The 72,089-nt window shown below is 40.8% G+C and overlaps 1 protein-coding gene across 1 annotated transcript; it reads right to left on the bottom strand.

Annotated features, from left to right (window-relative positions):
- Positions 1-40,620: 40,620 nt before the first annotated feature.
- LOC124775968 (glutathione S-transferase-like) lies at positions 40,621-56,109 on the bottom strand. The gene is made up of 5 exons (XM_047250809.1): positions 56,017-56,109; positions 45,693-45,840; positions 41,911-42,078; positions 41,393-41,535; positions 40,621-40,931 (listed from the first exon to the last, which is right to left on the bottom strand). Exons 2-5 carry the CDS (start codon positions 45,826-45,828, stop codon positions 40,764-40,766), a joined length of 615 nt encoding a protein of 204 aa, XP_047106765.1. The 5' UTR covers positions 45,829-45,840; positions 56,017-56,109; the 3' UTR covers positions 40,621-40,763.
- Positions 56,110-72,089: the final 15,980 nt, after the last annotated feature.

The raw sequence follows: 72,089 nt of genomic DNA, 5'->3' as shown, positions 1-72,089 counted from the left end.
GTTTGCTCTTTGCACACATCAATGTTGTTGCATTATTTGCTCTGGATGTTCATACTATCGTTATACCTCAGCGTATCTATGCTGCGGTTACATCTACTGCCTCACTCCAACCCATGACATGCGTCAGAGGGCTAAGTACAGTCGTGTTTAGTTTGTCAAACCTCTCATGGTTGGTGGAGCATGATCTACCGTCACCTCCACTACTATTACAGCTGATTTTGCGGTGGCGGCGAGTTTTGATTTGCTGGTTGTGAGCAGTTCTGATTACTATTGGGATTAGGCCTCTGCCTATCCTCTATGTTTATGTTGTTTACATGGTGTGGTCCTATGCTGTTTGGCATGTAATGCCACCTTTACTGTATCTGTTTTACAAGTTGTGGTTACTGCTCCCCAGTTGGTGTTGTCATATTGTGGGTTCACCCAATGGCCGCTTCTCCACTTTCTGCTAAAATGTGAAGTACCGTTTTGGTGTTGTGGTCTGTTTACTGGCAGAGTTTCGGTATGTGGCTGCACGCCATTGCCACACTCTTGCTGTGATTGTTGTACCTGCCACTGGCCACTGCCTGCTGCCTAGCGCCATTGCCAAAGCTGCACTTTAATTCTTCACATATCATGTCCAGCGAATCAGGAACGAACATAAATTGCTCTAAACTCACCCCCTGCGCGTGGATTAGTTTTTCCTTTATGTGTGGCAGCAATTTAGATTTTAATAGTTTGATAACGTCATTGTAAGACATGGATTCGTCCCAGCATCTCGTTTTCATTAGACACCGTTCTAGGTAATTTCTTAATTTGCCCTTTAATATGTTATAGGGCTCAGGAATCTACATTTCTTTCCAAAGTCACGTGCGGTATGGATACTGACCAGAATTTATTTGAGAAAGCTCTTTGTAATTCTAAATTTGCCATTTTTCGGCGGTTTTCATAGCCCAAAGGGCAGCATCTCCTTGTATGTAAGCTGCAAGAAGCCGCTCTTCCAACAGTATAGCGAACGATGTCGGTCTTGCTCCTGCCTGACTGAATGAAGTCTCTGAATAGGGACTGACCGGTTCCGTCTCCTCTCTATACTATCGGCCATATAAATGTGCATTTCTGAATGTGTCATTCCCATGTGTGCTTACTGGTGACGTTGCGTGCATGGCACCTTTCACCACTGCTATCTCCTGCTGAATGTCGTTGACCTGAACATCCACTTGTTCATGCCACTGCGGTGTATCAAGCTATAACTCCATATTAATTTGTGTTACTCCGCATTTTACTAAATCACTAGAGGCGCTGCAGTTGTGCACCGCTTCCTGACTCACACTTTGTGCAGTAGGAGGTAATTCAGTGCTGAGTGATTAACTGACCTGCGTCTCTTGCGTCCTCAACGAGGACGGAAAGTCATTCGCAAATTCCTTGCGTTGTTCATCAAAACTCTCTCTCATCTTACCCTCTTGTTCCACAACTAAGATCTGAAATTAAGTTGTGAGCTGTTGTATCGATGTTTCCATTGGGGTTTGTGCCGTATTTTAGCGCGCCCACATCATTCAATAATTGTTATATCACGTCCGATACACCTATATGCATCTTTTAATGCTGTAGTTTCGGAACATATTCCTGCGAAATACCCGTTGATTTGACTGGATTGCTGTTTCACGACCTGGTCGAGAGTTGGTTTAATTTGTTCTGATTCTTCCTTTGCAAATTCGTTAAAGTTTTCTTTCCTCTGTACGTATAAGTTTCGCGTCAAATTTTCCTCACGAGCATTTAATTTTGTGTCAAGATCTTGCCCAATGCGATCAAAATTTTCCTTCGTAATATCTTCTAATTTCTGATATAACATTACAAACGCATCTGCTATTGCAGATGTTCGCTGAACTGTTTTGATTAGGAGCGGATGTACTTGCACTTCTGTTCCAGTGGCGGCTGAATCTATATTTTCGGTGTTCGGTTCCGCAATATTGCCGTCTTCAAGATTTCCCCGACCTTGTATTTTGTCTGTGTGATCCACATTCCCTACTTTGCCAATGTTCGTCATAAAACAGTTAATAATTTTCGAAAATTACGTTACTCACTTCAATTGGATTTGTATATATACAAACAATGCAGTTAGCAACACGGAAAATTCTTCCTGAACTTCTGAGAAGAGAAACGCGACGTTACAATACAAGACCATATCATGCGAACATTTTATCTAAGGGGAATGCTACAGCGGCCATCATATTACCACGATCCCTGAGGACACAACAGTCACTTTAACTGAAATTCGTGAAATTGTAAAGTGACAAATTTGTAATAGGATGTGATATGTCCACTGCGGAATGTCAAGATAAAAGTAGGACGTTCTTACCTCGTAATTTTATTGTGAATACCAGAGTACTTTTGCAAGATAATATTAGCCTCCTCCAAATAAATGCAAATGCTTATTCCTTATTTTATATCTGCTTTCTCTTTATGATTGTTTATATATTCTTTTCCTTACTAGACATCGTATTAGCGTACTACTTGCGACAAAGAGATTATTTGTATTGCGCATACGTACATGAGTTTTAATATTTCCACATGAATGTCCAGTTGTGTGTCATCAGTTGTAATGTATCTTTTCTTACTGGCAGATAAAAGTGAAAGAAATATTTAATTTAATAAAAACACACTGTGTGTAAATATGAGTTTTTCTCGAAAAAGACACATTAGAAACGCGATGGTACGATGTGGTTAGTAGCTCACCACACTCAAATATCAATTTGACCTTTTAGAAACACTGTTGTGAATGGGATTAGTAACTTAAAACCCAAAAACATCTATTTAAGTCTTTCAGACTGACTGTTGTTTTGGAGCTTTTTACCACCACATGTTTATTCTTTTGATGTTTTAAGCCCTGGTGATTAGTGAGCATCATTGCTGTTTAAAGCTCAATGTTCATAAAATATAATTGTGGCTTCAACGTAAAAAGTGGTAACAGATATTCGATTGGACTTTATAAGAACAGGTCTGTAGGTTTGATTATGAAGAATAAAACACTTAAACGACATGACACGATGAGCAATCGGTGACATTATTTTCAAATAGTGTGGGTGGAATTTCCCTTCACATCTCTCTGAAACAGATAAATTAATTAAATAAATTCAGTATGACGATGTCAAAAGGTTTGGCAAACACCAATATTTATGCATGAAAGCATTATTATTTCATAAAAATGTATAATACTGGATTTTGGCAATATTGTCTCTTAGTACATCGAAGGCTCAAACGGGGTAAGTTATTAGAGGTCGATACCTACACTTCCTTCAAAAGTCATTTTTTCCTTTTAGAAAAATGAATGTACTTTTCTTACAGAGGCCTCTCTTTAGATTCATATACTGAATGTTCACTAACATTTGTCAATTAGTCATTGACATTACTCATTTCTTGTAGTATAATAATCATTACTACATTGAAATTTCTTCGCACAGTAAAATTTTTTGTAAGTACATTTTATAGTACATCATTTTCTGTAGCACAGTCTATTACCCACACTACAGTCTTTCATAATACGATAATGTCACTTTTTTCTTTCCCTAAACTACTTTCTCTGTATTGCTTGACATTGGCACTCTACCCTTCCTCGATGTGTGCCAAGGTCCTTCATGACAATCCTTGGTGTAGTGCCCGCTTCGTTTACATTTGAAACGGGTCGTGCCTATTACTCTGGAACACAGTACACCACAGTTACCCAGTAGATTACGCTGTGGCTGTCTTTATTCATACAGTGAATGCGATCATTGACCTCTCTATAATTCCGTTTTTACGTGTTGGGATCTATTTTCGTCACTTTTGTCGCCCATGCCATACATTCTGCACCTGTACGACCTGGTTAGTCGCAGACATTGCAAAAATTTGTGAACCGTTTTGCCATCATAGCACATATACTTCCTACCACCCTGTTTCTCTACGTTTACTTGTTGTATGCTCTCACAAGCCAGAGGTCAAACACTTCAAGTCTTAACTTTTCTTAGATGATCTTATCGATTCATTTGCACGTTTTTCTGGAGCTGTTCCCCATTCTCTCATTGACGACAGTGTACATTCTTCATGCACTGCTAACGCCATCGCCCTGCTTCTAACACAGTTCCATCGCCATGACTTTTAACTATCATTTGAATTCTACTGTTATTTCATCCTTGCATAAAACACGCTCTTTCTAAAGAGTCTACCATCTCTATGGCACCTCTGCATTTTGTCTATCTTATCTGTTCATAATGAGACTGGTTCCTCATGGCCTTGTCTTAGCTGAAATATTCTGCAAGCATAATAGTCTACCGCCCTCTTGCCAAACACGCTTTACTTCTTTCCACATACCTGTTCCCTTCTATACTTGAGCCGGCCGAAGTGGCCGTGCGGTTAAAGGCACTGCAGTCTGGAACCGCAAGACCGCTACGGTCGCAGGTTCGAATCCTGCCTCGGGCATGGATGTTTGTGATGTCCTTAGGTTAGTTAGGTTTAACTAGTTCTAAGTTCTAGGGGACCACTGACCTCAGCAGTTGAGTCCCATAGTGCTCAGAGCCATTTGAACCAACCTTGTATACTTGCAGTTTCGATCTGGCTTCATCCATATCGTTTGCTTTAACAAATTTAAACAGGGTAACAAATTTAAACAGGTTACAGTAATTCAAACAGATAACCTATAGTTTTAGCAAATTCCCTTACGTCCCTCATGTTACCATCAGATGATTTCCCTCAATACACCATGCGTCCCTGGAACATACATTATAATTTATTGCTGAACTTACTTCGGTTGGAGAGCCATTTTAAATACGTTACAGTTAAAAACTTAGAATTACGGTTACAACTGTTTACAAGTTGTTTCAGGTACGTACTGCCTTATTGTGGTGCTTTGCACTGTGTCGACCTTGTCACTTGCTCTGTTCCCGCTGCTGCTGAGACCACGCCCCACAGTCTGGAAATCGTGGACCTCTGGCTGCCAGGAACGCCCTTGTGCCTGCAATCTGCGATGTGTCGGCCATTCCCTGCTTGGCTGTGTTGACTGCGTCACTCGCCCTTGATTCATCTTCAAGACCTTCTGATACTCAGGCTGTGATCTGCAATGCATCTCCCTTGACATTCCTTGGCTGCCCCGAACCCATCACTTGTCCTTGATACCACCTCTGCTACCACTGCCCACTACCAGATGCGACTCCATTTTCAATTCTGTTGTCCTTGCATTGAATTTCTACTAGGCTGAAAGTTATGGTTCACCAAAACTTCCTGCATTTTTCCACAGTCGCTGCAGCAATCTGAGTCAATAGGTTACCTTCCAAATGCATTTGTAAAAACCTTTTTATTACCCCACACCTGGCAGAAAAAATTATTTCCTTTTGTCACATCTCAAGCGTGAGATTGGACAACAAGGTTTATGAGAAGGCAATTAGCCAGCTGCCTTATTTGAGAGGAATCTTGACCTGACTATAATTTTAAATCCTTTATTACAAAAGGTAAGGATTGGAAAGTGACTAGAAAAGTTCTGCAACTTCTAAATTTGTTCAGAAAAGTTCAGCTCTTGCTGTACTTGCTTGAAGGAGTTGTAGGCATGAAGAGGCCAAGTCTTAGTACAGAAACAGTGACTGGCCAGCACCTTTCCATCTGTTTTGAAATGACACAGTCAGCATTACACTACTGGCCATTAAAACTGCTACACCAAGAAGAAATGCAGATGATCAACGGATATTCATTGAACAAATATATTATACTAGAGCTGACATGTGATTACATTTTCACGCAATTTAGGTGCATGGATCCTGAGAAATCAGTACCCAGAACAACCACCTCTGGCCGTAATAACGGCCTTGATACGCCTGGGCATTGAGTCAAACAGAGCTCGGATGGCGTGTACAGGTACAGCTGCCCACGCAGCTTCAACACGATACCACAGTTCATCACGAGTAGGGACTGGCGTATTGTGGTGAGCCAGTTACTCGACCACCATTGACCAGGCGTTTTCAATTGGTGAGAGATCTGGAGAATGTGCTGGCCAGGGCAGCAGTCGGACATTTGCGGTAACCAGAAAGGCCCGTAAAGGACCTGCAACATGAGGTCGTGCATTATCCTGCTGAAATGTAGGGTTTCGCAGGGATCGAATGAAGGGTAGAGCCACGGGTCGTAACATAACTGAAATGTAACGTCCACTGTTCAAAGAGCCGTTACTGCGAACAAGAAGTGACCGAGACGTGTGTAAGTAGGCTGTTTATGTTTTCTCAGGCTGTTTATGTTTTCTCTATGTAAGTAGGCTGTTTATGTTTTCTTATTGGCAACGTTACGTAGCGCTCAATATGAAAATCACTGGCTGTGCTGTGTGCAGTCTGTGGCTAGTTTGCATTGTTGTCTGCCATTGTAGTGTTGGGCAGCGGCAGCTGGATGTGAACAGCGCGTAGCGTTGCGCAGTTGGAGGTGAGCCGCCAGCAGTGGTGGATGTGGGGAGAGAGATGGCGGAGATTTGTAATTTGTCATGAACTGATATATATATTATGACTTGTGATGATATTAAGGTAAATACATTGTTTGTTCTCTGGTGTTGTTCCATTGTGTCTAACTTTTTAAGATTTTGTTCCACTGTGTCTAACTTTTTAAGATTTTGTCCCATTTGTTTCTGATTTTGTTCAAGTGTTGTGTCTAACTTTTGTAGCTTTTGTCCCATTTGTTGCATTAACTGTAATAACGATGCACTGGTGTCTGAAACATGTTCCTCAGTGCTTTTCGGCAGTGAATTTGCACCGGCAACATTGACATTTTGACATGCAGAAAATGTGTCTTGACTTATTTGAGAAAACGGCGAGAACCCAAAACCTGAGTCTACAGTATTCGCAAAATTGTGTCCTGACATTCCCGATTCCTGAGGCAAGCTGTTGCCGACCGATCGATCGATAATGCGTCCCTCTTCACTAATTGTTTCACTGTCCACGCCATTGTTTGCCGCCTGCTCCATTTCCCTATGAACAGTTACCAAATTACTACTTTGAACATCAGCTAATTCATTACTCGGTGGCGCTAACACACTGCTTTCATTTTCACTGTCATTTCTCAGTTTACTTTGGAGCCTAGTATTACGTTTTTCACACGCCATTATTGTCACAGTATTTCACACGACAACACAGAAAAACACAATTTGAAGATCAAAAATAAGAGAACACATTAACATAGCACTGAAAATAATATCTAGTTAATTGCAAGCGCAGCTGCGAAATACTTGGTGCAAATCTACATGCATGCCACAACTGTTTTACTGTACAACAATGAAAAACTACAACTACAAAGGAAATTCTCTCTATGATTACGCGCTACCAATAAACAATAGCTACACCAATTACACAAACTACAAGAAAAAATCAGAAGATTCCAGTGAGGTATCCTCGGCTAAGGGTCGACATATGAAACTTCCCCTTTGAACATTTCTGCAGGACTGTGCTTAACCTGACACACAATATTTTGTTAGCGCAACGCAATCTGACTTTCAATAATTCGTACAAAAGAATGGGCCCTGACTAACATTAACCTATACCTTTCACAAATCACTTACCTCACAAAAATCTTCGCTGCTCAAGCTACTGCAATACAGCGAGCGCCACTACTGCCAGCTAAATAAAAGATTCAAACTACTGAAGGCACTAACTACTGATAGGGATAGTTAGCAAATGAAAGATATTAATAGAGAACAAACAATGTATTTACCTTAATATCATCACAAGTCATAATATATATATCAGTTCATGACAAATTGCAAATCTCCGCCATCTCTCTCCCCACATCCACCACTGCTGGCGGCTCACCTCCAACTGCGCAACGCTACGCGCTGTTCACATCCAGCTGCCGCTGCCCAACACTACAATGGCAGACAACAATGCAAACTAGCCACAGACTGCACACAGCACAGCCAGTGATTTTCATATTGAGCGCTACGTAACGTTGCCAATAAGAAAACATAAACAGCCTACTTACACGTGTAACCAGTCGCACCCCATACCATCACGCCGGGTGATACGGCAGTATGGCGATGACGAATACACGCTTCCAATGTGCGTTCATCACGATGTCGCCCAACACGGATGCGACCATCATGATGCTGTAAACAGAATCTGGATTCATCCGAAAAAATGACGTTTGGCCATTCGTGCACCCAGGTTCGTCGTTGAGCACACCATCGCAGGCGCTGCTGTCTGTGATGCAGCGTCAAGGGTAACCGCAGCCAAGGTCTCCGAGTTGATAGTCCATACTGCTACAAACATCGTCGAACTGTTCGTGGAGATGGTGGTTGTCTTCCAAACGTCCTCATCTGTTGAGTCAGGGATCGAGACGTGGCTGCACGATCCGTTACAGCCATGCGGATAAGATGCCTGTCATCTCGACTGCTAGTGATACGAGGCCGTTGGGATCTAGCACGGCGTTCCGTATTACCCTCCTGAACCCACCGATTCCATATTCTGCTAACAGTCATTGGATCTCGACCAACCCGAGCAGCAATGTTGCGATACGGTAAACCGCAATCGCGATAGGCTACGATTCGATCTTTATCAAAGTCGGAAACGTGGTGGTACGCATTTCTCCTCCGTACACGAGCCATCACAACAACGTTTCACTAGGCAACGCCGGTCAACTGCTGTTTGTGTATGAGAAATCGGTTGAAAACTTTCCTCATGTCAGCACGTTGTAGGTGTCGCCACCGGCGCCAACCTTATGTGAATGCTCTGAAAAGCTAATCATTTGCATATCACAGCATCTTCTTCCTGTCGGTTAATTTCACGACTGTAGCACGTCATCTTCGTGGTGTAGCAATGTTAATGGCCAGTAGTGTAGATTAGCTGCGAAATACATTTGTAAAAACCTTTTTGTTACCCCAAACCTGGCAGCAAAAATTATTTCCTTCTGTCACATCTCATGCGTGAGATTGGGCACCAAGGTATATGAGAAGGCAATTAGCCAGCTGCCCTATTTGAGAGGAGTCTTGACCTGACTATAATTTGAAATCCTTTATTACAAACGGTAAGGATTAGAAAGTGACTAGAAAAGTTTTGCATCTTCTAAATTTATTCAGAAAAGTTCAGCTCTTGCTGTACTTGCTTGAAGGAGTTGTACGCACGAAGAGGCCAAGTCTTAGTGCAGAGACAGTGACTGGCCAGCACCGTTCGATCTGTTTTGAAATGAGACAGTCAGTATTAATTGAGCCCACTCACACTGTACGACGCACAGTGTTCCCCAGCTATATGCCTATTGTTTCATTAGATACTCTGATACTACTGCAGCTACATCTGCCTAGCCCTGCCTGGCTACTCTCCTGTTTCTCTCTGTCTCTCTGACACCCCTGATTTCACTGACTTCTCATACTGCCCTGACTTTCTTCCTCGTAGCGTCCCGCCTCCGAGTTCTGTTTAGCTTTCACTTTTACCGCACCTGTCCCTGATGTAACGTGACGCCGAAGGCCTCTCGGCACCCAGTGGCTCTAATTGTGCACTGCTCTTCAGTAGTTTTCCAGAGGCTGGGTCGAGTCAGAGAGGCGTCCTTTCCTCTACGGTCACACAATGCATACTGAGCCTGCCACTGGCATTTCATGACGTCCAGGTGTCCCTATGAAAGACCCCCCCTCTCTCTCTCTCTCTGTCCTTCTCCCACACTTTCTGTCAAGCCAGGAAATGGTGGCCTCAATGTTATCATCGGTATGCGTACTGAGTATACTTGGAGTTATACCTGTCAACGATACTCTGCAATGGCCTTTGGTCACTCTGTATTCATAGCTTATAGCGTTATCGCTTTACATGGTCACAAGACATGCTGGTATCTGGCTGACCCATTGGTTGCTCTGTGACTTTTCCTTGCTGCTCCCTAAGACTTCTAAGACTTGATGTTATTTTGCTTTTGTTACTATTTTTCTACAAGACTTGACTGTTTTCTGTGGGTACGACAGTCACCTTTACCTCTACCGCTACAGTTTATTATGCAACATAGCAGCTTTACCGTAATTATCTTAATGAGCATAATGTATGACCCAACCCCAACTCTAAAAAATAGTGGTTCCAGTTTCCGTGGCGTTGCAGTCGCCTGCCTTCACCACCCACCCAGGCTTGCTAACCATCAGATGGACCTGTCACTCATGTTCAGTATGCCTTAATGAAATTTCGATAATCATGAAGTATCAGTAGAGATTAGTCACATTCAGACATAATAAAAAAAAGACTCACCCTCTGTAATACAAGAATTATTAGCCCTTTCCTCTCTCTCTCTCATTGCTCATTATTATTATTATTATTATTATTATTATTATTATTATTACTATTATCCGATGTATGTATGTATTTTCATTTACTATTATTTTTCCGTCAGCACAACGACTCCCTGGGTTTAACAGAGGTGCGAAGGAAGCAAAGCAGCTCAGAAGACTTGTACTTTGTGTGGAGCGAGTGCTTTTGGGCAAAACACGTCAGCAAAGGATTTTACTGTTTCAAGAAACGTCGTTGTTTCTGTCATGACTCATTCCCTGCATTCGGGAAGTCTCTATAACTGACATATGCGATGACCCACAAACATTTAGCCACAGTGCACCATTTGCATTCAATGCACAACGTTCAGAAGTCGGGTGCAGGAGCACAATAGACTCTAACTGAAAGCGACAAAAATCAAAGGGATTAAATTACTGTATTTAACTTGAACGTCATCATTTCGCTCTTTGAGAATTCCCAAGCAGTATTGTTACTGGTGTCTAGTTATGACGCCTTTATGTTAACTTCGTAAGAGGAAATTAATGGCTGAGCGATAAGAAAAGACATATTCTCGAGCAAAGGGCATTGTTAATATAATATTTTGCAGCTGCTGACACAATAAGGATGTTGTGCACTACAAAACCCTCCCCAGGGCCGTATCTATCGCAGCTGGTATTTGTTCCCAACGCCTAAGAACTGTAATTTAACTTATTACCATAGTAACCTTACGAAGAAAGTCTGTTTTAATAAAACAGAAAGTACTGTAACATGAGCGTGGTTTGATGCGGCCCGCCAAGAATTCCTCTCCTGTGTTAACCTCTTCATCTCAGAGTAGCACTTGCAATCCACGTCCTCAATTATTTCCTGGATGTATTCCAATCTCCGTCTTCATCTACAGTTTTTGTCCTGCACAGCTCCATCTAGTACCATGGAAGTCATTCCCTCATGTCTCAACAGTAGTCCTACCACCCTGTCCCTTCTCCGTTTCAATGTTTTCCACACATTCCTTTCCTCTGCGGGTCTGCGCAGAACCTCCTCGTTCCTTACCTTATCAGTCCACCTAAATTTCAGCATTCATCTGCAGAACCACATCTCAAATGCTTTGATTCTCCTCTCTTCCGGTTCTCCCACATCCATGTTTCACTAACATAGAATGCTGTACTCTAGACGTACATTCTCAGAAATTTCTTCCTCAAATTAAGGTCGATGTTTGATACTAGATGTCTTCTTGCCATCGGTTTTTTGCCAGAGCTAGTCTGCTTTTGATGTCCTCCTTGCTCCGTGCGTCACTCGTTATATTTTACTGCCTAGGTAGGAAAATTCCTTAACTTCATCTAATTTGTGACCATCAATCCTGATGTCAAGTTTCTCGCTGTTCTCATTTCTACTACTATCTCATTACTTTCGTCTTTCTTCGATTTATTCTTAGTCCACACTCTTTATTCATTAGACTATTTATTCCGTTCTGCAGATCGTATAATTCTTCTTCACTTTCACTCATGATAGCAATGTCATCAGGAAATCGTATCATTGATATCCTTTCACCTTGAATTTTAATTCCACTCCTGAACCTTTCTTTTATTTCCATCACTGCTTCCTCGATGTACAGATTGAATAGTAGTGGTGAAAGACTGCATCCTTGTCCTACACCCTTTTTAATACGAGCACTTCGTTCCTGGTCGTCCACTCTTATTAGTCCCTCTTGGCTGTTGTACATATTGTATATGACCCGTCCCTCCCTATAGCTTACCCCTACTTTTCTCAGAATTTCGAACATCTTGCACAATTTTACGTTGTCGAACGGTTTTCCCAGGTCGACATATCCTATGGAAGTGTCTTGATTTTTCCTTAGCCTTGCTTCCGTTATTAAACACAACGTCAGAATTGCCTCTCTCCTGCCTTTACTTTTCCAAAGGCCAAACTGATCGTCATCTAGCGCATCCTCAATTTTTCTGTATATTATTCTTGTAAGCAACTTGGATGCATGAGCTGTTAAGCTGATTGTGCGGCAATTCTCGCATTTGTCAGCTCTTGCCGTCTTCAGAATTGTATGGATGATGCTTTTCCGTAAGTCAGATGGTATGTCACCTGACTCAAACATTCTACACACCAACGTGAATAGTCGTTTTGTTGCGACTTCCCCCAATGATTTTAGAAATTCTGTTGGAATTTTATCTATACCACCTGCCTTATTTGATCTTAAGTCCTCCAAAGCTCTTTTAAATTCTGATTTTAATACTGGATCTCCTATCTCTTCTAAATCGACTCCTGTTTCTACTTCTATCACATTAGACAAATCTTCCCCCTCATAGAGGCTTTCAATGTATTCTTTCCACCTATCCGCTCTCTCCTCTGCATTTAACAGCGGAATTACCGTTGCACTCTTAATGTTATCACCCTTGCTTTTAATGTCACCTAAGGTTCTTTTGACTTTCCTGAACGCCGAGTCTGTCCTCCCTACAAACATTTATGTTTCGATGTCTTCTCATTTTTCCTGCAGCCATTTCGTCTTAGCTTCCCTGCACTACTTATTTATTTCATTCCTCAGCGACTTATATTTCTCTATTCCTGAGTTTCCCGGAACATTTTTGTATTTCCTTCTTTCATCGATCAATTTCTTTCCCATGGTTTCTTCGCAGTTATCTTCTTTGTAGCTATGTTTTCCTTCCAAACTTCTATGATGGTCCTTCTCAGAGATGCCCATTTCTCTTCAACTGTACTGTCTACTGGGCTATTCCTTATTGCTGTATCTATAGACTTAGAGAACTTCAACCGTATCTCCTCATTCCTTAGTACTTCCGTATCCAACTTCTTTACGTGTTGATCCTGACTAATGTCGTAAGCTTCAGCCTACTCTTCATCGCTTCTATATTGTGATCTGAGTAAATGCCTGCTCCTGGGTACACCTTACAATCCAGTATCTGATTTCGGAATTTCTGTCTGACCATGATGTAATCTAACTGAAAACTTCCCGTATCACCCGGCCTTTTCCAGGTATACCCCCTCCTCTCGTGATTCTTGAACAGAGTATTCGCTATTACTTGCTGATACTTGCTACAGAACTGTCTTTCTCCTCTCTCATTCCCTGTCCCAAGCCCATATTCTCCTGTGACCTTTTCTTCTACTCCTTCCCCTACAATTGCATTCCAGTCTTCCATGAGTATTAGATTTTCATATGCCTTTACTTACTGTATTACCCTTTCAATATCCTCATGCTCTTTCTCTATCTCTTCATCTTCAGCTTGCGACGTCGTCATGTGTACCTGAACTATCGTTGTCGGTATTCGCTTGCTATCGATTCTGATAAGAATAACCCCATCACTGAACTGTTCACAGCAACATACTCTCTGCCCTACGTTCCTATTCATAACTAATCCTACTCCCGTTATACCATTTTCTGCTGCTGTTGAGATTACTCTGGGGTGACTCCTTATGCCGGTACTCTTCGGCTGCCAATGCTGATTGTTAATCAAAATTTAAGCAGCAGCGGGATTCCAACCCGGAACCGAAGATGCTTTGATTATGAATGAAAGACGCTACCCCTAGACCACAGGTGCCCATAACAACACGAATGAATAAGATATTACTCATTCTGAACTTCGAAACGGTCTGTGTTTACTTTCGAAGCAGTATGCAAATTTGGCATTTCGTATCTATAATTTACATACTGATTTTGGATCTGACTGCCTGTAGCTCTGTCACGAAACGGCTAAAAAACTGGTCCTCAGCGAGACTGTAACCGTTATCCAAAGTAGTCCTCATTTCAGCAGCAGTTTAATTTAACATTTTGCAACCGATTTCAATTATGTATCGCCCATGACCAAGCGGTTACGCATACTGAAGAGTGCTACTTAATGATAAATTATCTTAGCATAGAACTGTTTTGTTCACTGTTCGCCGCTGGAGTGGCTGTTGGGAGTATTCGTGGAGAAACAGTGCCAGTGAGTGGCCAGAAATCGACTGCCAGCGGGGCCTTCTGTTGGCGTGGAGCTGCGGCTCGTATCCGTCGCGATTGAAACCATGACGTGTGCGGATTGCGGATAATGTTTCTGCAGTTGTTGTGGTGCGACATCGTGTAAGACACTTTTTGTAAGTCAGTAGTTCACCTACATTTATGGCATCCCAAATTTCTTCTGCATCCATGACACACTGGATGAGTGGTTTATGACGTTACACTACTGCACAACTTAATCTGACACTGATTTGGACGTAATTATTCCACACAGTCGCAGTCCTTAAACTTAGCCAGCATGGCAACAATAAATGCAGAAAAAATGATGTTTTCCACTCAGTAAATTGCGAGAAACATTGTAATTTAGTCCTAAAATGACCACCTTATAAGCTAGGCGAAAACGTTAATTTTCCAATGCTCTATTGCTTATTATGCACGAATTATTCAGGCAGCAGAATTCCAAACGAACATGTAGTTCAAAAATGGCTCTGACCACTATGGGACATAACTTCTGAGGTCATCAGTCCCGTAGAACTTAGAACTACTTAAACTAAGGACATCACACACATCCATGCCCAAGGCAGGATTCGAATCTGCGACCGTAGCGGTCTCGCGGTTCCAGACTGTAGCGCCTAGCAGCCCTCGGCCACCCCGGCCGGCCGAACATGTAGTGAACGACGGTAATTCAGCTCCAGTCCTGTAAGTCCATCGTTTGTCACTGGGTTGCCAAACACTTTTCACGCAGCATTTTATACAGGACCGTTTCTGTAACGGAAGTTCAGTGGCATCCTTCCTTTAGCCATCGTCTTATGATGCGGCTAAAACGTCTGAAGTGTATGAGTTTCGAATTGAAACGTCTATTGATTCAAATAGCTAATGGGTAGTACTTTGATAACAGTGGAAGCAATGCTTCAACAAACTTATTACTTAAGCAACTGTAATTTATGGAACTTGTGTAATGACTGTAATTTCAGTTGCGTAGCAGACGGTAATTCGCATAAGCAGTTATCTGCAGAATTAATATATTTACCATAAGAATTAATTCCGTGTCTGCTTAGTACCAATCAGTCAGGTGCTTCGCGTATGGGACTGAGTAGATTGACGTGTTTCCCCGTCGAACGTTAAGCGTTTTTGGTTTCATTCCCTACTTGTTCCTGTTGGAAACGTGGGGTGGTGTAGCAGTGAAGGCGTTCGTAGTCACACTGCAGTGCATACATACCTTGTGGAGTAGGATTATGTGAGCAGAGCCTTATAAGAGCTGCTGGTCATAAGAAGGGAAGAGAACACCACAGTAAATACAGGGTGAGTCACCTAACATTACCGCTGGATATATTTCGTAAACCACATCAAATACTGACGAATCGATTCCACAGACCGAACGTGAGGAGAGGGGCTAGTGTAATTGGTTAATACAAACCATACAAAAAATGCACGGAAGTATGTTTTTAACATAAACCCACGTTTTTTTAAAAGGAACCCCGTTAGTTTTGTTAGCACATCTGAACATATAAACAAATACGTAATCAGTGCCGTTTGTTGCATTGTAAAATGTTAATTACATCCGGAGATATTGTAACCTAAAGTTGACGCTTGAGTACCACTCCTCCGCTGTTCCATCGTGTGTATTGGAGAGCACCGAATTACGTAGGGATCCAAAGGGAACGGTGATGGACCTTCGGTACAGAAGAGACTGGAACAGCACATTACGTCCACATGCTAACACCTTTTTATTGGTCTTTTTCACTGACGCACATGTACATTAGCATGAGGGGTTAGGTACACGTACACTCGTGGTTTCCGTTTTCAATTACGGAGTGGAATAGAGTGTGTCCCGACATGTCAGGCCAATAGATGTTCAATGTGGTGACCATCGTTTGATGCACACAATTGCAATCTCTGACGTAATGAATGTCGTACACGCCGCAGTACATCTGGTGTAATGTCGCCGCAGTCTGCCACAATACGTTGTTTTATATCCTCTGGGGTTGTAGGCACCATGCTGATACCACATACGTCGACGCGTTTCCAGTGGGACATTTTCGAGCAACGTTGGCAGATCATTCTGTAGAAACGCGATGTATGTTGCAGCTGTTTGGGCTCCTGCAATGAGGTGAGGACCAATGAGGTGGTCGCCAATGATTGCGCACCATACATTTACAGTCCACGGTCGCTGTCGCTCTACCTGTCTGGGCCAGCGAGGATTGTCCACGGACCAGTAATGCATGTCCGTAGATTCACTGCCCCGGCGTTTGTGAAACCCGCTTCATCGGTAAACAGGTAGAACTGCAACGCATTCTCTGTTAATGCCCATTGACAGAATTGCACTCGATGATTAAAGTCATCACCATGTAATTGCTGATGTAGCGACACATGAAACGGGTGAAAGCGGTGACGATACAGTATGCGCATGACACTGCTTTGACTCAATCCAGCGGCTCTCGCAATGTCCCGTGTACTCATGTGTGGGTTCATGGCAACAGCAGCTAACACACCGACTGCACCCGATTCTCCTGTGACGGGCCTGTTACGGACCCGTTTGCGTGCTACGACCATACCTGTTGTATACAGTTGGCGGTAGATGTTTTGCAATGTGCGGCACGTTGGATGCTCTCTGTCCGGGTACCGTTCTGCATACACCCTGCAGGCTTCAGCTGCATTTCGTCGACACTCGCCATAGATGAGTATCATCTCCGCCTTTTCAGAGTTCGAATACACCATGGTCACAGTTCCTACAACACTACACTATCACAGACGTCTGGTAACACGGTGTACTACAGTTGGTCTGCGTGCGGAGACGAATGCAGAATAACAATAGCAGCAAGCGCTACATGCGGACACTGCGACAGCTAGACCAAACCACAACAGTGCACTACAGCCACACTCGTAAACGCGGTTGTCATAGTAAACATGTCCGTGCAGATGCTGCTCGCCGACCGTGGCCCGTGTTTGTTACAACACGCAACTGAACGTCGGAGGTTTCAAGCGTCAACTTTAGGTTACAATATCTCCGGATGTAATTAACATTTTACAATGCAACAAACGGCACTGATTACGTATTTGTTCATATGTTCAGATGTACTAACAAAACTAACGTGGTTCCAATTAAAAAAACGTAGATTTGTGTTAAAAATCATACTTCCGTGCATTTTTGTATGGTGTGTATTAAACAATTACACCTGCCCCTCTCCTCGCGTTCGGTCTGTGGAATCGATTCGTCTTGAACTGTAAAAAATATCAGACATAAATGAGTCAATGGGAAACACAGTGCATATAGATACTTTTTTTATTAGTATTAGTATTAGTATTAATTTTAAAAATGTATATAGTTATCTTTAAACCAGAAAAAGTTTTTTAAAAAAAATTATTGTTGAAAAGATGACGTTATTTCACTCTTGTACAAATGTATATATGCCACCATTCAAAGTACAAAAAAACATTGTTTAATTAACTTTAGGGAACATGCTGTTTTACATAAAAAATTCCATTGATGTGAATTTGACTGACTTTTGCTGTGTTATCAACAGTCAGAGTGAGCTGTTGGTGTTTTTATCCACAAGAATGGTATAAATATGAAGCAATAAGAACAGTGAATAAATGCCTGTATTCATCCAGTGCCAAAGTGTAGAAGTGTAGACCCTATAAGTATCAAGTCTGTAGAAGCTGAATTCAGACGATATACCTACAAATATATGTGTTGTTCCACCTGTAGGTTTGAATACTATACACGCTAAATTTAAGACATGTAGAAAGCAATTATTTGCTAAATATTGCTGGACTGAATGATTGTTATGAAGAAAAATTTCCAAAAAGTTGTTCTTAATTTTGCACCATATCCCCATCCTCATTATTCAGATTTCAGTATAAAGTAAAGCAAAAGACATAGCCACCTTGACTTAGTGAGTAAGGTGCTTGATTCCTTAACAGCAAAACAACATAACATGCTTTGATGGTTGCACATATTATTATTATTTTTAGAAAGAAATAATAGTGCCTGAAAAAAATCAATTATTTAGCTATTCTTCCTTTTTACAACCATCACAGTGCAGTTCAATAGCGGGAGGACCGTCAATCTAACATCATGCATTCACATCATAATGCTTATTGCAGAGCTCATGCTTAGAAAGAAACCCATCATTCATAAACAGCCAGTTAGATCTGTGTAAAATATCAAATAACAGCTGTATATCAAGATATCCACGGGTATGCTGCCGGTCTATAGTGTCCAACGGGCACAATATTTCGGCGATCAAACATGTCGCCATCATCAGGTGAACTGACGGACTGAGCTCCTGTGAACGTGCCGGCACGGAGATCCGTACGCTATGGCTGCTCAGAGGGAACTGGGTTCGGTCGCGGCGGCGGCCAATTTAAATACCCTCCGCCCGCGGCGCACTCCCTCCGCCGTCCGCGCCCAGCGCCACGGTCGCGTGGTGGAACAGATTGCGACGGCGTCTGAGATGACGTCGGTGTGATGGCTCTGTCCGCCGTGGTCGTCACAACTATACGTCTGCTCGATTTACTCTTGATTAACCCGATCGCTGGTTCCCAAGCCTTGCTAAGATTATAGCCACAGTCACGGTTTATGAGGTCGTCATTGGTGCGAATTTCGATGGCCTCTCTAACAACGCTGTCCCAGTATCTCGACGTCTGTACCAGAATCCTCGTGCGGTCATACTCCATGGCGTGATTTTCCGACAAACAATGTTCAGCGACCGCCGACTTGCTCGGATACATCAGTCGAGTGTGCCTCTGGTGTTCACGGCATCGATCCTCGACGGTACGCATCGTCTGACCAATATACGACTTGCCACATTGACACGGAATCTGGTACACGCCGGCCTTCCTCAAACCGAGGTCATCTTTGGCGCTCCCCACCAGTGCACGAGTTTTATTTGGTGGACAAAACACAGTTCCGACCCGGTGTTTCTTCAGAATGCGGGCGATTTTCTCCGAGAGTGCGCCTGTGTATGGAATAAATGCAGTGCCTACCTCCTCCCTCGTGACTTCATCCATCTCAACAGATTGTGCTGCAGTGGTTGGGCGGAGAGCACGTTGAATCTTGATTATCAAATACGCCGGGAGAAACTCAAGAATCACAACAGCTGCATAAGTTGCGTAGGAAACAAACGCACTGATAAGCCAAAATATTATGACCTTTGCCCACTGCGACGTTGGCTGCCGCCTGGTGGCGTTGCGGGCACATGACATGGTAACAAAAGTAAGTAAGCGGAGCAGACACGGAGGGAGAGCCACCCTAGTAAAGAAATGGGCTGCAAATGGGGAAATCCACTGAGAAAAGCAACTTTGACAACAAGCAAATTATTATTACGTAGAGCCTGTAAACGAGTAAATCGAAAACGACGAAGCTGGTCGATTGCTCACATGCTACTGTCATGTGCATCTATGGAAAGAGGTAGACGGTGAAACTACCGCTAGGTGCTAATGGTTGGACGTCTACGACTCTTCACAGAACATGGTGTTCAGAGGTTTGTCTGCTCTGTAAAGTAGGATAGATGGTGATCTGTGGCATCTCTGCCGAAAGAGCTCAATACTAATGCATTTTGGAGCATATCGTTATGATACATTGTTAAACAAGGAGCTCCGCAGCAGACCACCCCTACATGTTCACATTTTGACCCAACGACATTATCAAGTACGATTTCAGTGGGCACAAGACCATTGGCATTCAACTGTTGATCAACAGAATCGTGTCGGCTCTACAGGTGAATGACTTTATTACTACACTAGATCGTTGGTCGTCTCCACAAACGGCGTCATCAAGGTGAATTGCGACTCGAAATGTTCTGCGCGCCGAGGACACAGGCTGGTGCGAGCAGTATTATACGATGGGCGACATTGACCTGCGCATGCATAAGACCTGTGGTAATAATCAAAGACACACTGACAGCTGCGAACCATCTGCATCCTGTCATGCTTTATGTCTTCCCCGATGGCGATGTCAACTTTGAGCAGTAAAATTGTCTATGTCTCGGAGCTTGAACCGTGCTACAGTAGTTTGAGGAGCATTATAGTGAATTCACACTGATGTGTTTGCGACAAAATTCGCCTAATGTAACTACTATGGAACCCATCCGGGTTACTATCGGGCGTCATCACCGCGTAAGCAAATCAACGGCCCGCTATTTACGAGAATTACATGTTACGTGACATAGGCGTAGACATCTAATGCCACATACCTCCATAAACCTAGCAACAAACTGTCAGATCCCTGACACGCAGAATCAGTGCTGTATTTCGTTGCAAAGACGGTCAAACAAACTATTAACCAGGTGGTCATAATGTTTTGGCTCACCAGTGTAATAGTCAACAGCATAAAACTGTGCCATCTTTCCTACACATGTATAACAGCACTTCATGCTTTTTTTTTATTTCAGCCACTCGTATATGTAATAAGAAATAACGGGTTGCTTTTCATTGAAACCGTAGTCCTCTACGCGAAGTACTGTATAATATTCGGTTTCGATTATTTCCAGAATATCGACGACATCTGTAATAAACAGGCTTCCTGAATACACCACAGTTGTGCAGTCACTAAACTTCCATAAGAGAGAGTTGATGACAGTATTCGATGTACGAACACATGCATCAGTAGTCATAACGTGCAATATACATACACTTTCCATTACACAAGGCCGGCTGGAGTGGCCGAGCGGTTCTAGGCGCCAGAGTTTGGAACCGCACGACCGCTACGGTCGAAGGTTCGAATCCTGCCTCGGGCATGGATCTTTGTGATATCCTTAGGTTAGTTAGGTTTAAGTAGTTCTAAGTTCTAGGGGACTGATGACCTCAGAATTTAAGTCCCATAGTGGTCAGAGCCATTTTTTGAACCTCACACAAGTTTACAAAGAGAGCGGTCGCTCTGCATTTACAGAATATAGCGTAAGGGATTACACATCTTGCTGGTTTTTGCATGAGTTAGCTCAGGGTTCGTATTTATTCTCTTATACTGAATACCAAATATGCAATATGCAAAACTTGCATCTACTCACTGCTGCTGCAAAACATTATATACACGCATTAAAAAACGTTTTGCGTCACCCTGGTTCCCAGAACTCCTGAAGACTGACACGTTGACTTTGGATACTGTACCACAGTCACAGTCCCTTTGACTGTTCAGGAATGTCATTAATTCCCGGGTTCGATTCCCGGCGGGGTCAGGGATTTTCTCTGCCTCGTGATGGCTGGGTGTTGTGTGCTGTCCTTAGGTTAGTTAGGTTTAAGTAGTTCTAAGTTCTAGGGGACTTAAGACCACAGCAGTTGAGTCCCATAGTGCTCAGAGCCATTTGAACCATTTTTGAATGTCATTAAACCCGTAAAAAGATGTAAACAACCATGCATGAGCAACGCCTATTAGACAGAGGGGGTCCGACAGCCGAAAAGTTCCAGTCATTCCACCAGGAAGGAGATACACGGCTCGCGTTGTCTGTAGCTCATCCATGCCAAGACGGTCAATACCGTGGTTCGATCGCGTCAGCATTATTAGTTTGTGCCAGGAAGGGCTCTCAACAAGGGAAGTATCCAGGCGTCTCGGAGTGAACCAAAGCGATTTTGTTCTGACATGGAGGAGATACAGAGAGACAGGAACTGTCTATGACATGCCTCGCTCAGGCCGCGCAAGGGCTACTACTGCAGTGGATGACCACCACTTACGGATTTTGGCTCGGAGGAACACTGAGAGCAACACCACCATGTTGAATAATGCTTTTCGTGCAGCCACAGGACGTCGTGTTAAGGCTCAAACTGTGCGCAATAGGTTGCATGAAGCGCAACTTGACTCCCGACGTCCATGGCGAGGTCTATCTTTGCAACCACGACACCATGCAGCACGGTACAGATGGGCCCAACAACATGCCGAATGGACCGCTAAGGATTGGCATCACGTTCATTTCATCGATGAGTGTCGCAAATGCCTTCAACCACACAATCGTCAGAGACGTGTTTGGAGGCAAACCAGTGAGGCAGAACGCCTTAGACACACTGTCTAGCGAGTGCAGCAAGGTGGAGGTTCCTTGCTGTTTTGGGGTGGCATTATGTGGGGCCGACGTACAGCGCTGGTGGTCATGGAGGGCGCCGTAACGGCTGTACGATACGTGAATGCCTTCCTCCGACCGATAGTGCAACCATATCGGCAAAATATTGGCAAGGCATTCGTCTTTATGGACAACAATTTGCGCCCCCATCGTGCACATCTTGTGAATGACTTCCTTCATGATAACGACATCGTTCGACTATAGTGGCCAGCATGTTCTCCAGACATGAACCCTGTCAAACATGCCTGGGATAGATGGAAAAAGGCTGTTTAAGGAATACGTGACCCACCACCCACTCTGAAGGATCTACGCCGAATCGCCGTTGAGGAATGGGACAATGTGGACTAACAGTGCCTTGCTGAACTTACGGATAGTATACCACGTTGAATACAGGCATGCATCAATGCAAGAGGACGTCGTACTAGGTATTGGAGGTACCGGTGTGTACAGAAATTTGGACCACCACCTCTGAAGGTCTCGCTGTATGGTGGTACAACATGCAATGTGTGGCTTTCATGAGCAATAAAAAGGCAGGAACTGGTGTTTACGTTGATCTCTATTCCAACGTTCTGTACAGGTTAATTTTTTTGATGTATGTATATGAGCAGCTATCAATAAATTATTCACTTAGTCATGTGAGAGCTCTCAAAGAGTAATCACGTCGAGACATATAGCAACATTTCCTGCTGCAAGACACTTGCAACGTAAGTATTAACACTCATTATAATGAATAATAATTAGTCGCAAAAATATAAGTTTAAGTAATTTTCTTCTTTTTTCTTACAGTAGCCGCCTGATATACAAATGATGCTGTTTAATGTCAGCTTCAGTTTAAATAAGAGCAACTGTAAACTTTTCAGCTTGGAAATGATGTCACATCATGTGCTCCATCCGGTGGTAGTATTCGAAAATCCTGGATGTAGTGACATCGATGAAAAATTACCCCTGGATTAGTGGGTTCGTCGATGTAGTGCTTCAGCGGAGATTTCCCCTTTATTTCATAGAAACGCTCACTCTCTCTATGATAGTGGGTTATCATATGGTCACAGAAGGGGACCTCCCGTGAACAGTTCAACTGTTTAACAAGAGAGTGCACCCAAATATAGCAGAACACTTTTAAAAATGTTATGTATGCCAGTTATGCAATCCAGCACGCTCTAGACAGTCGAGAAAGCTGGTGGCCACGTATCTATCGGCGCTACGAGATGATGTGGAGGAGTCTGCTGGAGACGGCGCGTGAAACTCTTCTCCCATCAGAAGAAACCCTCGCTCATGGTTCGTGTCGCACATTGATGTCAGTAGTAGTGTATGAACCAACTGTGCCAAGTGTAGGCACAGAACCACGATCTTACTAAAGTGTATTCATATACCCTGCTATATGTAAGAGTTTATAAATATACGAAACAAAAAAGGGTTGTGCGTAATTTTCATTTGTTGCTATATGGTTCCCTGTGTGCTACTGTAAATGCACAGTCATCACCAAAGCTGAGTGTACGAAACACCCTCGTCACCAGGACCTCGTAGTATCTGACATGTATTGCAATGATACTGGAAACCAGGACAAGGAGAAGAAGAAGAATAGTTTGTTATTTCCTGCTAAGTGGTGGTGGTGGTGAAATATTATATAGTTTTCTATAAACACATATGTGCTCGTGTTGTCATCGTTATTCTAACAACACGTTGGGGTAGGCATCGGCATAATATTGTTTGCTTATTACATATTCATCCCTGAGCTGACTTCCGATCACAAGGGTATGCACAAGCTGGCAGTTGCCTAACCAGCATTAACCTCCCAACATGTTGGACCAGGAGTGCTAACACTCCCTATAATTAACCCATACAGAACAGCTCCTGTCTACTTCAGTTCGATCTTCATTGATGGCTACTACTGCATCAGTATGAAGCATTAGTCTGAGTGTGCTAATGCTAATGGTGAAGGAATGAGTAAGCATTCTCATTTGCCAGGCAATGACAATAAGGTCACAAGCATATCATCACCACTCTTTGAAGATTAAAAACTATGGCTTCATGATGAATGATTTGCAGGAAGATGGGTGGAAGTGTATGGTGACTTTTTTTCCACAGTATCAAAACTCTAGGGATTGATCAGTGAGAGGATATGGAACAAAAAAGGTCTAATGAAGTTATGTCTGGAAATGTATGGTTTTCATGCTAGATACCATTTATTCAATCATTGTTACAGAGACTGCGGACTAATACACACTGTACCATGCAGTCACAATTACAGTATGCAGTATGTTTCCTCCTAGAGGGTGGTACTGTTCCTCATATGTCATGCCCTAGAACCCTCTTCTGCCATAGTAATTGATAATGTTGTGTCCAGTCCACTTCTGTTACTGATTCAACTCGTAACGGATGTGATACAGCGTTTTACACAATGGTTCCAAATTAGGATCGAAAGCTTTCCTACATGGTGTTTACTGACAGAAGCTTGCCGACATGGTGTTTACTTACAGAAAGGCAAATGGAATATGTGGTGGGCAGCAAGATTATATCAGGAGGCCTATCCCCACCGACAACAACTAGAGCTTTCAATGTTTGCAACAGTGTTTCGCCGTTTGCCTGAGACAGGGTCGTTTCAGGAAGCAGGAAATCATGAAGAACGTACCTGAAATGTTAAGACACCAGACTTGGGGGAAAATGTGATTACAGTGTGGAAGGTGTCCACTGTGTCAGTATCAGGTAGTTGGCCCTCCAGTACAGGGCAAACCGGACGTCCATGGGGAACACTCTCCATTACTGTTGTTACTACCTTTATCACCTACAGCGTGTGCAGGGCTCACTAGAGACAAACTTTTCACATCGGGAGCAGTTTTGTCACTGGTTTCTTCACCAGGCGACAACGACTACGGGATTTGTGCCTCCGTCCTATTCATAGATGAGGCCGTCTTTACACAGTGTGACATCTTCAGCTTTCATAAGAGTCATCTGAGGGATAGTATGCAGAACCCCCATGCTATAGCGATAGCGAATCTTCAGCATCAGTGCAGCCGGAATGTGTGGGCGGCGATAATTTGTGACTGTATTTTGGGACCAGTCTTCCTTCAACGTCGCCAAATAGGCCGGAACTGTCGGCTTTTCTTGTGGGTGACTTTGCCTCCCCCTGCTGGAAGGAGTGCCATTGATGATTTGAGGGATTATGTGGCGTTTCTTGTGGGTGGCTTTGCCTCCCCCTGCTGGAAGGAGTGCCATTGATGATTCGAGGGATTATGTGGCTGCTACATGATGCTGCTCCAGACCACTTCGCCGTTAACGTTCGGACGCATCTTGATCGTGTCTTTCCTTGTTGGTGGATCGGACGAGTGGTCCAGTTGCATGGTCTGCTCGTTCACTGGATCTCAACCTGTGCGATTCCTGTTTATGGGGCCATCTCAAAACCATCGTGTATGCAGAACCCATCCAGATGTGGAGACATTGGAGCAACGTATTCATGCTGCCTTTGACACTGTTCAGATGCAGCCTGCCGATGTGAACGTATGAGACGAAACATGCTATGGCATGTACACACATGCAATGAGGCACATTTAAACCATTGTCAACACATACTGTAACTGTAGCTGTATGGTACAGCGCATATTAGGCCGCAGTGTCTGTAACAATGTATGATTGAATAAATGTTCGCTAGAATGGACGTAAGTTCATTAGACATTTTTGTTTCATATCCTCTCATCGATCAGTCCCTAGAGTTTGTACATGGAGGAAAAAATAACGCTGTGTATACATATAATACCTGAGTGCGTGTTTAAAAGTTATTTATGTTCGCAGACAATGCTCTAAGATGCTCTCTTTGAAACGTCCCCTTAGAACAATTATACAAGTCTGTGCTTAAACTGCCACACAATATTTTTTAGCGCAACGCAATCTGACTTTCAAAAATCCCTACAAAAAGAATGGCCCTGACTAACATTAACCTATGCGTTTCACAAATTGCTTACCTCACAAAAATCTTGGTTACTCGAACTACTGCAATACAGCGAGCGCCACTACTGCCAGCTAAATAAAAGATTCAAACTGCGGAAGGCACTAACTACTGATAGGCATAGTTAGCAAATGAAAAATTTTGATAGAGAACAAATGATGTATTTACCTTAATAGTCATAATATATATAGCAGTTCATGACATCCAGTCTTACAAATTTCAAAACTCCGTCATCTCTCTCCCCACATCCACCACTGCTGGCGGCTCACCTCCAACTGCGCAACGCTACGCACTGTTCACATCCAGCTGCCCAACACTACAATGGCAGACAACAATGCAAACTAGCCACAGACTGCACACAGCACAGCCAGTGATTTTCATACAGAGCGCTACGTAACGTTGCCAATAAGAAAACATAAACAGCCTACTTACATAGCCCCCATGCACCCCACAAAAAAATTTACAAATTGTTTTGGGCAATGGCCAATAATGATTTGATAAAATTTTTCATAATTACAATAACAAAGATATCAAATGCACCCACTTATTGATCCAATGTTGGTCAAAAGCTAAAATTTTCTCACAGTCCATAAAGACAGTCCTGATCATTCATCACAGTAACATTGCAGTGTTTTTCTCAAAGTCTGAGCAGCAAAAGACAATGCACATAGAAGTAGTGGATTTCCATACAATCTTGAAGAAGTAGTGTTGTCCTTCCAACGGAAAGACAGTGCTGACTCTTGACATGCAGACAGGTATTGGTCCACAACAGAACAAACCCACAGCAGAGTAAGTCGAAATTTTGAAGAGTATTGGTAGGCAGGTCATCACAGAGCAGACCCACTGTAGTCCTGGTAGAGATTACGGTATTGGTGGGCCACCAGAGTTGCAGACCCACTGCAGTCCTTGTAGAAATAATGGAACTGGTGAGTCAGGAAAGGTGTAGACCCACTGTAGTCCTTGTAGAAATGGCCAGCAGCCATCTGTTGTGACTGTGCAGGTGCACAATCACCATTGAAGAGTCTTGCGGATAATATAGCAAGTCCATAACCACCACTTGTGCACTCACAAAGTTTTTGGAATTGTCCTTAGAACCAGCAATGCTTTCATCCAGTCCCTTGCTGAATTATTAACACACATGCAAACACTAACAGTCCCTACTTCTCACATATTGTCCATATACTATGACCAACAGAAACGTGTGCAGTGAAATGTAACTTACAAGTTAATAATATGATGAACTGGTATCAATTACAATTTTATAACATAAGAATCCAATAACAACGGTACAAAATACATCATTGAAAACATAATAATACAGATAACATTTGTAGTAATAGGGGTTTTACAAAAGAATGGAAATAAACATATACATCAGTGTTACAGCAATTATGACATAAGTAAATATATAAAATAATGAGAATAGTTTTCGAAACATTAATTTCACACTTGAGCATTGAAACAGAACAGAATTCATAATGTCTAAACATCTCTACAAAGTAAATAACGTATTATTAGAAAAATTCTACAACATAACTCTTATTAGCTAAACACATAAAGACAGGAAAAACACAAATTCACATAGCATAATAACACAGAAGTACAGGACAGGGTTTGTTTTCAGTGTGACATTTGGTACTGCATTCCAACCCAAAACTTCATTCTGTAGAGCTTTCCTCTTATTTCAACATTTGTTTCCACCAAAAAAATCCTATCCAAGCATGCTTTCTGTATTCTGTTCACATCCTCTTTCAAAAATAGTTTTTCTCCACTGTACACTACTTTTTTGGCCAAACCATTTTCTTATAGCTTCTCAATGCATTTCTTCCAATTCATCATAGTTTCTTATATAGTCTACCCCCTCTTACGCTAACTGAAATCTACTGAGCTCAGATATATATACCAATGGACGAGGCAATGCAGCAGCACATAACAAATTAACACAAACCACAAGGACAAAAAAGATGCAAATTGGCAAAGCAAGCAGCAATATTACAACTAATATAAGGCAATGTGCAGCAACAAGAAAAATAAATCAGTAGTAAAACTGGGTTAACAGGGTAATACAAAGGGAAATTCAGTAGCACTATGCCTGGCAAACAGCAGCAGCAGATGCAATAACTTATATCTAAACATGACAAAGCTCAAGCAGAAAAAATTATTACACTAAAAATGGCCATTTTTAATATCTATGTCACATCTTAACACTAGAGTGATGCATCACAAAAACTTACTCTGCAAGAAAGTTACCAAGTCATTAAAAAATTATTTATCCAATTCCTCTGAAGGGAAATGTCTATTTGTGCTCTCTTTTCTAAGAAAGCACATCCTAAACGTATTCTTTACTGGGTCTGTAGACAGAAAATAGTGATATTAGTACATTTATTAAATGTTATAGTAACCAATGCTGCAGTGCAGCTAGAAACTAGATATTAAAGAAAATGAGCAAATATGTACAAAGGAAGGCATGAAACATCATTCATTAGCCATATGGCATTTCATAAGGTAGTAAAAAAATCTCTCATCTGGAAAGACAGTAGTCATAATCAGGTGTATAGACATAAAAATATTTCTCGTCATTTCATTAGGCATTTCAGTAAATATCATAAATTAAGAGCTCCACAGTGTTATCATATGTTTTCAAGTTTGAGCGTGTCGTATTTGCGATGCTTTCTACAAAGGAATGTCAATAGCGAGGATGATGGCCCTTTTTTCTTTTTCCACCTGTGTCTCTGAAAGGCACACACTAATGCCTATTTTCCAGGCGACTGTCACGCAGCAAGGTGCCCACGACTCATTACCTGAAGGTGGTCACTTAACTTTCTTACTGAAATATTTACGACACCAGTTTGCATTACAGTGACAGTCTCATATAAAAAATTTCACCGGTCGAGAATTTGCGTTGCAAATGGGTAGAAACAAAATCCTATGAATATAACAGTGTTCAAAAAGTTTTCGTCGGCATTGTGATACATTTGCGCATTTACACACATTTCATAACTCTTAAAGTACAATTCTTGGTTTCCACAAATCAGGGTCCCTAACCACTACTCATTATTCATACACGTATGACACTTCTTCAATATTTCATCAAAATAAATACGTAGCATTATCAAATTCCTCATTTACGGTAGCATCATCTTATTGATCATAAGCATACCTCAACAGCATAATACACATTGTCATCATAATAATGACATCATAAAAACTCAGCGAAATCTCAAAAACGTCGTAGCTTTCAGCTATAATGTCAAAACCTAAAAAAATTCTCTGCTCATTTCAGTAGTGTCATCTACCTCAATCATACTTTAAAAATCGTGATCCCTTACCAAATACATCATTTAAAGCTCTCATAGTATCACAATGGTTCCGAAAAAATATGAACAGTTCACAAAGTACAGACAAAATACAATTTCATAAGTGTGAAATTATCCAACTGTGTAATTGTGTAAACATGTGTCACTGATGTAATAAAAAAGTTTATCTCACAGTTAAATGATCATATAGCTGTGTAATTTATGTGTTAGAGGAATATGGTACCGATGTGTAAAGTTGTATAAGCAAATACCATATTAGCTAGGGCTCCTTGTGCTTGCCTAACACATGGTACACAAAGTAGGCATGTACCCACCTGACGATTAATGTAATTATACCCTCAGCTGTTACAGATTACAGCAATGGAATGAAATGTATCATGGAAAACTTTCTTTGTAATTCAAAAATCTTGAAAAATAAATGGTTTAAGTACAAAATTAATCACTCAAATGCGTGTCCTGTAGCGCTAAATTTGCGTCTTGCTGTAAGATAATTCTGTGGAAGTGTCGTAGTTATCGTCTTCTGTAAGTAAACTTCTGCTGAAGTCAATGTACTTACCTCATCATAAACGAAAGTGAAATGCTTTGCGTATAGATATCGTAGTTATTACGTACCTTACCATGATCAAGAAAGTACTATAATGTAACGTATTGTTGTGCTACGAAAAAGGCTGTCTCATTGTAGCTATACCACAAATGTTACTACTAAAACATGTTTAACTTTCCAGAAGAATTCAGAAAAACTGTGCAGATATAAAACAGATACACCGCAAAAGCAACAATGTAAACTGTGTCACATATTAGTAGCGTCGTGATATAATCGTGTAGCTATCAAAGAAACCAAATGCTAAGTCATCTTTAATCCCACAGAAAGTACTTCAAATAAAGAATGTCCTTTCAAGTAAACCAAAATGTTGCATGAAAATCTCATTAGTAGTATATGTACTAAGTATGTAAGCCTTAGAGTCGTTACGTAATCATGCAACTAACAAGCAAGAATGAACACACACAGTAACACTGTGTCCTCTGTTCACTATAACAATGCATTTGTAATTACTTCTCTAAATAATTTCCCTAGGTTCTTGACTGGATAGTTAACTTTAGAACATAGTTGCATGTTAACAGTTTCTAAGTGTGACAAAGAGTACTAGTAATGTGAAGTGAAAAATTTTATAGTAAAGACTAAATTAAAAAACAGATTATCTCTCAATAAACGGTTTTACATATGAAATGTGATACAAACCTTTACTCTGTCTGGTGCGCAGAGTGTCAACTTCAAAGCAATTTTCATGCGGTATACGTCGGTAAGGAATACTAAAATTTTTCTCAAGGTTAGCGTCTATGTTATTTTTCACTGAGCCAGCCGGCGCACATGGCTGCTTGCGGTGCGGGTCATTGTCTGTCTCTTTGTTGGCGCGCATCGTTAGGATTAGGAGACCTAACTTCTACAAATTCACCTTGTCGAGAGTGCCCTGCTCTGTCTGAATCCCGCCAGTTCTGATGCAATTCAGGTCTGTCGTTACGATTATATCGTCTGTCGGCATGTCGGTAGATTCCATAGTTTCTTTCTTGCCGGTCACGTGGTGGAGAATTTCTCACTGAATCGTAACTGCGCGCTGAACTGTTGCGTCTGAAATTATTCTGTCTCCCTTGATAATAATTGTTTTTCTTCCCATATTGTCTGTTTCTATGGTAATCTCTGTCATATTCATTACTACGGAAATGCAATCTTTCTCTGTAACTATTACTACTCTGCCAGTGGTTGTCATATGGGTGGTGTCTGTTTTGGTCACGATTTGCATTGTAAGAATAGACTTGTCGTGTCCAGTTATTGTTTCTGTCATCACGGAATTGTGACGGATGTGACCTGCAGTGATCGTTTTCCTGTTTTCGCATCCCGCGACTGTCTGTGTCAATTTCTAATTCTTGTAAGAGTCCCTGAAAAGCTTCAATGTCGTCTTTGCAACGCCCTGCCAAAATAATATTTCTTAAATGTTCAGGCAATTTCATTAAGCAAATGCGGATGAGTTCTGAATGGCTGTATGGGTTTGAAAGATATTGATTCTTATGCAACATGTCTTCAAAATATTTGACAAGACTGTAAAATTCATATTGTTCAAAGTGTTTCATCATCTTGATGCTATGTTTTACTCGGTCTTGTGTAGCTTGAGACCAATATGCTGAGAGGAAGGCATGATAAAATTCTCCTTCACTGTGACAATCGTGAATGACCGATCACATTCTTACAGCTGGTTCATTCTCTAAATAGCCACACATAAATTCTAATCTGTGCTCTAATGACCAGTTGGGAGGAAAACAATGAGAGAATTGATGGAGCCATGCTTGTGGATGAATGTCGTTGCCAGAATTCTTAAATGTTTTGAATTTACGTGTAGTAATGAACAGCTTATAGTCAAAATCATCATGTCGGCGAGTCACATGTCGGTCATTGTTACGTCTTTCGGAGGTTCCATCTCAAAATTCGGTGTGCCTTGCCAATTTCTTTCATAATTTCCGAAGTGTCCTGTGTTATTATTTTGTGGTTGTTCCGTATTTCTAAGTCTCTCTTCCCGTGTTGGAGCGCGAGTGCCCTCTGAAATATGTAATTTTTTTATTACTTGTGTCAGGTGATCTTGTACTTCCCGGATTTCTATTTGGTGTTGCGTATTAATTTGATTCTGATTTTGTTTGAATTTCCTAATTTGTTCGCACTCTTCTGTGTCATTAAAGACTACCGGTTTTGTGTCATTCAGATTATCATCTACCTTCGTAGATAAATTATTTATCTGATCCGAAAGTTCAACTACTTTCTCTGATAATGAACTAATTTCCTCCATGTGTCTTTCTACTGTGTCCTTTAAGTTTTCCTGAGTTTTTGCAAGTTGCGTAACCGAATCGGTAGATGCAACTGAGTCAATTTTAGCTTGCAAGGTCTCATGATTTTCATGAACAATAATTTGCAGTTCTTTTATGGCTGCTTTGTGATTCTGTAATGCATTTTCATGCCGCGAAAAAATAGGTTCACAAATTTGTGTTTTTACGTCGTCACAGACTTTTTGACATTTCGATTCCATTTTATGTAACTCATAAGTTAAATCTTCAAGTGTTTGTTCAAGCGTGGTGTGAAGATTTTGTTCCATTGCGTGTAACTGTTGCTGTGTTTGTCTCTGGTGTTGTTCCATTGTGTCTAACTTTTGAAGATTTTGTTCCATTGTGTCTAACTTTTGAAGCTTTTGCTGTGTTTGTCACTGATTTTGTTCTATTTGTTGCATTAGCTGTAATAACAATGCATTAGTGTCTGGAATCTGTTCCTCTACGCTTTTCGGGAGTGTATTTGCACTGGCAACATTCACATTTTGACAAGCAGAAAATGTGTCTTGACTTATTTGAGAAAACGGTGAGGACGCAAAACTTGAATCTATAGTATTTGCAAAATTGTGCCCTGTCATTTCGGATTCCTGAGGCGAGCTATTGCCGACTGATCGATCGATAATGCTTCCCTGTTCACTAATTGTTTCACTGCCTACGCCATTGTTTGCCGCCCGCTCCATTTCCCTATGCACAGTTACCAAATTACTACTTCGAATGTCTGTTAATTCACTACACAGTGGTGCTGATAAGCTACGCTCGTCGTCACTATTATTTCTCAGTTTACTTTGGATCCTAGTGTTACGTTTTTCACACGCCATTATTGTCACACGACAACACAGAAAAGCACAATTTGAAGAGCAAAAGCAGTCTGGAACCGCAAGACCGCTACGGTCGCAGGTTCGAATCCTGCCTCGGGCATGGATGTTTGTGATGTCCTTAGGTTAGTTAGGTTTAACCAGTTCTAAGTTCTAGGGGACTAATGACCACAGCAGTTGAGTCACATAGTGCTCAGAGCCATTTGAACCATTTTTTTGAAGAGCAAAATAAGTAAACACATCAACATAGCACTGAAAATGATGTCTAGTTAATTGCAAGCGCAGCTGCGAAATTCTTGGTGCAAATCTACATGCATGCCACAACTGTGTACAACAATGAAAAACTACAACTACAAAGGAAATTCTCTTTATAATTACGCGCTAGTAATAAACAAAAGCTACAATAATTACACAAACTACAAGAAAAATCAGAAGATTCCAGTGAGGTATCCTTGGCTAAGGGTCGACATATGAAACGTCCCTTTAGAACAATTATACAAGACTGTGCTTAAACTGCCACACAATATTTTTTAGCGCAACGCAATCTGACTTTCAAAAATCCCTACAAAAAGAATGGCCCTGACTAACATTAACCTATGCGTTTCACAAATCGCTTACCTCACAAAAATCTTGGTTACTCGAACTACTGCAATACAGCGAGCGCCACTACTGCCAGCTAAATAAAAGATTCAAACTACGGAAGGCACTAACTACAGATAGGCATAGTTAGCAAATGAAAGATTTTGATAGACAACAAATGATGTATTTACCTTAATAGTCATAATATATATAGCAGTTCATGACATCCAGTCTTACAAATTTCAAAACTCCGCCATCTCTCTCCCCACATCCACCACTGCTGGCGGCTCACCTCCAACTGCGCAACGCTACGCGCTGTTCACATCCAGCTGCCCAACACTACAATGGCAGACAACAATGCTAACTAGCCACAGACTGCACACAGCACAGCCAGTGATTTTCATACAGAGCGCTACGTAACGTTGCCAATAAGAAAACATAAACAGCCTACTTACATCTTGTCCGAAACTAACTTTAGTTAAGAGTTCCCTCGTTCACGTGGGTACGTGATCAGTATCTATCTTCTGTCTTGTAGCCCATGTTGGTCCTCAGAACCATTTTATCTCTCATATCATTTCGAAAACGATCATCATTACGTTCGTACGAGACGTATTGTGGCGTGCTCGGATTCACCCTGTTTTGCTTCATTATCTGTCTCTTCTAAATGACCAGCAACTCGTAACAGCTCGTCAAATCATTAAATGACTGCGAAGTTTACTATTTTCTTCCTTTTCACAGACAGTGCTTTATCTAAATTCCACTCTGATCCTCATCGCTAATGAAGGGTGTCTAAATAACTATTCTGTCCTCAGTGCTTATGAAGAACCTTAACGCATTGACCCTTTGTGATGATACTAATTGTGAGTTGTGTACTGAAAATGATTTTTCTTTGCTACTTCATTGATTCTTTCACGACCAATAATTGTACAGAAACACACTTTCGAAATCTGCAAATGTAGTGTACTGATCGGACACACTGTTTCCCCATGTCCCTGCCCCTGCACTTAAGTGTTCTACACAAATATTTCTCTTTTCAGACTCATGAAATCAACTGGATGTAATTGTCTGCTTGGCTCAGACTCCTTAAACTGTCCTTGCCTGAGCATGTTATAGACTACAATGTTTGTACAACAACTTGCACTACGATTTTCATGTTTTAGAGTGTCTATTTCTTATTTGATTGCATTCTTATCATGCAGCATGTAGTAAATTTTCACAGTCTTCGTAGCTTCTTCCAGTTCCCATACTTTTTATTCTAAATCAGAACATTGTTGTTGCAGACCCAATACTACTTTAACAACGTATTTTTTTCGTTTGTATGCATCTTCAACATGAACTACCTTATTATTCAATATTGCACTGTCCAGTAGAGCTACTTTACAATTTCCTACTGTGAATATACTAGGATCTGTATTTTTAACTACATCTGCTTCTATCTGCTGACAATGTGTATTGGCCTCGCGTATGAATTCAGATTGTTGCACATTGCGCTTTTCAGCAAATGCCTCATAAATTTATTGAACTGGCTCTGCATCTCGTTACAAATATGTATCACCTTTTGATCCAACGTATTATTCAACTTTTGACTATGTTCATCAAGTTTTTTGTTCAAATTTTTCTTATGATCATCAAGGGTTTTGTCAATTTTATTAAGCTTTTTGTTCAAATTTGCGACCAATTTTCCATTATTTGCAATTATTTTTTGATGATTGGCTTTCAGTGCTTACAATAATTGCAATATGTTATGACCCCTGCCTACATTTGCAACATGATTATTGTCTTTTCCTGTCTCATACAGTTCAGTCCTTATACCCAAACATAATTTTTCATTTTATGCTGCAACTACAATCTGAATTCTGTTAATTAATCTTGATTAACACTCCCCTGTTCGTGTATTACACTATGACCCTCAGTTTGACTTGTCGTTTTATTCTATTAAGTACACTGTACATGTGATTTGTAATCAAACTAACAGTTCCTTTTCCCTGTGCAATGTTGATTGAATAATGGAGGCACTGCTGAAAATTCAAATCACTCACCATACCTTGACAGTGGCAGTTAGGCTCTGTATCTGAAGATTGTTCCACAAAACTATATTAAAAAATGTGTGTGAAATCTTATGGGACTTAACTGCTAAGGTCATCAGTCCCTAAGCTTACACACTACTTAACCTAAATTATCCTAAGGACAAACACACACACCCATGCACAAGGGAAGACTCGAACAAAACTATGTCCCGGCATGGTCACCACATATAACATGATCCCTCCAAGAAGTTAATGACGCATTTTTTTGTTTACTGATCATCTGAAGAATCAGGTTATGGTGAATTTGCTTAAGAACAGCCACACTGAAACCTTAAAAGCAATCAGAATATGGCACAAATAATTTCAACCAAAAGCAAACTAGCAAGCACATTAGAGCAGTAGCAGCATGCACATCATGTGAACTCAACTGCCCACCTCACACTGAATCAACTGCCATGGTCAGTGCCCATGCCAAGCAACAACAGTCACTACTACTCAAAACACTGTCAATGGCCAACAATTATTCTGTATTGCTGGACTCAGCTAAACCAGCGGTAGCTGTAGAAACAGAATATACAATCTGCAATAAAGTAGATTGTTACGTTTATGACCAAATGTTACAAAGAATGACGAATATATTGACGAGAGAAGATATAGGGTTCTCACAAACGTCTTGTCTCCTAGATGTTTTCCCTATAGGTACCCATCGTACCAAGGAAGACTGCTAAGTACATTGATTCATTATATTTTTTAAGCTTGAAATTACAATTTTCTGTTGTTTATATAAAGTTTACTGTTAAATAATCATAACAGTATTTTTTTTAAGATTCGTATAGTTCACAATTCTTCGATTATCTCTAGTTGTTGGATCAACTCTCATCTGATGCTTAGTACTGCTATCTACTAGCAGATGTCCGAAGATCTGCTGCATATGGCAGGTCTTCTGGAATATGGTCCTCTCAGCCTCATGAGGCCTTTTGAATAAGTAAGCAGAAGAATAGATTTTTAACCTGCCAAGGTGGTATCCAATTTGAAGGACTGCACCTAGAATCCATGCCACATGACTGTTTACAAGTAAAGCATTTCATTGGCTTTATCACATATCTATTACTAGTATTTTTCAAAACCATTTAAATGTTTTGAATTAAATCACAGAAGAAATGTAATCCAGCTTGAATAGCTCTTTATGTATGGCTATTAAACTATTTGTTGTGTTATATGACAATTTGTATATTTCAAATCTATACAGGGTGGAGAAAAATTGTGTCACGAAATTTTAACCCTGGATAGCTGATGCCAGCAGGAACCAAAATTACTAATGTTGTGTAGGTCGCCAATGCACCATTTTTAAACTATGGAAACCTGGCGCCACGCACTCCGATTGGGCGTGGATTGCCCTGTTGCCGTTCATTGGTTGACCTGCAGAGCTATTGTTGTCGGTTCACACATACAAATGTCCCTCACTCCATCACTGCCCAAATGTGATGTCTGATAGGTCTTGCTGTTTGTCTCCACCTCACATCAGAGGCCATCGCAGTGCGTGGTGCCAAGTTTCCATAGTTTAAAAATGGTGCGTTGTCGACCTACACAACATTAGTAATTTTGGTTCCTACTGGCATCAGCTATCCAGGGTTAAAATTTCGTGACAATTTTTCCCCACCCTATGTATACTAATAATAAAACTGTAAACAGTCTTGTTCGTCTGGTTGAATTCACTAAAATCCAAAACTACTAGACGAGATTTTCATGAAGGTTTCACAGGTAACATGAGCATAACTAGGGGCAAAATACAAACTTTATGCCAGTAAAACTGGATCATGGAGAAAAAAGATATCGTAATTTAAAATTTTATCTAAAATTATCTGCTTATTTCGAGTATACTTCGCCACCATGTTATAGTTCTGGGTGGAGATTTTAATTTGCCGGATATAGATTGGGAGACTCAAACGTTCATAACGGGTGGCAGGGACAAAGAATCCAGTGAAATTTTTTTAAGTGCTTTATCTGAAAACTACCTTGAGCAGTTAAACAGAGAACCGACTCGTGGCGATAACATATTAGACCTTCTGGTGACAAACAGACTCGAACTATTTGAAACAGTTAATGCAGAACAGGGAATCAGTGATCATAAAGCGGATACGGCATCGATGATTTCAGCCGTAAATAGAAATACTAAAAAAGGTAGGAAGATTTTTCTATTTAGCAAAAGTGACAAAAAGCAGATTACAGAGTACCTGACAGCTCAACACAAAAGTTTTGTCTCAAGTACAGGTAGTGTTGAGGATCAGTGGACAAAGTTCAAAACCATCGTACAATATGCGTTAGATGAGTATGTGCCAAGCAAGATCGTAAGAGATGCAAAAGAGCCAACCGTGGTACAACAACCGAGTTAGAAAACGACTGCGGAAGCAAAGGGAACTTCACAGCAAACATAAACATAGCCAAAGCCTTGCAGACAAACAAAAATTGCGCGAAGCGAAATGTAATGTGAGGAGGGCTATGCGAGAGGCGTTCAATGAATTCGAAAGTAAAGTTCTATGTACTGACTTGGCAGAGAATCCTAAGAAATTTTGGTCTTATGTCAAAGCGGTAGGTGGATCAAAACAAAATGTCCAGACACTCTGTGACCAAAATGGTATTGAAACAGAGGATGACAGACTAAAGGCCGAAATACTAAATGTCTTTTTCCAAAGCTGTTTCACAGAGGAAGACTGCACTGTAGTTCCTTGCTATTCACAATATACATAAATGACCTGGTGGATGACATCAGAAGTTCACTGAGGCTTTTTGCAGATGATGCTGTGGTGTATCGAGAGGTTGTAACAATGGAAAATTGTACTGAAATGCAGGAGGATCTGCAGCGAATAGACGCATGGAGCAGAGAATGGCAATTGAATCTCAACGTAGACAAGTGTAATGTGCTGCGAATACATAGAAAGATAGATCTCTTATCATCTAGCTACAAAATAGCAGGTCAGCAACTGGAAGCAGTTAATTCCATAAATTATCTGGGAGTACGCATTAGGAGTGATTTAAAATGGACTGATCATATAAAGTTGATCGGCGGTAAAGCAGATGCCAGACTGAGATTCATTGGAAGAATCCTAAGGAAATGCAATCCGAAATCAAAGGAAGTAGGTTACAGTACGCTTGTTCGCCCACTGCATGAATACTGCTCAGCAGTGTGGGATCTGTACCAGAAAGGGTTGATAGAAGAGATAGAGAAGATCCAACGGAGAGCAGCGCGCTTCGTTACAGGATCATTTAGTAATCGCGAAAGCGTTACGGAGATGATAGATAAACTCCAGTGGAAGACTCTGCGGGAGAGACGCTCAGTATCTCAGTACGGGCTTTTGTTAAAGTTTCGAGAACATACCTTCACCGAAGAGTCAAGCAGTATATTGCTCCCTCCTACGTATATCTCGCGAAGAGACCATGAGGATAAAATCAGAGAGATTAGAGCCCACACAGAAGCATACCGACAATCCTTCTTTCCACGAACAATACGAGACTGGAATACAAGAGAGAACCGATAGAGGTACTCAGGGTACCCTCCGCCACACACCGTCAGGTGGCTTGCGGAGTATGGATGTAGATGTAGATGTAGATTTAGAATAGGCTTCAACTTGCTCTTTGGAAACTCCTTCCAAAAGCTAGATGTAACGTAACTCTGATCGAGAGTTTCATGCATTAGAACTCTTTCCTCATGGAGAATTAAAGTTACATCTTTCCAATGTACCACCATACAAGGGGAAATTTTTCAGGAAAGTAGCGCAGGCGAGCTAGTTTTTATTCCATGAATATGACTTATTCATGGTAATTTACCATTTTATTTTAAATATGCACATTTCCTGGTGAGCTTATGTTATGCTCAGACCACAAACTAAGCACAATGCCAGATAGTATGTGTTGCGGGCATGGATCTTAGAGTCAGCTTTTTGCATGGTCAACTCTTTGTGGCTTTTTGTTCATGTCCCCAGTCATACTACTTCAGAAACTGTGTACAATGAAGCTTTATAAGTCAAAAATAAATTCCACTCATACCCAAGTCTTGGGCACAGCTATATGTAGATACTCCAGTAACAACAGCTATTTCAGGTAGTGTTATATGACACTGAATGAATCTTGAAGACTTGAACTCCCCAACGAAAGGCTTTTTCTGTTTGAAAGCAAAAGCATCTGTATTTCGCCAGCTACACAAACTTTGTAGAATGACTAACGTAAAAAATCAAAGTTATATCATGTTTCAAAATTCTTGTTACCTAGGACTGAATGAGTACATTTTAATACAATATCACTTTGAAAGAGTTATTACAGATTTCTTTCTATTGAAATATCCGTTACACTACAAAATTATGATTCATAAGTTCCATACCCTAGAGAATATTTGTTTACAGTACTTTAGTTCTAAATATGAAAATTAGAATTTCACTAACCTTCTAATGAGATGGACTATACAAGTTCACATTTCATAGAAGGAATTTTTGACCTACATCCACTCGCACATACATTTCAGACTAATACACATTTACTGGATTCCATACATCCACCACTATCTCTCCATGATATGAGCAAGTTGGTAGACCTCCCACGACAGAATTTCCATAAAACTCTGACTTGTAGACTGTGTCATGTTCTAAAATGAACCAACATAATGAAGTCTACAACCCGAAAGATTTGTGGAGAAATAGATACTAGTATAAATGAAGTGTAACTACAGAACTTCAGGGTTTTGTGTGTCGAACAAGAATGTAGTTTGTGGGTGAACCAGAAACAGTCCACACATTTCCAAAACTTCACCCATACGTTTGAAAACTCTCCAGTGCTATGTTTTCGACTGAGTCTCATAAATAAAAAGGTATTGACATATCGTTTTTAGAAGAAAATTTATTATATCTTCTGGCACTTACAATGGGGTATCAGAGTTTTACAATACATAATGAATGCTTCAGTGCAGAACAATTCAAATTTGTAAGCAAACATATATTTAACATAAAACTGAGACACTGCATTCATCTCTCAGTTTTCGGTCTCTTGGTAATCCACTCTTTAATAGCTGGTATTTCAAGTACGGTATTTTTAAGTGCAGAAAGGTTTGAATAATCTTTTGTTATGTCAAACCCAATCATGAACTTGAGGAAGTCGAGCAGAGCTACAAAATAGAGGTCTGCCCACGAGAGCTGAAACCAAGTCCTTCACATTAGCATACAAACAGAAAATTCCTCAGTTCTTAATAATGTGAATAAAATTGATGTGTACTAAGTCAGTCTACAACATCTATAATCACTCTTTCAAAATAAATTTCCGACAATTCTGAAAACATATAATAAGCACTATAGAATTTTAGGTCCCTAGCGTGATGCGTTTATGAACAATCACATACATTGTCAACATAGTGTCAGTACTGCTATCTACCTTACAAAGTATAAGTATTAAAATAAGTTAAAACATGCTACAAAAATGTTGCCATTTCTTTTGCAAATAATCGAGTCCACTGTGTGTGGATAAACTACCAAATACAATAATTTTCATCATCACATATTTTAGCAGTGCCAATTACGAGGCAACTGCATTATTTAAAAGGATATCTCAACTTATTTCAGTATCCATAGCTTATAAATTTCAATTTGTTTCAGCTTACCTTGCCATTTGCTAGAAAACCTCCATTTTCCTTCACCAACTTGTCAAGTCTTGGCAACAAAAACGGTAAGCTTTCATTTATGACTGCTGCTTTCTTCTTTTCCTTTAAGGCTTCATCTGTCTCATATGCAGGACTTACTATTTCTACAAGCAGAAGTAAATATTAAAATAATATGTGCACAGATACTTTGCAATTATTAACTTAAAAATTATTAAACTAGTTTAAAAAATAATATCTCAGTACAAACGAGGATATTTTAGATGTACATCATCCCATTTATTACTCAAACACTTCTTTAAAATTAGAGCTTAGCTGTGACGTATACTTTATATTTGACAAATGTATGTCTTCAGACAATTTCAAATAAGGTACTCCAAAAACAGAACTATGATGTTACATTTTTTATTTATGTTTACCTGTGCTTAATATCGGTTGAAAGTGGCGATTTTCCATATCATGTAGTGAAATGTAAATAAAGAAACGCAAAACCTTTCAGTGAATGTAAACATTAAACTTACTCATTCGTATGTCTGATACTGTATCAACAGCCATATCAATCTGGAGATTTTCCCAGTCGTTAGCCCCAGACAGGCCCACTTGCTTGCCTAAGTAACGGCAAATAGCAATAGACTGGCATATCTTCTTCCCATCAATTTCAAGAACTGGAACTTGCCCGAAAGGCATTGCTTGACAAAGAAAAAAAAATATTAGCAACATTTCTAGTAGAAGTATGGCGCAGCTTTCTTTTGTAATCGTGACACATCCAGGAGTTAATCCTTCTTTTTGTATAACAAGGTAATTTCTGAATATGGTGCGAGTATCAACTAAAGGTAATGTGCTAAAGTTTTACTTTAGTATTCTTACTGGAGAAAATCGCCTAACTTAAGTGTGAGCAGTGGAACTCTAACCTGACATTGTTCATATGAGAGACACCACAACAGCAGTAGTCAAAATCATTGTGCTTCAGAAAAATACTGTCTGGTCAAGTGAATTATTTGTTGCAGCATCTAAAATTTGGCATGACGAGCTAAAACATTATGACCCATACCCATCGCGAAATTGAATGTCGCCTTGTGACGTTACGAACTCCTGACGCAGTACAGTAAATATATACGCAGGAGAGACGAATGAGGAATTATTGTAGTGACAATGGGGAAATCCACAGGCATAGGTGACTTTGACAAAGGGCAGATCGCTATGGACTTGCGCCTCTAAACGTCTTCTCAGAAATGGTGAAATGGTTGGCTGTTCAGGTGCTACTGTGTAGATCATCTATGGAAACTAATTGAATGATGGTGAGTCCACGAGTAAGCGACTTGGTGTTGGACAAAGTGGCCTCGCTACAGAGTATGGAGACGGAGGCTTGCCCATTGTGTAAACCAGGAGCCGCGGCGATTTGTGGCGGATTTGAAGACTGAGGACAATGCTGAAACAGGTACAAGTGTTTTGGAGGACACCCTTTAGTGCCTGTTGTTGAACATGGTGCTCCAAAACGGGCGACTCCTATGCATTACTACACTGACATTATGACACTGTCAGTTACCACTGCAGTGGGAATAGAATAATTGAGATTGGACAATGGATCAATGGAAAAGTTCGTCTGTAGGGATGAATCATATTACTTCTTAGATCAGGTAGATGACTGTGTCCAGATACGGCGTCAACCAGGAGAACGGCTGCTCGAAACAGGCACCCTACCACAGACGCAGGCCTGTGGGGCCAGTGTTATGCTTTGGTGGGCATTCACTTTGGATTCCAAGGGAACTGTGGTAGTATCGGAAGGTACCATGAGAGCTGTCGACTAAGTGAACGGTATTGTGAACCACAAGCATCTCTTCACGCTTGATCTCTCCTGATGGCATCTTCCAGCAATGTCACTGGGCCAGAATTATTGCTACACTGGTTTGACGAGCATTTACGTCTTGACCAACAGATTTGCCTGACCTGTACCCAATGGAACACATCTGGGACATTATAGAGCATCAGCTCCGCTACCATTAACCACTAGCCCTTAATTTATGATAATTGCGTGACCTGTGCGTAGACATCTGCTACAACATTCCTCCAGAAACGTACCATGGACTGGTCGAATCCATATCACGCAGAACCGCTACAGTGTTGCGTTTCAGAGTTAGACAAACACGCTATTAAGTACGTGGTCATAAAGTTAAGGCTCGCTGGTTTATGTGCTCATGTCAATAAAATAAAAAATGTCAAGGTCTCTGGCAAGAAGAAAACCTTGCAAATTTTGCATTGTATAGCTTCGTTGTAATAAGGTAATCTGTTGTGTCTTACAAAAGAAAACGTGCAGACAATAAATGTAACTATATTATTCCAGAGTCCTTCTTCAAACTCCTATGATGTATACAGGCAGACTGAAGCTACGAATGAAAATTTGTTCTAAGGTCGGGATCCGAACCCGGGTCTCCCGCTCACTACGCTGGTACGCTAACCACTATGCTGCCCTGGCACAATGGCTTTGCACAACTGCACGGACTACTTCAGCGCATCTCCCTCCTCAAACTAAGTTCGCATTCACACCTCAGCCCACCTAGTATAACCCCCAAACTCGAGCAGAACTGCAGAGTTTAAGTGTAATACCAAGAGGGCTAATCTGTGACTGTAAAGTTTGGTTGAGGAGGGAGCCGTATTAGAGGAATCCATGCAGTTGTGCAAAACCAATGTGCCGGCCAGTGTGGCCGAGCGGTTCTAGGCGCTTCAGTCTGGAACTGCGCGACCACAACGGTCGCAGGTTAGAATCCTGAATCGGGCATGGATGTGTGTGATGTCCTTAGGTTAGTTAAGTAGTTCTGAGTTCTAGGGGACTGATGACCTCAGATGTTAAGTCCCATAGTGTTCAGAGCCATTTTGCAAAACCATTGTGCCAGGATGATGTAGTGTTTAGCACATCTGCTTAGTGAGAAGGAGACCTGGGTTCGAACCCAACTTTTGTACAAATTTTCATTCATCACTTCAAGGTAGATAACCGTATCAAAATAGCACAGTTCGTTGTTATAATCTCACTGTCATGTCATGTCATCTCATTTGAAGTGAAAATTCTCTGAATAAGAACTTACAAGCTATGTACAGGGTAGTTTTCCTAAAAGGGGGCAAACTGCATGATACTATTCCTGATATCATAAGGAGCAAAACTGTGCTCCAACAGAGGTACACTAATTTGAAGGTGAAGATGAAAAGTCTTTGACAGAGTAGGTTTCAATGATTGAAAGCACACTTAAGAACACACGAGGGAAGCGGGAAGGTACTGTGTGTACTAGTGTATTACACTACACCCAAGAGGTCAGTGAGTTGGAACACCATCATTTAGTAGCCACATTTCTCTTCGTATCAGCAAAGAATGACTTTCAGCTGGGGACGTAAGATGTGCAGATGTGCCTCGACTGTGAGGCGTTGTGGGCGTCAGTAATCCCCGCCCACACACCGAAGCTGAACCGCTGCTGGCGATTCGCTACTACCATACCATGGGAATTCTCCTCAGCTCACAGGTAAATGTAAACGTTAACGATACCGCCTCTCGTAAAGGTAGCCTCATCGTCGACTAGGGTGTATGACAGAAATCGCACCACCGTGGTGACTGGTGTAACGAACCAGCGAGAAAACCATCCTTAGGTAATAAGGCCTGCACTCGTTTGAGAAGACTCAGATAGCGGCAAATATCGTGGAGGATGTTCCACGCGATCTCGTGGCTTAGCCCCTTCCCTGATGGTAGGCTGCCTGTTTGGTGCTGATAATGGGGCACTGGCGAAAATCTTTTAACTCCACCAGCAAGTGGGTGTACCTCCTTGAAATGCACTTCCAGCCATACGTACATTTGACCTTTTTTACTCCTTATCCTCTTACGTGCCGTTTCCTGTAGTTTGCCCAAATTTAGCAGAGTCGTCCAGCATGCAACACACTCGTTTCTTTTTTTTTCAGTATCACTTTTGTGTAATATTTCGACTTATTTCTATTTTCACTGACTGCAATCAAAACGATAAGGAAATTAATTTATGTAGTAAATTATTTAAGCATCATTTTGTGCGCTACTATTATTACTATTGCTACTACTACTACTACTACTACTACTACCACCACCACCACCACCACTTCTATTACACAGAGTTTGTAATTACTGAATTTAGCAAAATACTCTCTTAGGTATGCAGTACTATCTTGCTCCTCTGTTTGCAGTGAACTCAATTTCAGCATTTTTAAAGACCAATTAGTTTCCTCATTCTGCACCAGATAAGAGAAGAATAGACTCAAGCCAAGACGTTGAAAGATAAAAGTTTTTACTTACATTCTTTCAAAGATTGCCATTTGTCTTTATCACATCGTTCATCTTCGAATTCAATCTTTCCGTATGAGAGCAGGAAACGTATTGGCTCAGCCAGACCCATTATAGGGAAGTAAGTTAACTTGTATTTCGGTGCCATCTCCAGTTCAAGCTGAAAATCACAGGTTTATGTAAGAAACAATTGTGACTGAAGAATTGGGTATTAGCTCGTAGTGATATTTATCTATTATTGCACACCTCTGCTAGTTAAGACAAGCTCAGATGTGCAACACGCGGATATTAAGTAAGTCTTGCTTGAATAGGAAATTATGGGGTATTGAGGGAGGGTCTGTCTCTTTGTGGACGTCACAGTTTATGAGCTATTATACTGCATGAAAGGAAAGATGCACATGTACAGACAATATCAGTACGAGATAAAATTGACAACTAAGATGCAAGTGTAGCGTAGGCTGTGAGCTAGAAATGTGAAATTATTTAAATGAATTGTTACTGCTGTTTAATAGCGATCCAAATCTCCAATGGCTTAGATTTCAGGCAATCGTATAAAGTCAGTGTCGTTCAAGGATGCTTCTCGTACTGGTCATCATCAGTATTAACAAAGAACAGTAAGCTATTATACTGGAGAGGACTCATCTATTTCAGTTGTAATTAACATTATAAATCGTGTATCACAGTGTGTATATATACGAAAAAAATTAAGGACTTTTATTCCGTGCGTTGTATTGTCAGTATGCGACGAATTAGCTTACTTCATGCTAAGAAATGTTCAGTTGTACGACGAAAGCTGTCATAAGTGTTGTTATTTCTCCACGAGAGCAACAAATTCACTTTAAAGTTGTAATTAAGCTAAGCATTACAAAGACAAATATCTGCCACACACATTCTTGCAGTGTTTACTTATTCAAACTGAATGGAAGGAAGGAAGGAAGACTGGGTTTAACGTCCCGAGGTCATTACAGACAGAGCGCAAGGTTAAGGAACCATCCCGACATTTGCCTGGAGCGATTTAGGGAAATCACCGAAAAGTGTAAATCTGGATGGCCGGACGCAGGTTTGAACTGCCGTCCTCCCGAATGCGAGTTCAGTGTGCTAACCACTGTGCCCCCTCGGTTTCAGACTAAATGCCACGAGGAAATACTAATTAACTATTATTGCAAACAAATGAAATTATGTCCTAAATAAAGTTGTTGTTTGAAATTGTTGGCTGGGAGGTCACGTGGTCTAAGTTAATCTGCCTAATTAGGAAGGTTTTCTTCCTTCGTATAAGGCGGCATCTCTCATTGACATAATGGGGGAGTCGTGTCAAATACCTGATGAGAGCAGTTTGCTGTTGAGTGAATTTTGAAGTGATGACCAAACTAGGAAGGGAGAGGTTGGATCCAGGTGGTGGGACATAGCCTACTCCTGTCGAATAAAGCTGTGGGCGAGGCGAGATCTGACCAATTGATCACCAACTTGCCGTCGCTCCAGCAACGGAGGATAGATTTACGATTTAATCCCCGAATATTGGTGTGTGCGATGTCTAGTCTGTTAGAGACCTCTTTGCTTTCTATTTTATCATACTTCAGAATGAAATTTTTAAATGTAATAGAACTGAATTACATCCCTTTAAAGAAATAATGGAGTACGCATTAATTAAATAATAATGAACAGATAAAATTTATACTGATCGTCCCCTCTTCGTTGTGTTCATGAGACTAGTAACTACATCTGTAAACCGTCGCACTTACTTGTTACTTCATATATGTGAATAGTTCTAAAAGATTTACTGACATTTGTGCTGGAAACGATTCATCATCTAACTGTGTTATATTGAGAGGTGTATAACAAAATCCTAGATGTCTTGGCCGGTAATGGTGCGCAAGAAACATACACAGTTTCAAGAGTTATACCTGTCGTTCGGGAAATGTCACTAAGACGACTTCAAAAAGTGTGTTACAATCGTATGTGGTGCTGCACGATTCTTGCATGCGTTTCTTTACTGTCCAGTTCCACGGCTAATTGCCGTTTGTGCAAAAGTCTATTTTCTAGTGTCTGAATTTTGCTGGCAGGGGTCGCGTAATTGCTTCTACATCTACATCTACATTTATACTCAGCAAGCCACCCAACGGTGTGTGGCAGAGGGCACTTTACGTGCCACTGTCGTTACCTCCCTTTCCTGTTCCAGTCGCGTATGATTCGCGGGAAGAACGACTGTCTGAAAGCCTCCGTGCGCGCTCTAATCTCTCTAATTTTAGATTCGTGATCTCCTCGGGAGGTATAAGTAGGGGGAAGCAATATATTTTCGATACCTCATCCAGAAACGCACCCTCTCGAAACCTGGCGAGCAAGCTACACCGCGATGCAGAGCGCCTCTCTTGCAGAGTCTGCCACTTGAGTTTGTTAAACATCTCCGTAACGCTATCACGGTTACCAAATAACCCTGTGACGAAACGCGCCGCTCTTCTTTGGATCTTCTCTATCTCCTCCGTCAAACCGATCTGGTACGGATCCCACACTGATGAGCAATACTCAAGTATAGGTCGAACGAGTGTTTTGTAAGCCACCTCCTTTGTGTATGGACTACATTTTCTAAGGACTCTCCCAATGAATCTCAACCTGGTACCCGCCTTACCAACAATTTTATATGATCATTCCACTTCAAATCGTTCCGCACGCATACTCCCAGATATTTTACGGAAGTAACTGCTGCCAGTGTTTGTTCCGCTATCATATAATCATACAATAAAGGATCCTTCTTTCTATGTATTCGCAATACATTACATTTGTCTATGTTAAGGGTCAGTTGCCACTCCCTGCACCAAGTGCCTATCCGCTGCAGATCTTCCTGCATTTCGCTACAATTTTCTAATGCTGCAACTTCCCTGTATACTACAGCATCATCCGCGAAAAGCTGCATGGAACTTCCGACACTATCTACTAGGTCATTTATATATATTGTGAAAAGCAATGGTCCCATAACACTCCCCTGTAGCACGCCAGAGGTTACTTTAACGTCTGTAGACGTCTCTCCATTGATAACAACATGCTGTGTTCTGTTTGCTAAAAACTCTTCAATCCAGCCACACAGCTGGTCTGGTATTCCGTAGGCTCTTACTTTGTTTATCAGACGACAGTGCGGAACTGTATCGAACGCCCTCTGGAAGTCAAGAAAAATAGCATCTACCTGGGAGCCTGTATCTAGTATTTTCTGGGTCTCATGAACAAATAAAGCGAGTTGGGTCTCACACGATCGCTGTTTCCGGAATCCATGTTGATTCCTACACAGTAGATTCTGGGTTTCCAAAAACGACATGATACTCGAGCAAAAAACATGTTCTAAAATTCTACAACAGATCGACGTCAGAGATATAGGTCTATAGTTTTGCGCATCTGCTCGACGACCCTTCTTGAAGACTGGGACTACCTGTGCTGTTTTCCAATCATTTGGAACCTTTCGTTCCTCTAGAGACTTGCGGTACACGGCTGTTAGAAGGGGGGCAAGTTCTTTCGCGTACTCTGTGTAGAATCGAATTGGTATCCCGTCAGGTCCAGTAGACTTTCCTCTGTTGAGTGATTCCAGTTGCTTTTCTATTCCTTGGACACTTATTTCGATGTCAGCCATTTTTTCGTTTGTGCGAGGATTTAGAGAAGGAACTGCAGTGCGGTCTTCCTCTGTGAAACAGCTTTGGAAAAAGGTGTTTAGTATTTCAGCTTTACGCGTGTCATCCTCTGTTTCAATGCCATCATCATCCCGGAGTGTCTGGATATGCTGTTTCGAGCCACTTACTGATTTAACGTAAGACCAGAAGTTCCGAGGATTTTCTGTCAAGTCGATACATAGAATTTTACTTTCGAATTCACTGAACGCTTCACGCATAGCCCTCCTTACGCTAACTTTGACATCGTTTAGCTTCTGTTTGTCTGAGAGGTTTTGGCTGCGTTTAAACTTGGAGTGAAGCTCTCTTTGCTTTCGCAGTAATTTCCTAACTTTGTTGTTGTACCACGGTGGGTTTTTCCCGTCCCTCACAGTTTTACTCGGCACGTACCTGTCTAAAACGCATTTTACGATTGCCTTGAACTTTTTCCATAAACACTCAACATTGTCAGTGTCGGAACAGAAATTTTCGTTTTGATCTGTTACGTAGTCTGAAATCTGCCTTCTATTTCTGTTGCTAAACAGATAAACCTTCCTCCCTTTTTTTATATTCCTATTACCTTCCATATTCAGGGATGCTGCAACGGCCTTATGATCACTGATTCCCTGTTTTGCACATACAGAGTCGAAAAGTTCGGGTCTCTTTGTTATCAGTAGGTCCAAGATGTTATCTCCACGAGTCAGTTCTCTGTTTCATTGCTCGAGGTAATTTTCGGATAGTGCACTCAGTATAATGTCACTCGATGCTCTGTCCCTACCACCCGTCCTAAACATCTGAGTGTCCCAGTCTAAACCTGGTAAATTGAAATCTCCACCTAAGACTATAACATGCTGAGAAAATTTATGTGAAATGTATTCCAAATTTTCTCTCAGTTGTTCTGCCACTAATGCTGCTGAGTCGGGAGGTCGGTAAAAGGAGCCAATTATTAACCTAGCTCGGTTGTTGAGTGTAACCTTCACCCATAATAATTCACAGGAACTACCCACCTCTACTTCACTACAGGATAAACTACTACTAACAGCGACGAACACTCCACCACCGGTTGCATGCAATCTATCCTTTCTAAACACCGTCTGTACCTTTGTAAAAATTTCGGCAGATTTATCTCTGGCTTCAGCCAGCTTTCTGTACCTACTTGGCTTGGTGCAAGGGTCTCCATTGCGTTTCGGTTCTACCACATGATATCGGCTATGGAGGCGACCCAATATGTAATGGGATATCACCATCAAACTTAGTACCTCCGTCAGTCGAAGGTTGTCACGAGATCGTAACGGAACATTACGCAAGTAAGTTTTTAGGACTTTCTTTGAATATACGTCTAAGAATTGGAAGAGGGTACTCTGAATACCTGCTGGTGAGGGTGGGGACAGGGAGGAGTGCAACTGCTGCTGCTTTCAAGCTGAATGATGAATAAGTTCTGCAATTTAATGCTAAATGCCGCTGGACATTCCTTCAAGTCAGCATCCATTACATTTTCTAGTTTTCCTCAACCAGCAATAGCAGATTACAGAGCACACATGCACTGTCTACAATTTTAATATCTGACACACACTACGATTACGTCTTTCAATCCGCGCGGAGTAGTCGCGCGGTTAGAGGCGCCATGTCACGGATTGCGCGGCTACTGCCGCCGGAGGTTCGAGCCCTCCCTCGGGCATGGGCGTGCGTGTTGTTGTTAGCAAAACTTAATGTAAGTAGTGTGTAAGTCTAGGAATCGATGACCTCAGCCCTTTGGTCCCTTAGGCATTCACACACATTTGAAAGTCTTTTAAAGGAAAAGACCTTATACGCTCCAACGTACTGCAAAAGAGTCATTTTTAGAAAAAAGTTCTCATTTTAAGTTGTAATTTAGGCTACCACTTTGAAAATGACATGCAGAATAAATTAAATAGAACTCAGATGATATGTGGTACAATATAAAGAACGTAAAGCAAAAAAATGCAGAAAGAAATAAAAGTAAAACATTGTAAAACAATGGCTACACCCGTTTCGTCATACGACGCACAGTCGCGGATAATTCGAAAGCAAGACGAAATAATAATATGTGATGCACTAAGGGCTGCAATCTAAGAAATCAGATAAGACTTGTAGGAATCAGAACTAAGCTGGTATTTTATTCAGTAAACGAATTAGTAAAACAAAGAGTTCAAATATGGCTCTGAGCACTATGCGACTTAACTTCTGAGGTCATCAGAAAAAGACTTTATACTGTATAAACTTCTACGGCTTCTCTCTTCAATATTTCTTCGAGCTACGTACATCCTTTTTGCATTCTGAGCAACAGAAATTCTGCCATTTTTAGTAAAAAAACTCGATAAAACTTAACCTCACCCAAACTTGCTCAGCTCGAAGTATGCTGCAGAGCTCACTTCAGAAACCGCTTTGAGAAATTTCTCTAGTATTATTCTTACGAAATCGGAGACATATTCTTCTCGTTGAGCAACAACTTCCGAACTTGTACTCAAGTTCAGAACATTCTCAGGTGATGTATATCCTCCGACTTGCTTTATTCATGTGAACCTGAGCATGTTCTCCGAAATTCCAAGAATAAAGTACATTGCCCGTTTTATTCAAACGACCCAATGAACTTGCTGTGTTTTGAACTCAGATCTAACCGGCCGTTCACTTCGGAAACTTAGCAGTCCGCAACTCGCAATTGCTGTTTGTTCCACCGCTCAACGCCTCACTGTGATACTGAACTTTCCTGCGTACGTCAAGTGTGATAGAAAAACGTCATCCGACCACACAGTTTTATGTTTGCTATGGTTTCACTAAATCACTATTTCGGGTGGTGGGGTGGTAACTTTACATAGGATATCACCTATTTCTCTCCATCCTTGTGAAACTGTGTAATGTACTCCATCTGTTATGCCGTTGTCATTACTTCGTCTTTAATGATCTTGTCATCAACGAAACGTTAAAAACCTGCGGCCTTAATTCGTTCAAACATCTAGAATTTTTTTGCCAATCACGGTAAAACAATGTATTCACCTCACGCATTATCTTCGCCATTACGAATCCTTAGGTTACAATTCTTCTTCTTCTTCATTTAAACTTCAGGCAGTAAGCCCCTCGCCTGTTCCAATCACAGTATAGTCATCTTGTCTATGGTATTCCCACATGTCATCTACGTGTGGTTTGTAGTTCACTACTTGTCACATTAGTCTTCCTTCGGGCATCATATAGGTGCATTCTATCTATTTTACTCTTTGTTTTCGCTACGGTCGCAGGTTCGAATCCTGCCTCGGGCATGGATGTGTGTGACGTCCTTAGGTCAGTTAGGTTTAAGTAGTCTAAGTTCTAGGGGATAGATGACCTCAGATGTTGTCCCATAGTGCTCAGAGCCTTTTGAACCATTTGGAGCAGATAACGACGAGTAATTTTCGCGAAATCTCCGCTGCGGAATACACCTCTAGCTCTCCTGTGGTATTTAAAACGAATTATTTACATTTTCCAGGTTTTGAGGAGAATAAAGATAAAAGGAAATAAGGAACTAAGGTAAGCCAAACCAGCTAAAACCAAGAATTAAACCAATAATTAAAATAAAAGTGCACAAAAAGAATATTTATTTATCATAATAAATAAATAAAGAATATTATTATTTAACTAATAATAATATATTAAAATATAAGTGCTTATAGCCGGCCGTGGTGACCGAGCGATTCTAGACGCTACAGTCTGGAACAGCGCGACCGCTACGGTCGCAGGTTCGAATCCCGCCTCGGGCATGGATGTGTGTGATGTCCTTAGGTTAGTGAGGTTTAAGTAGTTCTAAGTTCTAGGGGACTGATCACCTTAGAAGTTAAGTTCCATAGTGCTCAGGGCCATTTTGAAACATAGGTGCTTATATGCCTGCATAAGTCGCATTACATTGCATTTAAGCTGCTGCGACGCCGAAAAATGGAAACTTTTCGATCAGAGGTTATGCAACTGATAATAGAGCCACATGGAGCTAAAGGCATTTAATACAAAAAACACGAATGGCTCTGACTGAAGGCGTTCTTGGAAATGCACACACCACATATGTCGTGCAGTCATATGGTGTAGGTTGTATGGTATTGTTGGGTACAGATGCCTGTCGGTAAGGATGTTCTTCCTCCTTGCACACCAACTGGTCCCTTTGCTTGCGGTTATTTGAGAGTTTATCTTATGTGTGATTGTACAGCGTAGGTCAGTAGTACAGACGCGTGATAGTATAGTGTCCTGTTTGTGCTGTATGATGATGACGAAGATGATGATGATGATTATGATGACGACGAGAGAAGGGTGAAGGTGAAAGACAGTGCCATCACACAGCATACTCCTCCAGAATAGAACCAAGGGAGGTCTCCGTGCTTAACTTCCCCACCCGACGGACGTATCACCAGCAGTGTCACAAACCCTCACTTAATGAGAGGTTGGTTGGTTGGTTTGGGGAAGGAGACCAGACAGCGTGGTCATCGGTCTCATCGGATTAGGGAAGGAAGTCGGCCGTGCCCTTTCAGAGGAACCATCCCGGCATTTGCCTGGAGTGATTTGGGGAAATCACGGAAAACCTAAATCAGGATGGCCGGACGCGGGATTGAATCGTCGTCCTCCCGAATGCCAGTTCAGTGTGGTAACGACTGCGCCACCTCGCTCGGTCACGAAGGGGATTCAAACTGGCTTACCCCTGCACAGGCATGCTTAGCTACTTCGGCTATGGGACAAGGTGTAGGACACATTAGCAAACATTTTCAAGTGTTGACTCTGGAGGCACGAATTACTAATTAAACTTGTTAGCGCCGGCCGAAGTGGCCGTGCGGTTAAAGGCGCTGCAGTCTGGAACCGCAAGACCGCTATGGTCGCAGGTTAGAATCCTGCCTCGGGCATGGATGTTTGTAATGTCCTTAGGTTAGTTAGGTTTAACTAGTTCTAAGTTCTAGGGGACTAATGACCTCAGAAGTTGAGTCCCATAGTGCTCAGAGCCATCTGAACCTTTTTTTTTTTAACTAATGACCTCAGCAGTTGAGTCCCATAGTGCTCAGAGCCATTTGAACCATTTGAAACTTGTTAGCAATTATCTGTAAACATGGATCATAATGATCTCGGTATTAAAATACACTCTGGCATAACAGCTTAGTTACAGGTTATATCTAACGGTTAGTCAACCACAATCGGTTTCTGTGCGCCAACAAGCAAACTGTCGTAATATCACTTATGCAGTGGAAGTCACAAGGGGATCGTAACTGGAAACAGCCATTTCTCAGTTGAAGAACACGTCAGAACTACAATCACGTTGTGCTCCGAAATGACGCATAGCATGAGAGACGAGGTAATGACAGTAACGAAAACGAGTGCTTCATTGTGACTAACAGACGAAAATGTAATACAATGAACGTTAATAATGATCATATTGGTATATTACTTGTCGTCCTCGAGTACCTCCACAGAGAATACACTACCTCCAGCAATAGTTAAGGTGAAAGGCCGTTATCTGCTCCATTCTCGTCTAGTCTGAGTTTGTGTTCCATTTCTGATATCGTCTACGTGATGTTAAATCTTCCGTACATTAACTCAGTAACTTTACACAGCTTCCCAGCTGAACTCACATGAAATCAAACCACCCTTGTGTAGGGACAAGAAGTGTTGTATGAGACAGTCAACAGCTGTCCGTCGCTATCGCAAGAGTTTGAAATTTTATACAAGCAAACAAAGCTGTAACATTTTTATAAAACTTTAGAACAAAGTTTTAATATAGAGCGAAAAAAGGGTATCCAATGCGTTCCTTTTGCTTTTCAGTATACAAAGAGTACAAATGAATATTTCCTTTGTTACATATAGCACGTTGAACGACCTGCACAAGGAGAAACGTTTCAGGAGGAATAAGAAGACATAAGGTAGTATTTGATCTAGAGTCTTTGTAGCACGTTCATACGTGGTACTTGTATCACTAAAGCTGCAACTAGGAACGTAATTTTATACATTAAGTGTAGGAAGTATTCGGATAATTCTGTATTTTGGTATTTACTCTTGTTCCACTATAGTTAAGTTACTGCTCAACAGGCTTATTTTAAATGTTCCACTGTTTGCCCCTGTATGGCAATTCGAAGCCAAGCAATAATGTTGTAGAGCCTTCACATGTTGTTTACACAAAAGTAACAAGTTCTTCAGCATATTGTGGTTTCAAACTTTTATTTGTCTTCTATTTTGTAAGTCGAAGGTGTGTATATGCATAATGATCCTTGACAGTTGCTCCCACCTCCGTCATGTGATTTCATATACGAGCGCAGCCCATGTGATTAATATCAGAGGGCATGTCGAAACGAAAACTACGTAAATGTGGATGGCGCCAACCAGTCCGAAGCAAAAATACATTAGATATGAAATACGCAGACTTCATTTCAGCTAACAGTCTTCGACCGCTCAATATCCTGACAATACGATACCTAGGGCAACAGATATGTTTCCGCCTGGTGCTCCCGAGTATTTTTTGAATATATTAGGTGGAGGCACAACAAGCAAAATATTGATCCTGATTGAACGTCAGTGACTGTAACTTTTTATGTCCTATGAGCACTGTGGGATAAAGACGCTAGCTAAATGTGTGAGTGAAGTGCACAAACTGTGCATTGAAACGCTCTCGCACTTGTACGGGGTTAACACGAATGGAAACTTTTAAAATCCATTATCACGATTAAAGTTACGTGAAAATGGAGTTAAGCACTAACCTGCTTGTCTCGGTTGGCTTCCTTCGGCGCTCCTGTGTCCTCTGCTTGCCTGCAGTTCCGCCGCTCGAATGTCCTTCGTAGTACAAAGTGCGCTTTGCCGCTATCGGAGAGTGGTGGGGCGGCGTTACGCAGCCGCCTGTGGAAGGGGGAGGGGAGAGCCAGGTGAACAACAGGATCTGTACTGGACTCTCACCTTGGGGCTGTGATAGACAGTAGAGATGACAGTAGCGTAACTGCGAGAAATATTAACAGCATTTCCCAAATAGATTTTACACTGTAGCATCGCTTTTAGCCACGCTTAATGTTACCAGAGTATGGAAGGAGACATGGCGCTTCGACCTTGAGACTTTCCGTATTCCAGTGCTGCAGGCCAGCGTCATCCCCGAGGCAGACGCAAAGGTGGATATATTCTCTGACAATATCGCCCTGATGGAGCATCTAGCTGATACTAACCACACTGAAATTGCACAAAGATGACACCTACATTCCTGGCGATGTACGAAGCGGGCGACCACGTCACTCACGTGATGGTAGGAGAGATCCAAGTACAACCTCAAAGACTCAAGCTAGTAAAGCATTTTTCCGTCATAAGTATTCTGATTGATCTGATCTGTCTGGCCACGAACTCCTCTCTTATGTAAGTCTGCAGGCTTTCGTGGCCGTTATCACTAAAGTTAAAACTTCTGGTTTTTTTAGGCCACTCCGGCCGTGGTGGTCAAGCGGTTCTAGGCGCTACAGTCTGGAACCGCGCGACCACTACGGTCGCAGGTTCGAATCCTGCCTCGGGCATGGATGTGTGTGATGTCCTTAGGTTAGTTAGGTTTAAGTAGTTCTAAGTTCTAGGGGACTGATGACCTCAGAAGTTAAGTCCCATAGTGCTCAGAGCCATTTGAACCATTTTTTAGGCTGCGACATACTGAAAGGTGGCTACACTGAGTCACAGCGCCAGAGATTGCGCCAAAGAGTTTTATTCCGCCGCCTCCACTGGCAATGCTTGTACAGAAGTTGCTGTCGGAAGTGGTGGTTCTGAGTTTGCCGTAGTCGGTGCTTGTTGAGAGGATGTCGATAGCAGTACTAGTTGTGAGCATGTCGTGTGCAGTTGTTCTGATGGGGTAGACAGCCGATGCTGTTCGAATGGGGATGTTGTAATGATCAGAATGTATTTTTTGTCAATATATATGAAGGTAAAAAAAACATTTTTTTTATTTCAGATTTCCTAACTAACAATGTCTCTTGGTCACAGGTTCAGTCAACAAAGTATCTGGCTTCCGTTCATGTATTAGAGTGTAATTCTGGTTTCTATGTGCAATTATAGTATTTCTGTTTTTTTAATTACTTCAGTGTAAATGGTGCTTAAAATACCTTGTCTTATTGAGTAAGAACCGTGCCAGATGTGTACGTTGAATCACACTTCCACACACAGAACTGTTACACTAGTGCTTTGTTGTTTCGTAGTTTTTGTTTCGTAGCTTTTATAGTTGCTGGGGACTTAATTAATTAATTGTGTTAACGGAAATTTCCTTTCATTCTTTGTTGTTATTCTATGCAGTCAGATTGCGTACTAATACTAGTCAGGGCCAACCGGTTACGAGACTGCGTAACCGGACAGACAGCGACTAAAATTAAAATTATTTGCGTTGTATTTAATTAAGCCCCCATGCACGTGGCGACCGCTGCTTCGGATCATCCCTTGGAATTCTTTTGATAGTAAAAATAGCAGACAGTAGTATTGTTGTAGTAATTTGTAGTTTAGTAATTGTAGTCTATATTGCATCTGTAGATTTTGTAATTGAACATTTGTAGTTGTCTTGTCATTCTTCTAATAGTATTTTTGCAGAATTTAATTTTTGATGTCTTGTATACGGGTTTGACAATTTTGTGCAATTATGAAGATTTCAATTGTTCGTTAATCGTGTTTGTCGGAAAGCATTTCGTGTGAATGGTATTGTTGGAGATAAAGTGTCATTGTGTGTAATTTTCGTATAGTGACGAGTTTTGTATGTTTTGTAAATGATTACGCGATCTATGAAAAAGGCAAAAATGATGGATAGTCAGAATGACGAAATTGTTGACATGGCGAACTCGCCATCACAGGAGAACAGTATGATGAATAATGAAGTTGAAAACAATTTAATAAGTCGGGAAATAAGTCCGGAATCCTTTCAAAACTTTTCACAATCAAAAAATTTTCAGAATACGAGATTAACGACAGAAGATTCTGGAATAGTATTGAACACAGAGAGCTTTACAGATATGACGAAGCTGGTTTCGCGGAAATGTTATGGGCGAAAAGAATTTCTAACCAGTCAATGTGGAGCAGTTGATGAGTGCAATAGTAAATTTGGGATCTGAATTAAAAACAGTGGGATCACAGTTAGACTCACAAATAGGAACAATTAAAACTGAGATGGGAACAATGGAACCACGGTTAGACTCATTGGGATTACAGTTACGATCTGAATTACAAACAGAGATGGGAACATTGGCAACATGGTTAGAAACTGATATGAGAACAATGGAAACACGGTTAGACTCACGAATAGGGACATGTTTTAAAAACATGAAATATGAATTAAAGAAGGAAATTAGAGAAGAAGTACAACCGATTTTGAATGCTCACAATAATAGATTAATTTCAATAGAAATAAGGCAAAAGGAACAGGATAGAGAACAGGAAGAAAGAGATCGCGTGATAGTACAAAAATTTTCAGAGTTAAATTTACAAAGTGCACACGATAAGAAAGAAATATTTGAAAGAATCGAGGAATCCGTACCAAATGACAGATTAAATAACCTAACACAACAGTATGAACAGTTAACTACTAAATGTGTCAATACTGAAACCCGAGTCGCGACACTTACGGAAGACGTAAATAAACAGAAAGAAAAAATAGGTGACTTATCGGAAAGAGTTGAGGAGATTTCGGATAAATTGACAAATCTTAGTTTACATGGGGACAGAGATTCAGATGATACAGCTCCATTGCCATTTGTAGAAACCGAAGAGTACCAGAACAAAAATAAACATGTTGAAAATCAGGGAAAATTTAATGAACGCGTTAAAAGGGAATTTGAGGCATTACGAAAGCAAGTCAAACAAATTGAAGGCGAAATCGTAGGAAAAGACAGCAGAGGAAATTTAGAATCACAGATAGCAGAAGGCTTTGAAGAAAATAATTTATTTCATTTACGAGATGCAACAAGAGAGCCCCAGGCGCGCGAACTTGACAATAATCGACATTGGGACAGGGACAGACGCGGTAGGTCTTTGTTGCCACGAGGCGAAAACTTTGACTATAAACACTTTTTAACTGTTCGGAAATGTAAGATCTTTCGCAATTCTAAGAACGACATACATCCATGTTCATGGTTAGATCAATTTATTTACGCACTTCCACCAAATTGGCCACTAAGCCACAAACTGGAATTTATGTGTGGATATTTAGAAAACGAACCGGCGACGCGGATGCGCGCACTTATTAGAGATTGTAATAATTTAAATGATTTTTTACATGCATTTCTATCGGTATATTGGTCCGAAAACACGCAAGACAGAGTCAAACACAGTCTTATTATGCAGCTTAATTTTAAACAGTCTGAGTTCCGCACGCCAGCAGAATACTTTGAAGACATGATTCGAAAGAATCAGTTCCTTTCCAGCCCTTATAGCCCGACTGAATTAATTCGCATTTGTTAAACTAAGCTGCCACAATCCATAAGACAAATTGCTTTAGCCGGAAGATGTAAAGACGACATTGAGACTTTTAAGACTTTGCTACAAGAACTTGAGTATGGCAACGATGACGGGACTTCTTGTAATTTTTTTAGTAACGGTAATCACAATAGATTTTCAGACAGAAGGGATAATGATCGGAATGGACGTTATAGCGGTAATTTTGAGAATGACAGACGAAACAGACAGGACAATAGATACCAGCCTTATGACAATAACAGACGTTCTAACAGAAATTACACAGACAATTATAATAACGGAAATTCCTACCGGAATGATCCATCATACGGAAACAGTAATCGGTATCATCAAGACAGAAATTATTCATACAATAACAGGAATTCTTACTACAGAAATAACCAGGGTAGTAGATATAACAATAATTTCAGAAGTGACAGTCGAAATTACACAAGAAGTAGTCATGCAGATAGACAGGAAAATAGAAATTTTAATAACAGACACAATCAAGAATTTACATCTAACAGACAGGAGGGACCTAATTGGCATCCTCCCCGTGACAGAAATTCCGAGAGACAAGTGCAAATCGTAGAAATTGATCCGCGAAATGACGCGAATAATCAAAGACGTGACGCAAGCAATCGACAATGACTTGTAGCTTCGGCTTCTGGCAGCAATATAGACGGTTCAGAAAGTAATGACACTACGACTTTACACTACGTACGGCTGGAAGACATGAGAGACATTTTGCTAGACGAAAAGGAAAATAATGTAGACGCATATTTACATCCTGTTATTGAAGTATGTGTGGGTAAGAATACGTTCACTGCGGTTTTAGATTCTGGGAACCCATTGAATGTTATTAGTGAATCAGTTTTTAGTATATGTGTAAGAACTATTGCTTGTCCTGTGTTACCTGTTTCTAAAACTACAATTCGAGGAGCTATTTCTGGAAAAAGTGTGGAAGTCAAACAACAGACCAACCTAAATTTCATTTGTCAACGATACGAATTTTCTGCTAATTTTGTTATTGTTCCATTACTCAATACACAAATTATATTAGGTATGGAGTTTCTTAACATACATAAGGCAATTTTAAACTTTAAAGAAGAAAGTGTGAATTTGACTGTTGCCGGAATGCCGATATGTTTGAAGTTTTTCGAGTGTTTAACGAAATCTGAATCAGACACAAAATGTTTAAGGTTTCTTACTTCTGATGTTTTCGCTGAGCATTATGACGACAATGTGTTCATTCATGACAACGACAATAGATACAGAGACGCGATGGATGATATAATTAATAGCGAAGAATTAACTAATGAAAAGGTTAAGAAAGCTGAAGTGCCAGATGACGTTGCAAGAGAAGAACTACACCAAATTTTGACTTCACATGCTACAGTATTTAGTCATCACACAGGAACTATACAAGGCTTACAATATTTATTTGAAGTAAAAGAACACACACCATTTCGAGGAAAAACGTACGCTATTCCTTTGGCTTACAGAGACAAGGTTAAGAGTGAACTTCAATACATGTTAGATCAAGGCATTATTGAGCCAGCAGTCAGTCCTTATACCAGCCCATTACATGTCGTTCTTAAAAAAGATGGGTCAGTTCGTTTGGTTCTGGATTCCAGACAGATAAATAATATCATCATTCCTGAAACTGACCGTCCACAAAATTTAGATGAACTTCTTCAATATTTCCATGGAATTAAAATTTATCCACGATTAATATGCGCGCAAGTTTTTGGCAAATAGAACTCCACCCTGATTGTAGAAAACACACTGCCTTTTTAGCCTTTGGCAACTGTTACCAATTTCGGAAATTACCGTTTGGACTTACTGTATCTTCAGCAGCATTCATTCGTAGTTTAAACGAAATTTTACCTGTTTATCTTCGTGACAATATTACTTCATATGTTGACGATATTCTTATTGCTAAACGTTCTTGGAGTGAGCATAACAGAATTTTGGATTCATTATTACGTATTTTTGCAAGAGTTGGCATTACAGTGGACTTGGAAAAATCGTAATTTGGTCGTTCTCAGGTGAAATTTCTTGGTCATATTATTTCTACACAAGGTATTCTTCCTGATCCAGAGAAACTAGACGCTATTCGTAATTATGCTGTTCCTACTACAAAACGTGATATTCGTAGTTTCCTTGGTGTCTGTAATTTTCTTAGACACTTTGTTAGATTGGACAATTTGGCCACACCTCGTTTATGTGAACTATCTGGAAAGAATTGTAATTGGTGTTGGGATGAGGAAGCTCAATCAGAATTTGAACAACTTCGTGATGCTTTAGTTGCTGCTCCACTTCTTTCACATCCGGATTTATCTACAGATTTTTGTTTGGCGACGGACTCATCATACAAAGGCCTAGGTGCACTTTTATTTCAAGAGGTATAAGAAAACGGCGTTGTAGTACAGAAAACTATTGCATTTGGAAGTCGTGTTCTCTCTAAATCAGAAAAGAATTATTCGATTACGGAACTTGAAGCTTTGGCTGTTGTTTGGGCTTTCACAAAATTTCGGTCATTTTTGTATGGGTGACATACTAAGGTTTACACCGATCATCGAGCTCTGGAATTTCTTATGTAAACAAAATTAACTCATGGAAGATTGTCACGATGGGCGCTGTATCTACAGGAATTTGATTTTAGTATTGTTTACATACAGGGTTCTTCAAATATTATTGCTGATGCGTTATCACGTGCACCTATAGGTCTGAAACAAAGTGCTGAAGAGGACTGCAAAGAAAACAATTATTGTTTGATGTATATTTAAGGTGTTGCGTTTGAAAATTTTATTTCGTCTTCGCTCCAGGACATCGCTAAGGAGCAAAATAAGGATCCAATCTGCAAGGACATAAAGGAGAAGTGGAGGAGAAAGGAAAGCGTAGCGATTAGACAGTATTATTTAGTTCGCAATGATATTCTTTTTAAACGAAAATCGGTCGACAACTCTGGTTAGTTTGCATTCCTTATGAGTGGGTTAATAAATTGATTTGGTATACACATTTCAGTTATGCACACTTTGGTCCCAGAAAATGCTTTCATAAATTACGAGAAAATTGCTACTTCAGTAATATGGAAAAAACGTATTCGATCTGTTCTTGCCAAATGCAAATTATGTCAAAAGGCTAAGCCGCCAGCAGTTTCTCACAGAGCACCGTTGTTTCCTATCATTCCAGCGAAATTAAAGGAGATCGCTGCAGTCGATTTGTTCGGTCCAATGGTTCGTTCTACTAATGGTTTTGCGTACATTTTGGTAGCAGTGGAATTGACATCAAAATATGTGTGTTTTACACCTTTACGCAAAGCAACAGCTCGTTCAGTATCTAATGCTTTCATCAAACATTTTCTTAAAGAAGTGGGACATGTTGATAAGGTTATATCACATAATGGATCACAGTTTCGCTCTAAAATTTGGCTTCGTACTCTATGGCGTCGTAAGATTAAACCAATTTTCATTTCACTTTTCCACCCTCAATCTAACGCTTCAGAGAGATGGATGAAGGAAATCAATAAATTGTGTCGACTTTATTGTCATCAGAATCACAGAACTTGGGATCAGTATCTTCATATTTTTCAAAACATTCTGAATGAACTCCCTAATGATTCAACTTCTTTACTGCCTATATTGATATTAAAAAATAAAGCACCGACAAATCGCATTTCTGAAATCGTTCCTTTTCCGCCTTCACGGAAACTGCGGCATTCTGAAGTTGTCAACCTGGCTCTACAAAATATTGCATCTGCGGCTGCTAGAAGAGAGAAATCAGCTAAACGTCCTGGTCGTTTAAAAACCGTGTCAGTTGGTCAAAAGGTGTTAATTAAGTCTCATCGTTTGTCTCACAAAGGAAAGGGTTTGTGTCGCAAATTTTTTTCTGCTTTATAACGGTCAATATAGAGTTCGCAAAATTATTCATGATAACACTGTCGAAGTAGAAACTCTTAAATCTCGACGCTCTAAGGGAATACATCATATTTCGAACGTTAAAATTTTTGTGGAATGACATACATTTGAGAAACTAACAGTTATACGTAAACACACGGAGAATGCAAGGATACCGCGCCGTGTTCTGGCGGCGGCACATACTCAAAGCAACAGTGAAGTCCGCGCGCCGCACAAGGCAGTCGTTGATCGCAAACAATTACTTCCTACGCCACGCGTACCTACAGCTGATTGAGCGCTCAGTGCGAATGCACTGACAGCCGTAAACAAATACACAGTCTAATTTCTCCGAATAAATTCAGTATAAAGCTATAGTGACTTGATAAATTATGTTATTAACGTTCAGTATTTTTCAGGATACGATTGTATAAAATATTTAAGACCTTCAGGTAAATTCTGTGTGTGTCCGACGTTAAGAGGACTTGCTATCGAGAAAATTTCCAGAAGAATGTAATTTCGAAGAAGAAAGTAATAAACTAAAAAGGTAACTATTAATTGAGTTTATTTTTCAGGTAACATATTTCCACTTAGGTACGTACTTTAGACGTAATTTGCTGCTCGCGATTACGTGATTCATACTTTGTGCTAAATTTCATGATCCATGAATTTACTTGTGAAGCGACGTGCTTGCGTACAATAACTGATTTTGACAATGGTTGATTAATGAACAGGGTTGTTACTTGTGTATATTATGCATTGCTTGGCTGCTATGCTTTTTCACTGATGTCACTTTTTTTAATAGGTGCCTGATGTGCTTATTTATTTAAATTATAATTGTCACCTGATTAATTGTGCCGACTGTGGTTATGTATGTAAGTTATACTTTGTGATTTATCTGCTTGCGCCTTCATGTTTACTTATTAAGATTACATGTGAACATTTATTTGCTTATGCTGATATGATGCTAATGACCTGTTTATTATGTAAGATATATATTTGCTGCTTTGCGTATGGATTGCATATTTTCACATTTCTATTTTGTTGTCATAACTACTCTTTAATTTGGTATATAGACATGCTGATATACTGTGTACGAACCTAGAGTTTAGGTTACACTATGGTATTAATTATAGATTGTTTGCTAGGCAGAGCCTCGTTGTAGGGATTGTGCTGCATCCACTTGTTGACATTCTGTTCTCTACTGGTATATTTACTCTCTATTGCATGTTTTGCTTACGCTCAGTGCCTTATATTTTTAAGATAAGAAAATGAACTGCTATAATTCTTCGAACGACGTTGGTACAAGAAACTTCATTGAAGTCACATGAGCTGGAGGTTTTATGGAAGCTGTATAAATTTATGCTAATAGGAAGGAAGCTAGCGACATGACATACCAACACTAGGTTTAGACCATTGACAGTTGTTACACTGCATTCTTCGTGACCAATTGAAATATCAAGTGACACTTGACACAAGAAATGCTCCACATGTTTGCTTCTGTTTTGCCATGATTCTTGAAGTGGTGTACACACTGTGAAATGTTACGATCATTCACACTCCGTACTCGTACTTACTTACTGAGAGTTATTCAAACTAAAGGCTGTTAGAAGTCATGTATGCATTTCTTTTATTTAATGATGGACAAGGTAACCAAAATGCTTCTACTGAGATGATGTCACTTTTGGTGTCTGCACCTGTTCAACATTGGTGAGTGCCACTGATGGAACTGCTTCTACTGAAATAATGTCACTTATTGCTGTCTGCACCTGTTCAACATTGCTGGGTGCCACTGATGGAACTGATTCTACTGATGATGTCACTTGTGGGTGTCTGCACCTGTTCAACAATGCTGGGTGCTACTGATGGAACTGCTTCTACTGAAATGATGTCACTTGTTGCTGTCTGCACCTGCTCAACATTGCTGAGTGTCACTAATGGAACCGCTTCTACTGACATAATGTCACTAGCTGGTGTCTGCGCCTGCTCGCCATTGGTGGGTGCCACTGTTGGAGCTGTTTAAATACTGCTGATGAAATGTTATGAGACTGCTATTTGCAGCTGTTGACCATTGCTGGGTGCTGCGTTGGAACTGTCAATTACTCTGAGGAGTGCTACTTGTTTATTGAACTATAGACAAGATTTTATGTGAATATTTGTATAAACTGATTTTTTGTGTATTTACTGTTTATGAAATATTATGAGACTCTTACCTACACATATTCGTCATTGCTGACGCTATTGATTGAATTGTTTAATCACATGATACTTGTGTAAACTATTATGTACAATCACATGTATGCAAGCATTTGTATTCCTTACTGTATTTTATATATTAGGTTATTGAAGGGTCAGTGTAAAGCCAAAATTTATCTAGTTATGTGATATTTACTTATTAATATTATGTTTTATTTTTGTCTGTATTTTTTTGGACGAATTTGGTGGTATTTTCACCACCAATGCTGGCAAAAATACCATCAAATTCTAGCCCGTGGAGGAGGGGCATATGAAAGGTGGCTACACTGAGTCACAGCGCCAGAGATTGCGCCAAAGAGTTTTGTTCCGCCGCCTCCACTGGCAATGTTTGTTCAGAAGTTGCTGTCGGAAGTGGTGGTTCTGAGGTTGCCGTAGTCAGTGCTTGTTGAGAGGATGTCGATAGCAGTACTAGTTGTGAGCATGTCGTGTGCAGTTGTTCTGATGGGGTAGACAGCCGATGCTGTTCGAATGGGGATGTTGTAATGATCAGAGTGTATTTTTCGTCAATATATATGAAGGTAAAAAAAAACATTTTTTTAATTTCAAATTTCCTAACTAACAATGTCTCTTGGTCACAGGTTCAGTCAACAAAGCATCTGGCTTGTGTTCATGTATTAGAGTGTAATTCTGGTTTCTATGTGCAATTATAGTATTTCTGTTTTTTTTAATTACTTCAGTGTAAATGGTGCTTAAAATACCTTGTCTTATTGAGTAAGAACCGTGCCAGATGTGTACGTTGAATCACACTTCCACAAACAGAACAGTTACACTTGTGCTTTGTTGTTTCGTAGTTTTTGTTTCGTAGCTTTTATAGTTGCTGGGGACTTAATTAATTAATTGTGTTAACGGAAATTTCCTTTCATTCTTTGTTGTTATTCTATGCAGTCAGATTGCGTACTAATACTAGTCAGGGCCAACCGGTTACGAGACTGCGTAACCGGACAGACAGCGACTAAAATTAAAATTATTTGCATTGTACTTAATTAAGCCCCCATGCAATACACTATGTGATCAAAAGTATCCGGAAACCAGCCAGAAAATGACTTACAAGTTCGTGGCGCCCTCCATCGGTAATGCTGGAATTCAATGTGGTGTTGGTCCACCCTTAGCCATAATGACAGCTTCCATTCCCGCAGGCATACGTTCAGTCAGGTGCTGGAAGGTTTCTTGGGGAATGGCAGCCCATCCTTCACGGAGTGCGGCACAGAGGAGAGGTGTTGATGTCGGTCGATCAGGTCGGGCACGAAGTCGGCGTTCCGAAACATCCCAAAGGTGATCTATAGGCTTCAGGTCATGACTCTGTGCAGGCCAGTCCGCTGTAGGGATGTTATTGTCGTGTAACCACTTTGCCACAGGCCGTGCATTATGAACCGGTGCTCGATCGTGTCGAAAGATGTAATCGCCATCCCCAAATTGCTCTTCGACAGTGGGAAGCAAGATGGTGCTTAAAACATCAATGTAGGCGTGTGCTATGATACTGCCACGCAAAAAAACAAGGGCTGCAAGCTCCCTCCATGAAAAACAAGACCACACCGTAACACCACAGCCTCCGAATTTAACTGTTGGCAGTACACACGCTGGCACATGACGTTCACTGGGCATTCGCACACCCTGCCATCGGATCGCCACCTTGTGTACCGTAATTCGTCATTCCACACAACGCTTTTCCACTGTTCAGTCGTCCAATGTTTACGCTCCTTACACCAAGCGAGGCGTCGTTTGGCATTTACCGGCGTGATGTGTGGCTTATGAGCAGCCGCTCGACCAGGAAATCCAAGTTTTCTCACCTACCGCCTAGCTGTCATAGTACTTACAGTGGATCCTGATGTAGTTTGGAATTCCCGTGTGATGGCCCGGATAGATGTCTGCCTATTACAAATTACGACCCTCTTCATTATCGGCGGTCTCTGTCAGTCAACAGACTATGTCGGCCTGTACGAAAAATGGTTCAAATGGCTCTGAGCACTGTGGGACTTAACTTCTGAGGTCATCAGTCCCCTAGAACATAGAACTACTTAAACCTAACTAACCTAAGGACATCACACACATCCATGCCCGAGGCAGGATTCGAACCTGTGACCGTAGCAGCAGCACGGGTCCGGACCTTGGTTCTTGCACGGACTGTATATTGCCTGTCTTTCCCTATAGCTTACTTCTATTTTTCTCAGAATTTATAGCATCTTGCACCATTTTACATTGTGGAATGTTTCTTATAGGTCGACAAATCCCATGAACCTATATTAATTTTTTTTGCATATTCCTTCCACTATCAACTGCAACGTCAGAACTTCCTCTCTATTTCCTTTATATTTATTACAACCAAACATCGCCATCTAACAGATCCCACATTTTCTTATTCATTCTTCTGTGTATTATTCTCATCGGTAATTCGGACGCATTGTGAGTAATTTCTCGCACTCATCTGCCTTTTCTGTCTTCGGGATTGTTTGTATAATATTTTTCCGAAAGTCTGATGGTTTTACATCACTCTTATGTTTTTCACTCACCAGTTCATATAGCCGTTTGGTTGCCACTTCTCCCACAGGTTTTACCCAATGGCTTTAGAAATTCCCAAGCAATGCTGTCCATTCCTTCTGCCTTATTTGCTGACTAATCTTCCATGGCTATGTTAAATTCTGACTCTAATACCCCATCACACATATCTTCCATAATGACTCGCCTTTCATCTTCTATCTCGTCATCGGACGGTTCCTCCCCCTCGTAGTGGTCTTCAGTGTACTCTTTCCACCTGTCTCTCTCTCTCTGCGTTTAACACTGGAATTCCCTTTACTCACTTAATATTGAGGCCGTTGCTTTTAATTTCACAGAAGGTTATTTTGACTTTTCTATACGATAAATCAAGCCTTCCGCGACCATTTCTTCTTTGATTTCTTCACATTCTTCCTGCATTTATGTCTTCTTGGTTTCTCAGCACTTCCTATTTATTTCATTCCTAAGTGATTTATATTTTTCGATTCCCGTCATTCCTTGAACATTTGTGTTCCTGCTGCTTTCGTCGATCAGTTGGAGTATTTCTTCTGTTGTCCAAGGGTTCTTCACAGCTACCATCTTTGTATATATGTTCTTACGTCCAGTTTCTGTGACTTCTCTTTTAGATACGTCCATCCCTCTTCAACTGAACTGCTTATTATTGTCTTCATCGCAGTATCTACATTTTCAGCAATCTTCAAGCGCATCTCAGCGTTCCTTAATACTTCAGTATCACTTTCCCTTACACAATGATTCTTCCGGGCGAATCTCTTAAACTTCAGTTTACTCTTCGTCATCAGTAATTTGTGATCTAACCTGTATCTGCTCCTGGACGCGCCTTAAAATCCAATATCTTATTTCTGAATAACTGCCTGACCATGATGTAATCCAATTGAAATCTTCCCGCGCCTCCCGGTATTTTCCAAGTATACCTCCTCCTCTTGTGATTCTTGAACAGAGTATTCGCTATTAGTAGTTTTAGTTTATTGTAAAACTGAATTAGTCTTTGTCCTCTCTCATTCGTAGTCCCAAGACCATTTTATATCGCAACCCTTCTTCTACTCCTTCCCCTTAAACGGCATTCCAGTCTTCCAACACTATTAGATTTTCCTCTCCCTTTACATACTGAATTACTCGTTCAGTATCATACCTTTTGTATCTCTTCATCCTCTCCTTGTGACGTTCGCATATACACCTGATCTACTGTTATTGGTATGTCCATCCTTTTGACTCGAGGTCTTGGGGACCATGGTCGGTCACTATTGTAAGAAAATGAAACGCCCATAGTCGTCCTTATGACCTCATTTATAGTGTAGCTACCAGTTTCGACGCTTCAGTGAGCCATCCTCAGGCCCGAGTTGATCCTGAAGGGGTTATCACGATCCATATATACGCTGCAACTGAGTCAGTTGGCAGTTAATGATGGATGTGGGCACCTGCAGTACCAGTGCACCCATACTCACTGACCCCATTTTCTACACACCTATTGCGCCAGCAAGTAAGAACTACCATCAACAAATAAAAAGAAGAGCACCAACATGACAGCCATGTTAGAAGACATGAACAACAGAGACCACAGATTGGAGGAGCAATAAAGCAGTTCAGTCTGGATAAATGCATCCCAGAAAGGCTTTTTCAGCAGCAGCCATGCTTAGTAACTAAACAGTGACTAAGGCTACGATAATCCCCGTTCGAGTTTTCTACACTGACATGGAATACTGACGTCAAAAGGTTGATTAGGGAAGTTCTTGCTAGGATTTCACTGTTGGACCAGAAGGATAAAAAACATCATAATATGCATTTAAGAGATCCACTCTAAACTGTTTTCACTAAGCGCTAGCACGATTTACTATCTTCTATGTGGCTTCCCTTCTGCATTTTATTTCACGCACATTTGCTAGTCGTGCCGAATATTCCGTCATTAAGCTGACCGTTTTTAATTGTAATTTGTCCTCTGATAAATTTATTTCACTTACTATGCACCAGCCTTTTGCTAATCTTACTGCAGACTCTGCTATGTACAATCTGGGTACAATTTCCGTTTTGGGGTAACCATTTCACATTCATTATCTTGCGGTACTTTGCCGTCCACGTTCAACTGCTTTATCTCATCTCGCTTGGTTCGATTTCCCCATCAGACGCCTGATCGGCCACTAACACGTATTCTTTCGGTTCGTCCTCCACTCTTAGGGATATGTGTTGCCCTTGTAATCTTAATACTTTTCGCACTTAGTCTAACTTAGCCCTATGTTGGGGTAGAAAATGTCTGCCGATCAACCCATTGTATGGGGTGACTAGTCCTGACCCACACAGTTGAAACTCGTGTTCTACGTCTCCGGCACCTTCCAAACTTAGGTGTACTTCCACCAATCTTCAGTTGAAGGCATCTTGCTTTATCTGTCCAAATGTACAATTTACAGGAATTCTCTTTCTCTTTAACAAGCAAAATTGTGGCCAATATCTACCAACAGCTTTAATTTGTCCCTTAACTCTACTAGCCACATGTTGTGTGATGTCCTTAAGTTAGTTAGGTTTAAGTAGTTCTAAGTTCTAGGGGACTGATGACCATAGCTGTTAAGTCCCATAGTGCTCAGAGCCATTTGAACCATTCTACTAGCCACAACGTATCATTCCTTACTGGCAGAAAAAAGTGAGAGAAATATTGATTTAATAAAAATATGCTATGCCTGGTGTAACCTCCCCACCGCAATTTTTTAAAGAAAATAAATGTAATGACAATGGCAACAAAAATTGTGAAATTCGCAATCTGACTCAAATATAAATTCCTCATGAAAAATCAAAGTCCATTCAGTGATAAGAAAATTTAATTAAACCGAAATATCGGTCTTTGGCCCTGTGTAAAACAATCAGAATTAAAGTCTTATCTCAGAATAAATGGATGTCACATATCTGCTCTTGTTGTTGCGCACCGCTTGGAGGAACTGCATTGCAAATAATAATATTCTCTTTTTTTTGTGATTATAGTGGAGTTTTTCTTCAAAAGAAGTGGAATGAAATGGGAAGTGCAACGAAATCTTGAGTTCAATAAAAAATTAAATTTTTGAGAAAATGCTTTTGAAATAAAAAATTATTATTGGGAGACTTGTTGGAGAATAATTACAATAAATAAAATTTTTCATTATCTAATGATTATATTAATTAACAGTATACCTTATTCCTCATCTTGACCAGTGTTGCCGACCGCCTACATCACACAACCGCACTGGGCTGCTATTACTGACCGACCGCTCTGCATGACGACTACAGACTGAGTACTGCTCTCAACTAGACAGAGCTACAGACTCGCAACGACTGAACTGACGGACTCGCAACGACAGACTGACAGACTCGCAACGACAGACTGACTGCTACTGACTGAGAACCGCTCGCAACACTCGCGCGGTCAAGCGCATACTCTCTGGTCACAGATGCTACAATGCCTCGCCATCGCTGCTATGTTACATACGTGTTTCATAACCCTCCACTGGGGGGGCAAAAATTTGGCAGCGATGGTGAGTCATTTGGACTTGCCAAGCGCGGCAAAATTTTTCTTTAATTAACAAAATTCTACAACTTACAGAGTATTTAAATGTTGTGCACACGCACTAAGTACAAAATATATCAGACAAAGACAAAATGTGAGTACAAAACATAGTAGCAAATCAGAAAAGTATATACAAATTATTTGACAGATAAAGTGCACAGGCACTGAAAAAATTCTTTAGCATATTCAGAAC

The sequence above is a fragment of the Schistocerca piceifrons genome, chromosome 2 (assembly GCF_021461385.2).
Source record: "Schistocerca piceifrons isolate TAMUIC-IGC-003096 chromosome 2, iqSchPice1.1, whole genome shotgun sequence".
In the NCBI taxonomy this organism is placed as follows: domain Eukaryota; kingdom Metazoa; phylum Arthropoda; class Insecta; order Orthoptera; family Acrididae; genus Schistocerca; species Schistocerca piceifrons.
This window is presented reverse-complemented; position numbering and strand designations above follow the sequence as displayed.

What these genes read in the sequence shown, in the direction of transcription:
- LOC124775968 (XM_047250809.1), bottom strand. Translation starts at nt 45,828, where the DNA reads ATGGCACCGAAATACAAGTTAACTTACTTCCCTATAATGGGTCTGGCT. An exon ending in ATGGCAATCTTTGAAAGAAT is followed by an intron (nt 42,079 to 45,692) that starts GTAAGTAAAAAC and finishes TTCTTTGTCAAG; the next exon opens with CAATGCCTTTCGGGCAAGTT. An exon ending in GTTTTCTAGCAAATGGCAAG is followed by an intron (nt 40,932 to 41,392) that starts GTAAGCTGAAAC and finishes ACTTGGTTTCAG; the next exon opens with CTCTCGTGGGCAGACCTCTA.